This window comes from Seriola dumerili, unplaced genomic scaffold (genome assembly GCF_002260705.1).
Source record: "Seriola dumerili isolate Sdu_G_001 unplaced genomic scaffold, Sdu_1.0 BDQW01001387.1, whole genome shotgun sequence".
Classification (NCBI taxonomy): domain Eukaryota; kingdom Metazoa; phylum Chordata; class Actinopteri; order Carangiformes; family Carangidae; genus Seriola; species Seriola dumerili.
In genome coordinates this window covers 871,155-940,678 of record NW_019175642.1, presented here as the reverse complement: position 1 = coordinate 940,678, position 69,524 = coordinate 871,155, and the positions used below count along the sequence as shown (strand labels likewise).

Here is a 69,524-nt window from a genome sequence, read left to right as displayed (position 1 = left end):
GCCCTGGTTGCCTTAGATGTTTTTTGGCATTTTTATACCACAGTACTATCTTGTTTGATGCCTGACCATACCATGAAGTTTTTATTACCTTTTATGCCTTGATATATTATGATGTATTTTTGACATTTTATGCTATGACGCTTTTTTTGCATTTTTATGCCATACTATACCTAGATGTTTTTTGGCATTTTTATGCCTTACTGTACTATCTTGTTTGATGCCAGACCATATTATGAAGTTTTTATGACCTTTTTTGCCTTAACATATTATGATGTATTTTTGCCGTTTTATGCCATACTATAATATGACGTTTTCTGGCATTTTTCTGCCGTAGTATATATTTTGAAGTTTTTTTGGCATTTTTATGCCAAATTAAAATATTTTGTGTCATACCTTGCCATGCTATGATGTTAAATGACCTTTCATGCTTTAATATACTATGATGAATTTTTGATGTTTTATGCCATACTATACTATGACGTATTTTGGCCTTTTTTTTTCATAATATACTTTGACATTTTGTGGCATTTTTATGCCGAATTATATTATTTCTTCTAATTTTTATGCCCTGTTTGCCTTAGATGTTTTTTGGCTTTTTTATGCCTTACTGTTCTATCTTGTTTGATGCCTGACCATACTATGACGTTTTTATGACCTTTTATGCCTTAATATATTATGATGTATTTTTGACGTTTTATGCCATACTATACTATGACGTTTTTTGGCATTTTTCTGCCATACTATACTTTGACGTTTTTTGGCATTTTAAGCCTTATTATATTATTTCTTCTAATGCCTTGCCATACTATGACGTTTATATGACCTTTTGTGCCTTAATATGATACAATGTTTTTTCAATATTTTATGCCATACTATACTGTAACGTTTTTGGCATTTTTATGCCCTGGTTTCCTTAGATGTTTTTTGGCATTTTTATGCCTACCTGTACTATCTTGTTTGATGCCTGACCATATTATGAAGTTTTTATGACCTTTTATGCCTTAATATACTATGATGTATTTTTGCCGTTTTATGCCATACTATACTATGACGTTTTTTGGCATTTTTTTTCCATAGCATACTCTGACATTTTGTGGTATTTTTATGCCAAATTATATTATTTCTTCTAATGCCTTGCCAAAATATAACGTTTATATTTTTATTATGACCTTTTATGCCTTAATTTAATATGATGTACTTTTGACGTTTTATGCCATACTATACTATGACGTTTTCTGGCATTTTTCTGCCATACTATACTTCGACGTTTTTTGGCATTTTAAGCCTTATTATATTATTTTGTCTCATGCAAGTTTTTATGACCTTTTATGCTCTTATAGACTATAATGCATTTTGACGTTTTATGCCAAAGTATATTTTGACGTTTTTTTGCATTATTCTGCCGTAGTATATATTTTGAAGTTTTTTTGGCATTTTTATGCCGAATTAAAATATTTTGTCTCATGCCCTGCCATTTTATATAATGAATACTATAATGAATTTTTGACCTTTCATGCCTTAATCTAATATGATGTATATTTGACGTTTTATGCCATACTATAGTATTATGTCTTTTGGAATTTTTATGCCATACTATACTTAGAGGTTTTTTGTCATTTTTATGTCTTACTGTTCTATCTTGTTTGATGCCTGACCATACTATGACGTTTATATGACCTTTTATGCTTTAATAGAGTATGATGTTTTTATGACACTTCATACCTTTCTATACTATGCTGTTTTTTGACATTTTCATGTGTTTCTCTGCTACTAGTTTACAACAAGTGGGATCATGGTGTAATGGTTAGACCTTCTCCCTCTTAATGGGAAGGTTGTGGGTTCAAAACCTGCATGTGTTGTCCTTTTTCTTGGAGTTTTTATATTCTCCTGCATGCCAAAGACATGCACATATGGTTGACTACACTTTAACGTTTACTATGATTTTTTATGACGTTTTTATGCCTTACTATACTGTGACGTTTTTATGATATTTCTTGCCTTACTATATTATAATGTTTTTTTTGACATTTTATGTCTTACTATACTATGACGTTTTTATGCCTTACTATACTGTGTCATTTTTATGATGTTTTATGCCATACTGTCCTATGACGTTTTTATGCCTCATTATACTGTGATATTTTCATGCCTTATCATATTGTGACATTTTTATGACATTTTATGCCTTACTATACTATGTTGTTTTATGCTTTACCATACTGTGAGGTTTTAATGATATTTTATGCCTTATCATACTGTGATGTTTTTATGAAATTTCATTCCTTTCTATACTATGATGTTTTTTGACGTTTTTATGTGTCTCTATTCTTCTAACTTGTGATGAGGTGGAATCATGGTGTAATGGTTAGACCTACTGCCTCTTAATGTGGAGGTTGTTGGTTCAAATCCCAGGCATGTTGACTTTCTTCGTGGAGTTTTTATATTCTCCTGCATTCCAAAGATATGCACATATGCCTGACTATACTGTGATGTTTTTTTGAAATTTTTATGCCATATTATACTGTGACATTTTTATGACTTTTTATGCCTTAGTATACTATGATTTTTCTATGACATTTTATGCCTAACTATACTGTGAAGTTTTTAAGTCAGTTTATGCCTAACTATACTATGACGCTTTAATGCCATACTGTACTATGACGTTTTTATGCCTTAATAAACTGTGACTTTTTTATGCTTTACTATACTATGAAAATTTTATGCCTTATTATTCTGTGATGTTTTTATTACATTCTTTTGCTTACTATTCTTTGATGTTTTTATGACACTTTATGTCTAACTATACTATGAAGCTTTAATGCCTTACTATACTACAACGTTTTTATGCCTTACTTTACTCTGACTTTTTTATGCTGTACTATACTATGACATTTTTATGCCTTACTATACTATGACATTTTTATGCCTTACTATACTATTACAATTTTATGCCTTATTATTCTGTGATGTTTTTATTACATTCTTTTGCTTCCTATTCTTTGATGTTTTTATGACACTTTATGCCTAACTATACTATGATGCTTTAATGCCATACTGTACTATGACGTTTTTATGCCTTACTAAACTGTGACTTTTTTATGCCTTACTATACTATTACAATTTTATGCCTTATTATTCTGTGATGTTTTTATTACATTCTTTGCCTTACTATTCTTTGATGTTTTTATGACACTTTAAGCCTCGCTATACTATGACGTTGTTATGCCTTACTATACTACATCGTTTTTATGCCTTGCTTTACTCTGACTTTTTTATGCTGTACTATACTATGACGTTTTTATGCCTTACTATACTATGACATTTTTATGACTTACTATACTGTGATGTTTTTATGACATTTTTCCCTATGACGTTTTTATGACATTTCATGCCTTACTATACTATGATGTTTTTATTCCTTACTGTACTATGACGTTTTTATGCCTTACTATACTGTGACGTTTTTATGACATTCTTCTATCTTTGATATTAACATACATAATGAACATATACTGACAGGTTTTCGGATGTATATATATTTTAGAAACATACATCTCATGTATAAAAATTTAATATATACAGACATACTAAAATACATATTTTTATTAGCTAGACATATGTCAATATATGATATTGTTCCAATTTCTAAAAGGTTTCACATTTCATTTTTACATGTATAGGCTATACTGTATATACATATATGTTTGTCCTGAACATGTACATATATCATATATATGGAGATTCAATACATATATTACATTTGCATATGGGGACTTCTGAATGTAAACTGACATCTTATATGTTAATAAACCATTTGGTTGGCAGCATTAAAATGTCTATCTTTTTGTTTCGGAGGGGTGGTGGGGTTGTTGCAACCCTACCAATGTTGAGATGAAACCTACACCCTTGGCCAAATCAAATTCTGGTTAGGGCCCCACAAAGGCTTGGGCCAGCTCTGTTTCAACCATAGACTGCAAATAAAGATGGATATAGTCTCCGTGACATCAGCCTTAGGTTTCTGAAGCCCAGAGTGGAGCGTTCCGTCATCACCATTTTGCCAGTACCTGACTCCGCTGAACGCCCGGCTAATCCAAAAATGGGCAAAGAGCGGGGGTTCAGGTCAAGCCAGGATTTCGGTGCATGCAGACTTGTGACAGGCATATATTCACCAGCCTGTCACTCAAAGCGGCATGCCCTCAATTCTCCATAACTTTAAGCCTTAATAAAATATAAACAGGTGAGTTATATAAACATCCACCCCTCTGCAAAGTTGACATGAAGGAGAAAATTAGGTATAGAGACCTAAACTCTTTTTTGTACCTGCAGTCAATATGTTTATTTCTGCTGTAAAGTTGGGTATTTTAACATTGGAGCCTTTGGAGATTGACTCGCTTTTGGAGCCAGCTTTAAGCGGCCAGATGAAGAAGTGCAGTTTTTGGTACTTCCGTGTTGACTTCATTTTTCAGCCTCGGAGGTTGCCGCTCAGTTTCAACAAGACAGTTTTAGGAGAATTTAAAAAAAGCACAAAAAAAAGAAACAAGTTCCATTTTTTAAGCTATTAAGGGAGGTTATATGGGTCTTACCTGAATGCAGATACTTTCATCCAAACACCTGGCAGTGGAATACAGAGGATCAAGCAGTAATGTGCTGCCTGGTGCTCTCACTCCTCCTTTACTTACTCCTCATTACCATAAAGCCGTCTGGTTGGATGGCCGCTCAACCTGTTTTACCTGTTTGCCAGGAGATTTCCTCTGTATTGCTTCTAACACCCCCAAACTTTACCAAATATTTGCACTCTTGATTTTAACCACCACCACAAACAAGCAAACAAACAAAACAAAAACAAAATATGAAATAAAACTACAATCAATTTACATGAAACCAGTGACTAGAGTGTTTGAGGAGATTAGTGTCCTGCTGGGTGAATAACAATGCAAAGCAATCTCTTGTTAAACAAGTGAAACTGGAGGAGCTAACATATAATTAGATGGGGTTTCTAATGATGAGGGTTGGAAACTCAGGGTGCTAATTTGATGGGAGCTCAAGTGTACTGAATACTGCTTTGTCTATTGTCAATCATATCTACTTACGTATATTTTTATTTAGTTGTTTGTCTGTCTGTTCACATACATCCCATTGGTCACTTTATTTTTCGTTTATTTTGATAATATCTTTATTAGTGTCTCCTTGAGCCCAAAAGACTTTGACATAAAAGTCAACACAAGAAATAAGAGGTTGGCCAAAAAATGAACTTGAAAGAAACTTGAAATGAAGACAAAATCATCTGCCACTTGTATAAAGACATACACCGCTACTGTACACTCCCTCCTATTATTGCACACACAATACACCACACACCACCTCTCATTTATCAGATGCCAGTGGTTTCAAATAATAAGGAAGAAAAAGAGAGCACATGAAGTCTCAAGTGACAAGAAACTGGTTGTTCAGCCAAAAACACAAGCCAGCAAGGTTTGTATACATTACCAGGATGTATGAGCTAATAAAAAAATAAAAAAAAGAAACTACAAAGCTTATCTCTGTGCCACATCGACAGGGATTGAGCCTCTATAAATGTTAAGGATTGAGGAATCCTTCAGCTGACATGTGAAGAAAATGGATCAGTTATGAAGGATAAAGAGCTTTATCTCCACTCGTAGGCTATAAAAATATCAAACACATTAAATCTTTACATGAATTTTCTCTTGTAGTCACCGCATTTATATTACGAGCTTTGGGCGATGTTTTCGAAAAACATTTTTATTTACAGCCACAAGCTGATAAAGTAGAGTTATCAGAGACGGGAGTCAGATCCATCGAAACACCGGCTAAACTCACTTGTGAATGTGTGGCATTCCAAGAAACTGCTTTAAAAAAGGTATCATGGAAAGCATTATTTGGTTGCTTTGTATTTTGCTGTTAATACACACACACACACACACACACACACACACACACACACACACACACACACACACAGACAAAAAAAAACATTTGAACAAACTGTTAGAACAACATTACATTAGATTCTTCACTGTCATTGCACACAGTATGTACCAAGATTTGTGCAGCCATGTTGTATGCATTTTTATTTTCACGGCATTCTACATGTTACCCAGTGTGCTTGCGTTAGGTGTCTATGATGGTGGGGAGCTGGGGATGCTCTTTGCAGGAAATGACCAGAGTACGCTGTCCACAGAGAAACACACACAGCCCAATATTCAGAAACTGAGCCCTAAAATGAGCTGAGATGAGGTAGGATTGTTTGACCTTACAGACATGGGTCTGTTATCTGTTATCTGGGTCTGTTAATGTATGATCCAGTTACAGAGAGAGGTGGTTGAATGCCTAAATAACTCTATCCACAGTGAAACACCTGAACAACATAAAAATGTTCTCAGTTGGCAAACAACAAGAAGACACATCATAGCAAACGTCTGGTAGTTGTGGGACAGACAGCCCAGCTGACCTAATCATTATTTTATGGTTCTGACACTATCTGGCAAATGACAAAAGCTGTGCTGTATCATCCACTATTCTGACATCTCAAATGTGTGATCAAGTGGCATGCCATCTAACCCTGTTAAAGTCAAAAATAGGCATAAGTTAGAGGGGGGACAGTGGGGGGTTGTAGCTGGTTCTTCGGCTCTGCTTGCCTATCAGTAAAAATCACCGCGTGCCACTGCATGATCACAGGAAGTTGAGCTTCGCAAGTCAACACATAACCCCCTCCTGTGACCAAGCTACATACACAGCTGGTCACTCAGTTCAGCCCCCTGCTCCTTGTGGTCACCTACACTGAAGCCAAGTTCATAATGTAGTCGTGAATTTGTTTCTATATTCTATTATAAGTATGAAATAGTTATTACATCGTGGCCCCATGAATGTCTATTAACCAGCAGTCATCATTCATTATTCTATATTTGCTGGTCCAACTTGCCTATGTCCCGCTGGGGCCCTCGGTCATGTTGCTGGGGGGCGGGGTTGTAAGATGTATCACCATTACATTGAAAGGATATTATATAAATGATATAAAGTATTATTATATATTCATATTTTTTTATCATTATTATATTGTTCTATTGTTATATTCTTTCTACAATTATATTCAGGTTACTACATTAATTATCACTCAACTTTTTGCTCTCTCCTCGTACATGCCACCATGCCACATTCTGTACCCCACACACCAGTCTGCCCACAATCACAAAACACAGATACATTTGATTAACTCTCATATAAACATTGAAACATGTACACATACACACACACACACACACACACACACACACACATATGCACACACGTACGCACACATATTTCAGTCCGTCCTTTGTTTCCTTCATGTCACACCTGTTTTTGTTTGGTTTTCCAACAAAGGAAAAAAAAAAAAACACAAAGAGATGTCAAACTTTCAAAGAAACAGTGAATCTTAAATGGCGACTTCATCCCACCAAAGAAAAACCTACAATCAATTAAGCACGTTTTTCTCTCCCCTTAATTAAAGAAAAAAGAAAAAACAAACAAACAAACAAAAAAAAAAAAAACCTAAAACTAAAGGGAGACGGAACACTTAGATTCATGAGGTGGACAGAAACATTGTTCCAAATGAATGAGACTAAAATGAGAATAATGTTTTTCAATGTTTTCTGAATATGTTTGATCTGGGCATGAAACCAAATCCTAAACAAAACACCCACCAGAACCCAGTTACACTCACACTGGAAACTGATGACCTCCATTCAAAAACCGCTGAGTAAAAGTCACAGTTTGCGAGAGTCATTTGCATGTTGTTTGTGATTCCAGGAAGTACTGTATCAGAGGCTAATCACTAGCTACTGAGTTAGTGAGCTCACCACCTGCTAACAAGTTTTTGGCCTTGCCTAAGTAGCTGGACCCTATTCACACCTACATGCCAAGTTTGGCTTCTCTGAAATTCGTGTTTCTTGAGCTAGAAAAACAGCTTTTTGTGTTGAAAAAAAACAAACAAAGACACAAGAAAACAGGCAAACCAAGCCAATACAGCAGGGAGCTTCCCTGCTTGGACTAATACACGAGTCCTTGAAAAAATGTAACAGTCTTACTTGTTTCACCAACTCTTGTTGGCATGCTTGTTATGTAACTGTGTAATAATATTTCACAATCCTCTTTTAAAAGACATTTATCAGATAGTAACTGGAATTTCTTTGTCAATGCGTACAGGAGAAAATGAAATGACCAAATAAAAATCAAAATGTAGTTCTTGTTTCATGACGCAGACTGCACAGTTTGTGCCCCTGACTTTATTGACTTCACATCTGAAAAGGTTTTTTTTGACACATCAAGTACCACTTTCATTTCTAACCAGATACTTCATAGAAGCTGAACTGTTGAACACACTGCAGATGTTTTGTACTTCCAGTTATATCTTTTAACTCTACAGCCTTGACTACTCACTCTTTTTCTTTCTTTTAATCAAGTGATTGTTTATTTCTTTTAACTTCCTTGTAACAAATTACCTTCGAAATGCAGCAGCAGAAAAAAAAGGCACAGCAAGAAATAATGAAATTAAGTCAAAAATAAAGAGTTGCGTTATAACACAGCATTAACATAGACCTTGTTGTACCATTTTGTTTGTTTCATTAGCCTATGACATTATTTCTAATGAAGAGTGCCATTTTTCTGTTTGTATGTCATTTTTTCCATTTCACACACCTCCTTTAATCTGCTTGTCCATTTTCCTGTGGGCGGTGCACCCTTGTTGAGCGAATGTCCAGTTGTACATTTCCATTCCATTAGGACAAGGATATTTTAAAAAAGTGATTAGTGTGTCCAATCTTCAGGGAGTCCTGCAGTCTTGGAGTTTGCAGGGGAATCTGCAGAATATCATTTATAAAAAGAAAGACTTTGGTCTAGAAGTGCATCAATTAGTAATGACAGTGACATTGATATATATATATATATATATATATATATATCTTAATTATCTATAATTTGAAATATACTCTTTTGTGCCATACTGGCAATAGCTTGATATAATTTTGCTACTGATTTACTATTAATTCATCAGTACTGAATGTCCCAGTTGGAATTTTTCAATATAAAAGTCTTTTAATTGTACAAAAAAAAATCTGATTCATAAAAACAGTACTGTGTTAATAGATTTGGATTTATAGTGGAGTTCTTGAGTGCATCTGTCTTTGGTCTTGGAGAAATTATTAAATAGACAGTGTGGTAATTACAAACTCACTTCCATAAAAATAAAATTAATTTTACAAATATACTACATGTTAAAAAACAACTCAATTACTGTATTACTATTTAATTTCATTTAATTAAGATTAACATTTTGAGCTTTTACAGTCTTTTTTCAACAAAGTGTTACTTATGCACAAAACTTTACTTCTGATGATGCCTCTGCTGCTCAAAAAATTCAAAAGCTCCTGGCTCTTATTGCAGGAATTTACACAACTGATTCTGTGCCAAGTAGGTCATAAGCTCAGTTGTTCACAGTTCCAAAGTGCACTGTTATGAAAGCTGCCCAGACTTTGCAAGATAACCTAATTGATACGGAGAAGAAAAGGGAATACAAGCTGGATTTCTTTCTCTCTCTGACTCCAGTGTTTACCAGCACACGACAAGTTGGCACAAAGTAACCTAGTCACTTGAGCTTGACTATGACTGCAGAAATTTGGGACGTTATTATTGTTGGCGCCGGACTATCTGGATTGAGTGCAGCTCATTTGCTCAGAAAAAGGGATGCCAAGTTGAAGATACTTATACTGGAAGGAAAAGGTTTGTAAAATTGCATCGTGATTGGAAAGCAATTGATAACTTGAAATAGTGAGTCATTTTCTGCTGGATTCTTTTAGTTTAGCAGTTGCTGCTGGAAAGAGGTATCATTCTGACTAAATCATGTCTGGTTTGCCATGCAGATCGGGTGGGAGGTCGCACAGTGTCTACTGCAATACCAGCAGCCAATGGTGTTGATCGCTGGGACTTTGGAGGGCAGTGGGTAGGAAGGTAATGTTGATCAGAAACTATGAGCAAAAGTAATAGTCACTACTCAGCGAGCAAAAGACCTTTGAGGAAATCATTAGGGTTTGTAATGTCAGAACAGGCAGAACATTTTAGACCTCAGTTTAACATGTGAGCTCAATCCACATGATAATTCAAACAAATTCACTTGCCAGGCGCAGTGGTTTGTACTCAGGTTTGGAAAGATGGGGGGGATTGGGGGAGTCTGACCCCCCTGATTAAGACTTGGACCCTCCCAAAAGAAGTACAAACAACAGTTCAGGGGGGTTGAAACATTTATATATCCTTATTACGTGTAATTGTAAATATTACAATATATTTCTCGTATTCATGCCTGAAAGAATATTGTACTATGATTTCACACCTAAAGTGGGCCGTACCATTTCTAATGATCTAGTTGGTTTAAATCACTTTACTTTCTTACCTTCAGAGTTTCTGAATTAGACTGTGTCAACTATCTAGCTTTTGCCTTAACTTACAGTTTAGTTAAGTAATGTTAGTGACTTGTTGTCATTGTTTTTCCATTTTATACTGCACTACATTTCACAGGGAAATATTGTACTTTCTACTCCACTAGTTAAACAAGCAAGATACTGTAATCACTATAACACTTAAGTTCACTGAAGCACGCGCCTGCACTGTACTGGATTCCCTTCACCCTGGAGAAAAACTTGACCCTCCCTGACTATCATTTTATAACTCACACTCTGTTTGTCACCTGGCCAGATACAAGTTATGACTGGCTCCAGCTAGGGATAAGCCGGGTATATGATATCCCTTACTGACACACTATCTTGTAGACTAGGATTTTGTGTTTTAAGAACACACAAATAATTAAGGTTCCTATAATTGCCCATTTAAGAGAAAATCCTTGAATATGATTACTTAAAGAACAGCTGAAAAGATTTCTAATGACTCATAGATTCAAGGCCATTATGACTGGGTTTACAGGGATTTTATAATTTATTGTGAAAAGAACAGAGTGGGGATGTGTATTGTTCTATGTTGTGCTTGTAGGCTGGTTTTGAGAACGCATTGGTTGCATTGTCTACGCTATGCTGCAGTGTTGCTCGAAATATTCCAAACTAGTACTGGAGCTTGTTTCATTTTGTCTATTTCCTGTGTATGTATTTATTTGTGTATGTGCATTATATATGCATATATATTATTTTCACTTTAGTTTGAGCTACATTATAAGATGAAAGAGTATTTCTTTTTTCCTCTTGGGTCCTGGAAGAGTAGTTTTTGCAATGGTAACAGCTAATGGGGGTCCAAACAAATAATCAAATAAACACGACAGAGTGCATCAGCTATGTAGAAAATAACACAGTGTTTTTGTATCTTTTCAGAGCTTCATAAGTGTTTGAGCTCAATTTTTCTTTCAGGTCTTTCGCTTCTTCAGTTTCTGTAAAGTGTCTGTTTTCAACAGTTTATGGACCATTAGCACCTCCGTGTAAGTCCAAGCTTTTTTTCTAAAGAAACCCATTTTAGATTGCAGGTAGCAGCCATCCCAAAACTGCCCTGTCTCTCAGAAGTTTGGGAGAAATTATTGTTCAGTAACTCAGTTCAAGTCGTGCCTGAACAAACAAGTTTATGTGAAAATTCAGGCAGGATTTAAAGTCCTTTGCGGCACAAATTCTCACATATTCAACCGTTACACAGCAGAATAGTTCAAAATGGAGAGCTTGTTAAGTGCATTGTTCAAGAACACTTTGACGACAGTTTGATTTATAGAGGGCGCTCCCAGGTGCTTAGAGTTGCCGTTTTTATTCCAGTTGTTCAAGGACTCACTCAAGCAATGTGCTACTCTCAAGCCCACTCCAATCATCTGAAAATAAAATGCATTTATCAGCTGCAAGTTTAATAACCCCACAGCAAAACCTGAAACCCTGTAAACAATAACATCATGAAGCTTTATAAGAAAAAACTGCCTCCTTTCTCTTTTAGCACCCAAACCCACATCTTGGAGCTTATAAAGGAGCTGGGCTTAGAGACATTCCCACAATTCAATATTGGCAAGAAGGTGTACCACTTGGGTGGGCCGGGTGCCAGAGTTCTCACCTACAGAACCAGCATCCCTGCTCTATCCCCAATGGTGCTAATGGACCTCACCCAGTTCCTGTGGAAGGTGAGGCATGAGACTAACATAACTGTCTTCTGTATTTAGGACCATGTTGAGTCAGAGATGCACAGTGGTTTCATTTATTTCTTGTTCACTTTTGCATGTATACCAAGAGTAAGATGATACACTATTTACACTCACCAAGCACTTAATTAGGAACACCATACTTGCTCTCAAAACACCTTCAGTTTTTCGTGTCATGGGTTCCACAAGATGTTGGAAACTTTCCTTTGAGATGATCCTTCATGTTGACATGACTGCATCACATCATTTCTGCAGATTTGTCAGCTGCACATTCATGCTGCCAATCTCCTGTTCTATCACATCCCAAAAGTGTTCTACTGAATTCAGATCTGGAGACTGTGGAGGCCGCTGAAGTTCACTGAACTCATTGTCATATGTTCACGAAACCAGCTTGAGGCAGCTTTTGTTTTGTGGCATGGAGCATTATCCTGCTTGAAGTAGCCGCTAGAAGATGATAAATTGTGGCCATAAAGGGAAGCACATGGTGAGCAACAATACTCAGATAAACTGTGACATTCAAACAATGATTGACTGGTGTTAATGGGCTCAGAGTGTCCCACCACCAGTGTGGACTATTGACATCCAGGTTGGGTCCATGGATTCATGCTGCTGATACCAAATTCTGACCCGACCATCTGCTGCTTCATTAGAGATCGAGATTCATCAGGCCAGGCTACGTTTTTCCAGTCTTCAACTGTCCAGTCTGTGCCCACTGCAGCCTCAGGTTTCTTTTCTTGGCTGACATGGTCTTCTGCTGTTGTAGTCAATCCACCTAAAGGTTCAACGTGTTGTTCATTCTGAGAAGCTTTTCTGCCCACCACAGTTGTAATAGTGGATATCTGAGTTTCTGCAGCCTTTCTGTCAGCTCCAACCAGTCTGACCATGTCCTCTGACCTTTTGCATTAACAAGTTGTTTCTGTTCACAGAGCTGTTGCTCACTGGATGTTTTTTGTCTTCTGCTCCATTCTGAGTAAAAACTCTAGAGACATTCTGATGTTTGATAAACTGAAGCTCCTGACCTGTATCTGCATGATTGTATATACTGCGCTGCTGCCACATGATTGACTGATTGGGTATTTGCATGAATGAGCAGGTGTACATGTGTTCCTTCTTAAGTCCTCAGTGAGTATATATGAGGAGATATACAGAATTTCTTTAGAGACCAGCCCATTTTCATGATTAGTTTTATCATCCATTATCCTTCCATTCTTGATGATTCTTAGTATCAACAAGAATCCCCAAATGGATGTTGTAAAATAATATTTCACACTCATAATGCAGTGTTCCACATTTAGACTAATAGGACAAGAGTACATTTATAACTCAACATGGTACCACAAAATTTCATGTCCATAATAAATGCTTCATGTAGCAGTGGGAAGTAGAAAATGTCTGGGAAAATGCACCAGCATAATCATATTTGTCAATCCATCTTTTGTTGGTATTTGCATCAATGGGATGCTTTGGTTCACAGTGGGTAAACCATCATGTGTGGGTGTGTTGTGGTGATTGTGTTTCACTCTCAGATTGACAGATTGTGCGCTACAGTGTTTGTCCAGGATCCTTCGAAGACTCCCAACGCTGTGGAACTGGACAGTATGACCCTGCATTCGTACATTGAGCAACATGGCTGGACTGCTGGTCAGGGTTAAGAGTAGATTTAAATATCACCTCCTCTGTCTTATTTGTTCCCCTTACTTGATTTGTCATTTTCCAATTTCTACTTTCTTTCAATTTATGTAATGAAAGAATGAATGAAGGAAAAAAAAAATCCATTTCAAATGTTTCAACAATCACTGGATTACTCTGAAGAAACTGAAAAAAAAGTAATGATTCTCAGGCAAGTTCTGAAGGGGAAGTTATGACAACGAGAGGGAGTATGATTTTGACTCAAATTCACCTCACGCAGTTTCTCTGCCTCCTGTCCCCTTCCTCTGGCATCCCTTGTGAATTTTGGCATTTGGCTTTGTCTAGTGGAATGTGTATGTCCATTACAAACCATATCCTGTGGTTAAAATGCCATCTGAAAGGATGAGTTAAATTATCAAGGAGAACAGTGAAAGTTTTCGTCAAACACCTCCCCCCTGTAATGCTGTCCTCCTGAATGGAGCTTAGGAATTTACAGCCATCATAGCGGCTCTGTGAGTCTGTGATGCTGATTATAAATCTAATAATAATAATAATAATAATAATAATAATAATAAAATGATAATAATACTGATGGTGATGACGATGGTGATGATGATGATGATGATGATGATGATGATGATGATGATGATGATGATGATGATGATGATGATGATGGTGGATAAAGGTTGAGGTGCAAAATTAGTCTCCTTAGCAGTTAAAGTAAATGTAAGAATGTTAACAGTGACAATGGTCAGCAGATGTAATGTTTACCATGAGCACCATCTTTAGTTCATCATTAGTTTTGCAGTATTTAGTCATAAATTAAAGCATTGGATAAATTGAAAAATCTGACCTAACGATGGCGCTAGATAAGTAGTCAGCTTATCAACAGAGTAATGTTGTCTGTCATTGCAGGGGAATGCATATTATCACTGTAAGTGTGAGAGCTACAGTACAGTATGTATTCGTTCATCCCTTTCTATCAGAACTAAGAGAGGAGGTCGGACTGTGTAGCAGGTCTGTCTTTGGCATGGAGCCATCCCAGATGTCCTTCCTGTTCTTCCTCATGTATGCTGCAGCAGCTGGAGGACTGCTGCCACTTCTGGAGAACACAGCGGGGTCTGCTCAAGAGTTCAAGATAAAGGTATGCAGCTCATGTCCTTCTCCAGACTGCAAATTGTTTACTTGAGTGCTTTTTCTTTTTTTTTTCAAACCTGGGGACCACATTGGATTTCTGCTCTACATCAATATAAAACTGAGCATCCAGCCTCTCAACACAGCACCGCACATTTCGTTCAAGCCACGTCCCAACAAACACATTGCCTTACTTTGTCCTTGAAACGTCATTGACCAGTAATGTTAAACAGTTTCAGCAGTAGTCTTGTATTGGATTTTCCTATTTTCTGCGTGCTCCCTCAGCATGAAAGTTATGGTTCCATACTGTTTTGCTTCTGTGTTGCTGCTTTTGAACGTTCTCTCTCTCTCACAGTGGTGGAGTGTAAAAGAGACTGAATGCTAAAAAAAAAAAAAAAAAAAAAAAAAAAACAGGCTGTCAAGATGAAGGGACAAACTAGGAGGCCTTAGAAATTAACAAATTTTTCTCCACTTTTTCCACCTGCAGCAGTTTGCTTATTATTGTATTCCAGCTATTTCCTGAAGGAATTACCATGACAATACAATAGATGCAGTAAAAGCAGCACCAAATGTGAACTATAATGGGCTTGCTCAATCATACATCATGAAAAAGTAAAGGCAAACGGCGATACAACACACATCTCAAACACAACACACATAGCTCCTTTTCTTTAGTGTATTTTTTTCTTTTGTACTTGCACTGGTGCTTACATTCAGCCTTTATGTTGTCCTGTTTTTCATTATGTTTTTTTTTTTACAATAAAAAGTAGAAGTATTTTATACCTTTGGAAGAAAATTGTTTTGTCTGAAAATTGTGTTTAGCTAGTTCTGCGGTTCATTTCATTAAATATCATTTCTACTTGCTTGCATACCAGAGAGAAAATGTTTTGCTGTATTGGTGGTGTCAGCAAAAGTCTCAGAGGCAGATACATAAAAATCTTGGCAAATGTAACTTTTATTGGCATGGCTGATTAGACACCACTAGGGATTTGTTGTTGTGTAATTTGGGTGAAGTGACCCTTTAACTTCAAGCAGCCTGTCTTTTCCAGGGAAGGAGGGCATCTATGGGTTTTAAGCCCACATTAAATTGTAATATCTGTCTCTCCACAGGGAGGCACCCAACAGCTTTCAGAGTGTCTGGCAGAACGTGTGGGGCGGAAGAATGTCCGGCTGGGTTCTGCTGTGACGGCCATATGGCAGGTAGAGTACAGTAACAGCTCTCTCAGGGGCTGATGAGGCATGACACAGAGATAACAGCGTCCTCAGCGGGGAAACAGGCCGTCTCCTGTGAAGGCACTGTCTGTTCCGCCTGACTGTCTTCCTTATCCACAGCTGAGAGACCAGGAAGGGTCGGTGCACCCTTAAGTGTAGAGCTTTATCCAGTGTTCCACATCAATATACTGTTCATTCCTACTCTTCATGGATTCATTTGTGATTATTGATTGTTAAAGGACAGAACATTGAATTTGGAGTGCTGAAATATTTGATGTGATTGTTGTTATAGACTATAGAGTATTGAACTGAACACTGAATGCCATCAGTAAGGAGTCTATGTCTGCATTTCCTCCAAAATAGAGCCAAAACAATTAGTCAATTAAGCAATCGATCAATTAACAGAACAGAAACAGAAAACAACTTTGATAACATAATTGCTGTTTATGTCATTTATTAAGCAATTAAAAGCCAAGAATTAACTGGTTGCAGCTTCTTAAATGTGATACTTTGTCTTTTCTGGTTTACATCATGGTAAATTGAACATCTTTGGGTTTTCAACTGATGATGGGACAAAACCAAGCAGCAACTTTTGGGACTGAAAGAAGAAGCCAAATATGCAGTTCCTCCAAAAACGAGTCAGTCCCCATGGACTCCCATTTAAAATGTTCAACTTTACAATAGAAATAAACATGTTTACAGCCTGGTACAAAAAATGATGTAACTCATCAGTTTAAATTTTAATTAAGGCTTAAAGTAATTGAGGGTGTGCCACTTTGAGTGACACATGCTTACCCACCTATAACTCAAAGCGGCACGCCCTCAATTGTGCATAACTTTAAGCCTTAATAAACAGGTAACATAAAGGTGATATAAAAATTCATCCCCTGTACAGCTGTCATGAAGGAGGAAATTAGCTATAGAGACCAAAACCGTTTTTTTCCATGTTGGCTTCATTTATCGGTCCCGGGGGTTGCTGCTTGATAATTAGCCTATTAATCAATTATCAGAAAAAAAAAAAGATCAAATTGACAAATAGTGAAAATCATTGTCAACTGCAGTCCTGCTCCCAAGTTCACTACAGTGACAAGAAGAGTGAGAGAAGGAAGAAAAAAAAAAAGGACGACGTGCACTTTCCATGGCAGCTTTTCATGCGCAGGGTCACAGGAGGCTACCGCCTGCCCCAGCTTGCAGTGGGTGAGAGGCAGGGCATATCCTTGACATTTTGCCAGTCTGTCACAGAGATAAAACATTTTGACAGACAAACACATTCACACATTCATAGCAGTTTAGAGTTTCCACTTCACCTAAGCTGAACCAGAGCACCCAGAGGAGACCTACACAGGCAAAAGGGGAACAAGCAAACTTCACACACAGAGGCCTGGGTAAGGTCTACACCCAGACTCTTCTTGCTGTGAGGCAAAAGTGCCACGCACACACAAAGCAAAAATGATAAAATCATTATTTTATGAAAGTAGTGGTATATGAAATAATAATTTGGCTTCCTTGAGACAAGCTTGTCCAAACTTGAGGATATTGGAGATCTTAAATTTTGGTAGTTTCTGCTCTAAAGAGCTGAGGGTTGTTGCTTTTTTAAATAATTCTGAAGTTACTAGGGAGCAAGTTTAGAGAACCGAAAATATATATGAATTTCTCATTTTCAGCATCCAAAAATATCTAGCTGTCTTAGAAGACAAGAGCTTCCTTTGTTGCACAGAAACACTCTGGTGGGTGAGTTTCAATTATCACCAGAGGCTTAAGTTTAGTGGAAATACATGCGAGAGAACAGGAGTTAAGTGCATAAGAGCTCTGCAATTAAGAGCCAGACTGTCTGCAGTGAGTCTAAAATGAATGATGTACAGCAGATCATGGAGCCATCACAATATCATTTAACCACCTATTAAACTTTATTTTACCACAAAGTTTGCATAAATGGCTGGAACATCTCCCTCTTTAAGCAGACTGTCACAATCGACATCCATAAAAATACAAAACATCATCTAATGGAGAGAAATCTGTTTAATTTATAAACCTGTGCATAATTTATAGGTATCTCCTTAGAAGCTCTTTTTTCCCCCCTTCCCTGTCGAATTCATGCTTAATGAACACAGCAGCATATCTGTATGTGCACAGTGTGGCATTTCATGACAGGCGATGAACTGATTTTCAAAGGATCAAAGTTTATGTGTAAACATATTGTACAAAATGTCCACATAGTCTTGATTACATGGTGGAAATGCTGAATTTTGCTCCAGTAATGTTATAATTTGGCCAATTTAATTTCAGATATGCATTAGTGGCTGGGGGTCAGCTACTGGAAAATAGCAATGACTCCAGTAAAGTTAAGTTTAATTAAGTCTGTGTACGCTGTGTAAATTGAAATCAGCCTGTAAATTATATTTACAAATAGCCCCACCACACACCACACAAGATTCAATTTACTAACAAATCTGTGCAACTTGCTCATTAAATAAAACTGCATTTCTGTTTATATGTTTGAGCAGGGTGCTGAGTGGGCCAGGGTGATGACTGCCACCGACACTTTCTTGTGCAGAGCTGTGATTGTCACCTGCCCCCCTCATTTGGCAGGTCAGTGCTGCGTCTCCCACCTCTGTCGACTCGCTAAATGAAATTCTCACTGATGCAGAAGGCAAATATCCTCCTCTCTCACCACGTCTGTCAAACGTGGCAAACTGTGCATCCATGCAGATAAATTTATGATTTCCCCCTAAATCTTCCCTGGCTGTGTGGTGTGGCAGTCACTTTGGCTGAAGTAAATTCTGTCTGAGGTTGTGCCCTGGGCTGAAGAATTGCCTGGATTGGATTTTGAACCAGAGCAAGGAAGATACTTTAACTGGGGGCTAATGAGACATTCGTTGTGGTCGGCCGTGGGAAGTTGAAAGTGCCAAACACGTCATTACCGACCTCACCACAATTGAGCTGCCAAGGAGTGGAAAATATGGACCCCTGCAGAAAAGTGTTTTTTTTTTTTTTTTGCCTGTTCACAAGAACCAGAAAGTTTTAATTGAACCAACTAACATAACATTTACAACCGTATGGGAAAAGAGTGTGAAGTCTTTTTAATTAGCAGCAGACATTACTTCAGATATAATGTGTTTATTCTTAAACGTGTGGCAGCCATGTGCATTTCCTGGTCAGGAAATAGGAACCTGCATTCCAACTTATAATCAACTGCAGGAGAGAATAGTGTTGATTATGAGTTGGGTCTGGATTTTTGCCTTTTGTCCATTGCTTGTCACAAACTAAGAGTGGAGTTGGTGCTGGTCGATGCTGAAACTTGAGTCCAGGCTTATTCTGATAGGTTTGGAAGGGGCCGGAGCTGGATCTGAAGCTGGAGCTTACTCTGGGTCTGTGCCTGTTTGTACTAAGCTGGCAACAGATCTGTCACTCAAAGCCTCATACTCCAAGCCATGGACCACGGCCAGGATCCTTAATGAGACAGGTTTGAGAGCGGTGTTGAATTATGCAGCCTGGATTGCTCTGGCTCAGATGCCACCGTGCCACGCTTTGGCCTTAAATCAGTGTAGGGAGGATGACAGGGACTCTCAAAAGCCAAAGTCAGGCCAGTGATTGAGACGTCACCTCTCCCAAAAGCTGTCGTGGATAAATAAAAGATATGATTGCTGCTTGAAGTCATCTGTGTGACATGTTTCGTTGTAATTTTCTGGAAGCGGGTGAACCTGAGTTAATGGGAGAGTGAAGGTGGAGAGCTTAACACAGACAGTGGGAATGATGACAATGACTCTAGGTGATTCCAAGCCTCTCTTGGACAGTCGAAGTGCAAAGTGCTGTTCGCAGTATCCATAGCTTCTTGTGTTTGGCTCCTCTGTTGCAGACTTTTGTTTCTGACATCCCTAATTAATTCTCCAGGCACTTGCTTTTGAATCAGTGAATGAGTAGATGGATGAACACAGAAATGAATACTTTCAGAGGGTCCACAAGGTGCTTTACATCAAAAGACACCCACCACTGTATTCACACACACCAACGGAATTACTGGATATGAGCTGTGTGTTCCCTAATATATTATGTTTGTCCTGCTCTTGGCTCCTGGATTTATCTCCCCATTCATCCATCCATCTTTTATAATGAGTTCCGTCAATTTTGTTTCTTTTTTTCCTTTTTTTGTTACCACTTCTCTCGCTCATCTCAATGATTTATGGACTGTTTGGTTTCGCTGCATATGAAATTGCTATGCATGAAAAGGATAAATGTGGAAATTAGGATTTTGGCCATGTGTTGACTTTAGAAAACATGGGTGAAGTATGCATGTTTTAGTTGGTATGTAAGTAGGTTCCCATGTATATTCATTCTGAGACTGCATAACAAAAAACCTAATTAGGCTTTCACAGCATGCAGTTGGAGTATAATGCAATCAGGCATACAGTCTAATATTCAGCAATAGTTACAGAGACAGCTCTGCGGTTACTAAATTAACATTTTGTTTCAATGTGTTTTTCTGTCTCTCTTTATCAAGCAGGAAGTCCCTGGCAGAGCAGGCTAACTGTCTGGCTGTGTGTACGCATATGTGTCCATGTGGGCATTTATTGTTGAGTGGGTGATGCTAAAGTTCTTCATGTCACTTGTAAAAGTAACTGTAGCCTACCCTGACTAAAGGCGGGTTTCATGCGAGTACAACTGAACCTGACAGGCAGCCAAGCAACACCGTATCTGACGTTGCCATCTATCTTCTCATGGAGGAGGAGCTGCTGTAATGACAGCAGGCATGGGCAGTGGTGAGGAAACTATTACATCTGCCACTCACAGTTTAGTCCGGGGCCTTGTTTACACTAGTAGAGAACAGGTAAGCAGTGCGTTAGCATTTATTTGCCAACTGACACTGTGTGAGCCAGGATTCTAGGCCAGTATCCGCTGGGCTGTGAATGAAACTAATGGAGCTTAATTTAGGGATTAAACATGAAGTGGGAGCTGAAGTGATTGTGAAGATAACTAATGCAATGTGATTCTTATCTTGCTGAGTTTAGACTCTGTGGAAATGAATTTAGCTATCTGTGTGCATTTCACATCTCTGCTGATGAGCAATATAGTAAGGGTTGATGAGCACGCAAATATAGTAAATGTGGTTTTACAAAGATTGGTTCACAAATGGAAAATGTTCAAATGCCGAAAAGGACAGACCATGGTCGAGACTCTCTAAAGCTCTTGTCTTTTCTGTGTCTGCCTGCCAACCACGGGATTTTGACAGTGGGGAGTTTTATAAAAAAATCGAAAAGGACGTATTTAACACAGTTTTATCAAGAAACAATTTCTGACAAGCATCCTTTAGTCTGGTTATTACAGAACTCTGATGATGTTCCTAAAATTACATCAAACATATTTCTAGCCAACATACAGACTGATGTGCTGCACCTGTGATATGCCATAATCGACCAATTCAAGCTCTATTTCTGTGTAACAGCTCTACTTATTTAAAGGAGCTATTTGTATGTTTTTCTATTGCTGTATAGCCAGTGTTAGCATTAGCAGCTGTTTACTTACCAGTCTAGAAGGAAAATGGCAAGTTCAGCATCAAACTTGATGGTGGAAAACAATGTTAAATCAAGTCTTTTGTTCTACTGAAGTTAGCATGGTAAACTTACTTTAAAGGGACTATGCATTTATACGTTTTCTCTGCTTCTGAACATGGTTTCTTCATGGAGCAGGTGGTGGTGATTATTGCTTGGCAAGAGCTTCGGCCATCTCTATAATACAAGATACTTCGTCTTCAGGGGACATTGGAGGCTACAGTAAGTCACTATCAGAAAGTGAACAGGCTGTGGCTAGCTGGTTAGCTTGCTAACTTCAGTAGGAGAAGAGATGTGATAGAAACAAGAGTTAACATTGGCGTTGCTTTCCACCGCTGGAGACAGCTCGTGGTGCATAAAGGAATGGTTTGATGCTGACCTCACAATGTTTCTTCCAGACAGTGAGTAAACAGCTATTAATGCTAATGTTGGCTGTGTAGCAGTAGCAAAACTTATTTCGAACTTATACTGTGTTTAAATTAGCATCAGAGAGTTTGAAAACTAATAAATTCCTATCAGGCATGAGTCCTGCCTCATCAGGATTGTGTGGAATGGTTTGGCTGTCTTGCATTCATCTTATAGGTAAATGTTTGTGCAGTAAAGCATTGGAGAAGAGTTGTGCATTGTCACTCTGGTCTAGCATAAACAAACAAATCAAAGCAGTCAGTGAAAAAAAACAAAACAAAAACTTGCATCACCTTTTTCCAACAAAGCCTACTCAGTTCAAACCAGTAGGCTAGTGCTCTCGCCCCACCAGGTAATAGTGTGCTCATCTAGGATCTCACTTACAGTAAGACGCAGATTAAGACAATAGTTTCTCAGGGCATTTAAATGAGTTGTCAAAATTAAATGTGTCTAATGTTTGAGGCTCCAGCTATGTTTACTTAGGTATCTATTCCCTGGAGATTAAAAGCCATCCAATATTAAACCACAGTTAGATGAATTTCTAAGCTAATGAGGGCAATTTTAGCCAAAAGGATCATCCTCCATGAGTCTATTTTTGTCAAGACCAGCAGCAGAAATTATTAAGTAATGCTGGAAACTACAGTGTGTGTATGGAGAGATGGGGGAGGGTGTCTGCTGCCAGAGTCAAGGGGCTTAGTCCGTAATTAAATAAAAGATCTGTGATGTAACGTGCACACAGATGTAGGACTCTATCTTTAACATTTGGATTAAGTGGCTGCTGAATACTGCTGCCTTTCTCTGATGGCCTCATAGATTTATGAAAGTGAGCATAGCTATTTTTTAAAACCCATCTGTCGTTATTACCTTTTTTTTTTTTTTAATTGCCCGTCCGTATGGATACCTGCCCAGAGTTATAAGAGCTGCTTACATCTTTGGTTAAATCACAACGTTGACACATGGCAGTCATGGAATATTAAGTCCAGTACGGAGGCTTTTTTTTTCTCTCTCCTCACGTGGACATTATCTTGATTCCACACCTAGCAAGAGGTCATGCATGTGAGTAGTTTTTCTTCTCCACAATGGCTTGTTACTTCATATGCTCTGCACTGCACTGTTGGCTTTTCAGGATGAAAGAGATAATCCAGTTTCACAGCAAACACAGGCACTGCCATGAACTAGACTTCAGTTATAGCTAGCTTTAGCTTTTTTCATACTTTTTAAAGTTTTTTTTTGCACTCCTCTTTATAAATTGCCATTCGGAAGCTGCATTTTTGAATCATCGTCCCTTTGATGTTATGTCTTGATTTGAGTGGCTTTTCATGTTTCACTTTCCTCATCCCTCTGACAGCCAAAGACACTGAAAGTGCCTGTGTGCTATGTTAAAAGTTCAGAGTGAGAAAGTAATGGAAATTTGAAGCCCCTCGCTCAAGGCTACCACAGGTATGACTCACAGGTCAGTGACAGAGGAAAATGAGAAAGCAAGGTCAACGTTTTCCAGTAGTGCATTCACAAAAATGAAGTGAAAGTGGATCAAATGCCAGCGTACTTTAAGAGGAGGAAGTAAGATTAAGACAGACAGAAAGACGATGAAAAGACCGAGAGAAATCCACTCTGGGGGAAACAGCGTCCTTAGAAGTCAGGGTGTTGAGGGTCAGGAACCAGCAGTTGTGCAGATTGCTCTGGAGCCATGAGATGCTCTTGAACCTGCAGCTGTTTTCCAAAGATGGCTGAGTGATGCATAGAGAGAGTCTGATGAGCTGTCAAATGGGTGTCCTTCAGGGAAGAAACTTGCTGTACTCTTCCACGTCTGGTCCAAGGAAAAATGCCTTTCTTTTTTTTTTTTGACATTCACCCTCCATCCTTTCTAAGTAACGTAAGATGTGTGGCCAAACTACAAAGGAGGGACAGTTTGACTCAAATGGTTCAGGATACTGATTGACATCACAGAGATTGCTCTTATAAATTAATAAAACTGACTACGTTTTTAATATAATAACATGTAAATTAAGGAGTTAAGGAGGTTGAAACTAGGTCAATTTGTCTAGTGCTGCATTTTGGAAAGGTCTAAATGGGACCATATATTTTATAGGTAGATATTCATGAATAATTGAGTTACACTTAGAGATGGAAATATATGCACTGTGGTTTTTATAACCGATGTATCATTAGAAAATAATAACTTAAATTCAGTTGCTGTCCACCAAGTCACTCAATCTGGGAGTGAGAGCAGGTTCTAAAGCTGATTAAAGGACACGTGGAGTCTTTCTTTGTACACATGGTACTGAAACCAGTAGAGAATACAGACAAGTAACTGAGGAAAAGATGAAAAGAAAAAAGAAATATTCTTAAATGTTAAAGTAATGTAGTGTAATGTCATCATTTTTTAACATTAGTAGTTGATAAAAAAACTAAGTATGCCAAAGTGTATATTGCATGTCACTTTACACTTAAGGATTGTGCTTTTACTATAACATCTACCAACGTCATTTTGGCATTATGCTTTAACAAGACCAATGCTAGCAGCTCTATGAGGCTGTATCTTAATGGTGCTTTGAGCTAAATGCTAACGTCTGCATGTTAACATGACCACAATGAAATTGCTAACATGCAGACATTAAGCAAATATATACTGTGTCCCGAATCCATACTTAATGCTAATTCTATACAGCATTATACAATGCTGTTTAAACTATTAGCATAAATATATCAACCTATGTCACCATTTTATTAACAGGAAATGATACAATAGGTATCTGACTACTGATTAGATTTCACAAAGAGAATGCTTTTCCGGATTCCTGATTTCATCATTTCAAAAATTGACTGTATTCACTATGCACTTAGACTTATACTTTATTTTCTTACTGTTCACAATAATAAGAGTCCGACCTGTGGGTTCGAGTCCAACCTGCGGCCCTTTGCTGCATGTCATACCCTCTCTCTCTCCCTGACCTTTCTGCCTCTCTCTCTCATGCTGACTATCACAATTAAGTTAAAAATGCCCCCAAAAAACTTGAACTGATTTTCAACACTTGAGTTTATACTATACACTATAGTGTACTTCTACTATACACACACACACACCCACCACAAACACACACATGATGATACTGATGATACATACATACAGTTTTGGGGTTCAGTATCTTGCCCAAAGATACTTTGCAATACAAACTGGAGGAGCCAGGAACTGAACCACCAACCTTCTGATTAGTGGACGACCTGCAGCCAGAATGTTTGAGACACTTCACAAAAAACATACGCATCAGTCACTTAATTGTGCTAGAGGAAAAGTCAGAGGATCGTAAAAGTCCTTAGGATTCATCCTATGGGCACCATAGATATCTGTACCAAATATCATAGTAATCCATCCAGTAGTTATTGAGGTATCTCAATCTGGATCTGGAGTGGTGGAAAGACTGACTGACAGACAAACATGGCCCAAAATGGGAATATGCTGCACTCCCACTCACCTCATGAGTAAATAGAATAATAAAAAGCTTGAATTTTGCTATACTCTTCAGACAAAATAATCTTTGCCTCCTTTTGTGTCCTCCTTCTTATGTTTGTGTGTGCAGTTTAAAGTTATACCAACCCAACAGCAAACACTGAAAAGTTGTGAAGTTGAAGATAGTGTGTCTTTCTCCGAGCTGCTCTTTCAGTTATATTGACAGGGAAGAAATCCTCAGTATTTACCCTGTGGTGGATAAGGTTTGTAATTTAGGCCACCTTTTCAGAAGGTGCCAAAAGAGAAGCGCCTTCAAAAGTAAAAGTCTGGAAACTGCTGGATGCCAGACAGAATGTAGGACAATAGTATAATAATGTGATTGCTGCAAATGGCTGATGTGCGTTCACGAGCGGTACTCCAGCCCTATCCATCAACGAGCCCTTTGAGCACACCTTCTGAGCACACTGCAGCAGATTTGTGTGCTTAATCCTTTGTTAAACTGCCTTCGCATTGAACCTGTTTATACACGTCATCTTGATTTAACTGTGACGCTGAGTTGTGGTGAAGTTCCCCTAAGGTGTCACAGCACATTTGTGCACGTAAGAGACGATGACAGTGTTGTCACTGTAGAGCACATTAAGCATTCAAAAGAATAAGATGCCAGAATACGTCTCATTTAGCCATCGACAGTTTAACATCTGCCTGACAAATAATGAGGTAGAAGGCATTTCCTGCCATTAAGTTAGCTGGCGTTGTCAAAACAAGCAGCATTATGGATATGACACTACTTGACAGGTCTTATGTCATGTGTACAGTGCTGTCATTTGAATGTCTAAGTGACCATGTCAAATTAGTTTGGAGCCACTTATCATGTCACTGTTTTTCAATTTTACTGCATCGGGCTCATCAATTTTGTTTAGTATTAAGGGCATTATTTTGAGCTTGCTGACAGGCTCTTGACAGTTTCTAAATGATGTTTCACATCTTCCGCTGGTTCATTCGTTAAAATCCTGGCTTTTGGCCAGATGTTGCTTCACTCGCCAGAGCAAGCACAGAAAACAGTCCTGCTTCTCAGCATGACATACACTACCTCTAATGGTACTGATGAAGTTACTTGACGGCTCTCACATCAATGAGATGAACCTTTTACAGATGTAAGCGTCAAGATTAGTCCTTTTGAGCAAAGCAAGAGCCAGACAAGGATTAGGTCAGTTTTCTTTGCAAAGCCAGTAATGGCATGCAGTGATTCAATTAAAAAAAAGACAAGAAAAAAAATGATCTTTAGAGCTGTGGTTCCCAACCTTTTCCAACTCACGGCCAACTTGAAAACCTCAAAAACATTGGCGGTCCACATCCGACCCTGTAACAAATAATGCATTCTATAGCCCTGTAAGGCCCACTGTTGCAATATTGCAATGCCACATTTAACCATCTTAAAAAAAGATTTTCATAGTTTTCATAATTTTCATAGTCACTGGGTCCTATTGTTTATCCTCACAATGCTATTGGATAGAATAGGTGTTTATAGGTCCGGCCATCTGACCATGAACTCACACTACCTGCAAACTTTCCTCCGAACTCATCTCCTTGTTTCACTGGACTGGATTTGTCAAAATTCAAGTAAGTTAATTACCTGAAATATTTTTATTTGTGTTTATTACATTGTCTACAACATGTAGATGTTAAGTTATTGTGGAAATCATATATCAAATTTGATTTTGAGCTTGTTGTGTCTATGTTGCAGTTTTACAACACTGCGTCTTTGTGCTAGCCTGACACATTACATGGAGACATTGAACTTCTCACTTGTTCACATATGGAAAAAAATACCATTAGAAATATAATATATGCATTGATTCACTGTAACTAAGTTCTATATGTGTTTTATCTGTTATTTTTTTTCTAGTTACACCAGAATTTTATAAATTAAGTAATTGTTTTTGGTATTTGAAACTCTATCTGCAGCAGCATTTAAAACTCAATCTGCATCTAATCAGTTAAAAAAAACAACAACTTTTAACTGATCCTGGGCTTTTTTTAGCTTTGCGTGTTTGCCCAATAGCTGCTTGTTGCATGTGGAGACTGGACACAGGTTCTGAATGTTCTGGGATGGGTTGGGGGATGCTTGTTGCTTTGTTCACCCCCACATTGCAGACCATTCTCACCTGTGCCTGAACAATGCAACAGGCATATGTTCTGGGGGATGGATGCATGCATTCCTTTAGTATGATAATAGAGGGTATACAAGGCTAGGCAGAGTGGTGGAAGTGTTCAGAGTGAGGATCCAAGATCTAATCCTAATCCTTCCCATAGTCACACAATACTGTCTACCTAGTCTTTCAGGTTATCTACTACAAATAAAACTCATATGTATCTTATATATGTCTCTCATTATTTTCCATTTTTTCCATTTCAGAATGCCACCAGCATGGAGAGATTGTCTATACACTGTGACTCTACACTCTGTGGACTTTGACAAAATTTAGTTTCATAAATACAACATGTAGATTTGTAATGTAAATCTTATCTTACATTTTTATTAATAAATAAGTATTCATAAAGATATGACTGTTGTGTTATTATCATTCATAATGTATACTATTATGGGGCTAAATAGGCAGTCAACCCTGCAAATGAAGCCTAAGTTCTTCTGTATATATGTTCAGACAATGTGAGTACAAATACAGAAATTCTAATCCCACTTTTCCTAAAAACTTACTAAAACGTAAAAAATTCGAAAACCCTTTAATTTCTGCATCAGAGGCCTCCTACAAAATCATCTGGTGGGTGAAAAATGTTTTGCTCATTTTTTTTTGGAGCACTTTTTATTTGAGTGGTAATGGTCATTCAGGAATGAACTGAAATAAGGGGAAACATATAAGAAGCTCAATTTTCCTTTTTGGAGGGGGATCACTTGTCGATTCACCGTCTGTTTCTTGACTCTTTTCTTTCAGTTCTTCCTGTTGCTAACCAGCTATCCACTTTGATTCTCCAGTTTTTGCCATGGATGTAATCTCTTAGTGCGCAATCAGACTGAGACGGCAAACAAGTACTAAGTGGTCTGGCCTGGACAACATGGTTTATCACAGTGTTAGGCCTTAATACGAGATTTAAAAAAAGAAACAATGAAAGGATGTGTTTGTGAAGATACTTTAATTTTAAAACATTTATATTTTTTTAATCTTTATAATGACATTTTTTTCACCAAAATTGTATTGTTTTGCAAATTATCTGTCAGCCCACTAGCTTTAACACTATAGATGCATCAGCTCAAGTGTGCTATCCTTCCTCACTTATTTTTATTTACCTCTTTTTACTCTGTCTCCACTGAAGCATTTGTCCTACATTACATATAAAGTACACCAGGTGATACCAGGGATGGAGGGCAGGGATTACTGGAACTAAGAAGAGCACACAGTTATTGGGATTCATGGTGTACTGTTTTTTTCCCACCAGCGAAAATCCACTACGAGCCAGCCTTGCCCAGCCAGAGAGCGTTCCTTACCCAGAACATGCCTGTGGGCCACATGATAAAATTCATCATTACCTACGAGACGGTGAGTAACAGAAGATAAAAATGCAATATAACAGATGTTTACATGAATTATGTTATGACGAGGCATGGACATTAAATTTATACAGACGCTCTTTGTCTTGTGAAGAGCTGTTTTACATGTTTTTCTTCTATAGTGGGTTTCTGTTTGCTCTAAACAATGTTAGACATGTCACATTAATATAGAGAAAATTAAATAGTTAATAGTTTATGGAGTAGACTGTAGACTATATGTATGTATGTATATGCATATATTTTATTTACATATATGATATATATGTACATGTATCAGCACACATGTAAAAATTATACCAAAGCCTGTCAATATATGTTGATATTATAAACAGTAGGGTCCAAAACTCTGAGACCACTTTCCCAAAATGGGAAAATAGAAATGTTATACAAAACATATATGGGCATATAGAATTTTCATATGTATGTTGTTTTGATAAACTTGCATACATAAATACCATGTATATACTGTCACCGAGTATAGACTGACACGTATATACATGATCAATTCATCACATAGATATTTTTGGTATACTGTATGTTCATATATAGAGTATTTCATATATGTTATAAACTTATATCTTCATATAACTAGAGGATGTATATATGTGATAATAATATAGGTGACATATAGAGCAACATCAGACTTGATATAGGGACAGATGACGGCAGATTATTCAGCTGGTCACACTCGCAAAGGTGTTATGAGAGGGTTTAATTTATTGTGTACATTATATGTATTTGTAAGGAGGTAAGCTCCATAGTCCAATATAATCGATGCATTGCTAAACAAAAGTTGATTTTGAAGCAACAAAGTTCTTCATGGATTTTTCAAATTTGATATTTTCACAGTTGTAATACAGGGGCCAATTTCACAAAAGCAACTTGGCAGTACTGTGCAAACGCTGATAACAAGTGGTGGCAGCGCCATGTTCCACATTTGATTGCAAGTTTGTTTTGTTTTGTGAAATTTGAGATTAAGACACATCGGAGAAGAAGTTGTCTCATGTTGCAAGATTGCAGCTCGTGTATCACAAACCTGAATTTGAATAATCCACACACACAAGACTGTGTCAAGATACCAAAACAAGTTGTAGTTCTCAGCCTCAGCCTCATCTGAAATCCTATTTTCAGTGCGCACTCTCTTTTTTTATTTCATGTAAAATGCAAGAATGTTTCCCAGTATCAGAGGTGAAGGGGAAATTGCTCTCGAATCTGTATCTGTTCACCTATTTTAGAAGACGGAGAGCCTGTAGCAGGAAGCAGCCGTCTCAATTGGCACCAATTCTTTCTAGATTTCAACACTTTGTACAAAAGAGCCTCTAGCACATGAAATTTGATTGGTTTAATCTTCTCCATTTTATACTCTGCAACCACACAATTAATTAACAAAATGACTGTGCACCTTGTTAGTAGATTAAATTTGTTTACTGTAATGAACACAAAATCATTAGTGCTCATGCAAACATTTATTTGATCTGTGCCTTGGTGTGTTGCCAAGATGCATTTGGATGCTGATAAAGACATGAAAATATTGGTCACTGATCTAGAATATGGTTCATTTGAGACTCTTTGTCTTCTCTCATGTGTTAGCAGTCTCATGTGGAGATTTATTGGAGTGCTCACTTTTCTTACCACAGTTATAAATATGAAATATTTTTTTTCTGCCAAGTGTAAAACAGGAGGCGGAGCTCACGTGACTGAGACATGCAATCCTTTCACACTAGAATAGAACGGTGGAAATTATGAGTGTGAAGGTTAGGTGCGTGGATAATTTTCCCTGACATATGCAGGCAGATGGAAGGAAATGCAGCAAATACACATATAGCAGATTTAACTGCGAACAGGCAGTTGAGGGACAGAAACGCAAAGATACTACAGACCAATGCACAGATAACTGCTGAGGCAAAATGACATTAAGACCTGACCAACTCATCAACAGATGCAAATGGAGCATGCCAGTGGCCTTATGGTTGGGGTTTATACAACATGACCGCAGCAACCACAGTTTGATTCCCAGCAACAGGAAACTTTGTTGCATGTCACACCCCTCTTTTTCTACATTTCCCATCTGTCTCTGATAGCAGTTAAATAAAAGCAAAATGCCTAATGGCTGTCAGATTTACTTATGCACAGGGATAACAGACAAAAGAAAAAGACACACAACAATGTCCGCAAAGATGACTGCGTATGAAGATAGACGACGCATCTCCACTTCTTCTTCCCACTGTACCAAAATTAAGCCAAAATATCCCACATACGGGCGCTGCCATTTTACATTAATCTGAACCTCCTCCCAATATGGATGCAACTCCCAGTTTTTAAAATCATGGCTCAATATAATCCAAATACAGATATTTTTGTGACATAAACAGATACAGATATATAGCAAATAATAGCTTTGCTTTCCATAATTTTTGCCTCCGTCATTTTTTTTAAGTGTTTGAGTGTAAAATACATGCAAGATATAGAGTTCTCAAAACTTTCCACAATGGAACAGAAAAAGTAGTGCCCATGGTTGCTCACAATCCCACAATAGATTGTGTCACATTTTGAAAATGTCAAAAATTACAGATGCACAACATTAGCACTGTCAGTGATGACACTAATTACAAGGATTGATAAGTGTCCGACATTGACTCAGGCTGAATCCAAATATCTGGACTTCCCCAAACTTGCAGACTCAGACTTTATACACACTCCTGTACTCTGGAGTGACAGTCTAAATCCATCATTTATTAAGTCTGAAGGGAGTCTCAGGTGCACTTGACTGTGGACCTCCAGAGAATCTGTAAAACTCACCAGTTTTGAAGATCACTCATCAAATCATCAATAGGTCAAACACCAATTTGATACATATAGCACAAATGAATATTGATATTGATGAACAAGTTAGGCTCTTTAGGCTTGATGTTAAACACAATTTTATGTGAATTTTGTTCTACACTAGCCATATCAATGGCAACTATACAGACATTTTGACTTGGCATTGCAGAAAAAGCAAAACCGAAACCTAATTTCGTGAAGGACGGTTCTGCTCCATCAAGTGCCCCAGTGCACCATGACAGGGAGCCACTGTGCAGTACCATACTGGAACTATTAGAGCTCATGTAAATGGAATGCACCCATTATAAAGATATTTTGGGCAATATCTTTGAATAACAATCAGATTAACAATCAGACAGTCCTTCCTCAGGAATACTTAAACTTTGACCATTGCCATCAATTTAAAGCTTCAGTATACTGGGTGAAGAAATGCATTGGAAATAGTCAAAAGCAACTTGTCAAAATGTTATTGAGCAGTTCAAAGTCAGCTGATCTTCAGGCCTCTTATCAGGGTTAAGTTCCCTTGAGATGCACTTTCAGGACCCAAGAAAAGCTGTTCATGCTTGAAAATCCTTCATTGAGTGAAATCAGTTCTGCATGAAAGAGTGGGACGAATGCCTCCACAGTGTCGTAACAGACTGATCAATTTCTACAGGAAACATCTGATTGTAGTTATTGTGGTTCATTGAGCCTAAATGCCTTTTTCATATTGGGACTGCATATTGCGTTTTTCAGTGAATAATGTTGATTTGTTGTGACGTGCTAATTTGAATAATAATGTATTAAAAATACCTGTCTATTCATTCGGGATCTCTTATCCTGAGACATCCTTAGCTAAAAGTACTGAAACAGTGAAGTCCAGGTTTACTTCAGTTGTGTTTAGAGAGAAATGTAAATTTTTTTCCCATCTCTTTTCTTTGGAAAAGCTTTGAGACTAAAGCTTATTTTAACTGTGCTGGTCAGTGATTTCAATCCCATGCAAACCACATACAGTATGTGGGTAATTTTTCACAACAGATGCAATTACCTATGTTTTTTCTGTGAATCTGTTGGGCTTCCTGTAATTCAAAGCCTATCTGGGGTGACATCCTTGTATCGTAAAGTGGATGTGGGACAAATTTGACTTTCATATGAAAATGGAGTAAAACAAAAATATGCTTGCTAATCTGATAGATGGAGACATGCCGAAATCAACATGTGGCTCAATTTGGGAGCCAATATGACGATAGAAATCCATCAGGAGAGCAGAAGTTCAACGAATGTGCTGTTGTGCTGTGTGCTACAAGTAGGCACTTGGATTCACATTCTGGTATTCTGTGTTTTTAGCCTACTTTTTTTTTTTTCTTTAACATTTTTGCAAAATGGCACCATTAAACGTATTCTGAATTAACTATTCAAAGTTCCTGTTTATGTGCCCATGGATGTAGAGACAGCTATAAAACATAATTTTTCATGATTTCTTAGTGGATTTATGGACATTTATTTGCAATCGACATCTGATATGATGATATCCTTGAGGAGGTGTAAGTCACACTGAATGTTTGTGTGTTTTGACCTAATTTGACTTAAAGTGATAGTTCGGGTGATTTGAGGGCACAGAAGCTGAGCAATGTGCTACTGTGGTTGGCAAAAAAATGAATTTCAGCCATGACTAGTACAGACCATATCCTATAATTGGGCTTTAAGATGCATACAAGGCAAAACACCCAATAACTGAAAAAGTAGCTGAGATACAGTCTCTATCCCAGACAAGTCAGAATCTGCACATTGGCGGGGTTACATTACTGACCCTGTTTAATTGCTCTCCCTTGTTTATTTATTGTGTTGGTTCTCTTGTGAGAGTGGTTGGAATAACCACACAGCACATACAAACAGCTCATTTAAGAAGGACATAAAGAGCCACCAGCAACCCCAACTGAAGGGAGAAGAAGAATGGGTTTAGTACCAGACACTGCAATCTTACTTCCTCTCAGAAACATTGCACAGGAGAGTGGATAAAAATCAGCCTCTTGCTAAAACCCATGACCAGAGGAAATCACTGAGACACTTTCATAGCAGATGGCAGCAGACATCTCTCTAGAATATGTAAAAAAAAAAAGAAAAAGAAAGAGAGAGACTGAGCTGACTGAGCAGTTCGCTCTAACGCTTTTGTCACATCACTTGTACAAGGCCAAGCATTTTGCATTTTCAGCATAAATAGTTGAATCCACACTCATGCTTTGGATTAGCTGCTCCACAGTGGGGTACAATCCTTGAGGTACCATCTTGTCCCTCTCAGGACCTAAGTTCTTGGGGTAGCCTCAGGCTGGGCCTCACATTTGTGTCTTCACTTACCTGAGACAACCCTCCCTGATGTTGGGAGATTTTGCCAGGGCCACAGCACAATCATTTCCACATTATATGGAGCTTATGTGAAGTCCGGATGTATAAGAAAGAACATCAGGAAATCCTGAAGCCCCAGGTAGCCTGGTTGTGTAGGCAAACCCAAGTGACAGGTGACGTGCCTTGAAGTAAAAAAAAAAAAAATCCATGCATACCACCTGAGCATGGTTCAACCATGTTGTAATTATGACCAAGAAGGAGAAAAGAGCACCATTGGTATTTCTTTGCAGAACTACAAACATATCGAGCATGCTGTGCATCTGTATAGCCAGGAGCTGCCTCTCCACCTCAGACTCACTCCTGAGGTCTATGATTGAATGAGGCAAAGCCATCATACTTCACACTCAAAAGGACCTCCCTGACAATGCCCTTTGGTGGTAAAGCAGTACTGGGTTGTGCAAAAAGAAGGTGGGTCTGGCATTGGGAGAAAGCATTTGAAAGCAACAAAAGAATTTTCTGTCACCATAGTTAAGACTCCTGAATCTTGTGTGTATGCCACTTCAAACTATCTATTATTATTTTCAGGGTAGTTATAGATTATAATAGAAAAATATTGTGCTTTCATTATTCTTAAAGAAATACTCCAAGGGAGTGCAAGCACAGTTTAATGTAAATAAATTAAGTTGTCTTTTACAGTCACAGCAACATTTCTTCAAACAAATAAGTGGGCAAGATAATTCAAGACAACTGGAATATTGAATTAATTCTTCTGTGATCATCTATCAAATCAAGTCAGCATTTATTCTAGATAAATAAAAATGAGCAGAACAAGATATGAAAACCACACGCATAAATAAATATGGAACAATTAGGGTTTTAGACTTACAATTAGCATGCTCTTAGTGTTATGCAGATACAGCGTAAATCTGTATGGATGGATAAACGAACACACATTCAAATAAATATGCATTAGGCGAGCATATGCACATGCATATGCAAATGAGAAAGCTTCATAAGCATATGCACACAGACACAATAGTTTGCAGATTGCTGATATTCCTTTACCCACTGCTGCAAGTCATAAAATGAATATATGCATAAATAAAAGATGTCAAAGTGAACTGTCATTTGATGCTCACTCAAATCTGCCTGTGCTGGCCAACAGGCTTTGTTGCAGGTACATTAAAGTCACTTATTATTACATGAGGCTGCAAGATTGCCAGCAGGCTACACTTAGCGCATGCAAGAGAGTCAAGCGCTTATTATTTATGAGACATTTGTGTTACTTCTCTCGTGCCATCTTATGAAGCATTGAATGGTCTTGACATTAGATTTTGAAATTAAAAATTTGGCGCATATGAAATGCTTTCAAATCAACTATGTTGTAAAATATATATAAAAAATTTATACTTTTCATATGAAAATGCAATGTTTGTCTGCATCATTGTACATACTGTACATTTGGCCCCTTTAATATAGGTCCCATACAAGCTTTTGTACTCCACTATAAATGTTTATACTCTCTTTTTTATATGGTAGTACATACGACACTGCATATTTTATGAATGGATGCTTCTTACATAGAAAAAACAACCAATATACATTACAACTGTCCTACATAAATGCTTTTGTCTTCTGCCATTGCATCTCACATGCAGTTACTGCATACCAATAATCAGAGCAAATCAACTGCACAGCATTCAGTTTGCAGATTAGTCATTCATAACCTGAACATGCTTCTCAAACACATGCACCTCAATTCAGTTTATGACGGTGAGTGATCCTACCTATGCTATATTTAGTTAAGCAGACAAAGTTAATACCTATCTAATATCCAATTACTGTATATAATGAGAGTTTGAAATGTCTAAATTACAAATTGTCTTGATGCTGCTGAAGTGTAACACACACCAGCTGCTGCACATAGCGTTGTGTTGTGTCATTTGATGCCTATAGCACACACACAAAGCGTGCCACGGAGATAAAAGTAAAAAGTCGAGGTACAGTAGCTGGGTTACTGATCTGGCAAAAGAAAAACTTATTTTCTGGAGCAGTGACGCACGTCAATGAGAAATAGGATGGTGGCATATGCTGACACTGAGGCCCTGAATAGAAAACACTGGAACAGGTGTTTCAGCACACATAATATCCCGCCTGTGTTTGCTGCACTTTAGGGGAAACTTGTACAGGAATTTAGTAAATAGACTTTTTGTATTATACATTGTATCGGAGTTGCTCGTGTATTGAATTTAATCTCAAATTACTAATGATATTGTTGATCCTTTGAGAAAAAAATTTGTCTGCCTGTTTTCCAGGAGGTTTTGTGTTTTAAGAGTGATGACCACTGAGCTGATAAGAATTCACTGACTTGATCAAGGATAGTGGAAAGAAAGTAAGCCAAAAAATTGCCTTCACCCTCAACTTACTTTTAACATTGTAGCAGTATATACTGTAGGTTTCGCACTAAGGGTTTCTTATACTGCATAGTATCTAGATAGCTATACAATGTTGACACAATTAAATGATCCATGTGGGTGACAGTGTCAATAAGATTCTATTCCGCTTTCAAGGGCAGTTCAGTGGCTCCTGGCAGAAGCACAGATTTTAAAAGGCAGCAAGATCAAGAACAAGCCTCTGCTTCCAACACACATACATCAAAAATGTCATGCTTTCATGCACAAAAGGTCAGGGCTGTTTGCTAAATATTTGTATTTGATATTTAGCAGGACATCTCTTGATCTCTATCTTGACGTATCAATGGATTTTAGTGCCACATTTTGCCAGTGACAACCATTATTTTTGCTTCAGCTCATTTTACTTTAGTCCATGTCTGTTTCTACTGTAGATTAGCTATTTTTGAGTTTTGCTTTGCTACATAGCCAACGTTAGCTGTAACTGCTGTTTATTTACCAGTCTAGAAAAACGTTGTGAGTCCAGCATTGAACTCTTCATTTTGCTGCTACTGCCTTACTTGGTCTGATATGACCAGTAGGCTACCTTCTTTGGGCTAATGTTAACAGAGCTATTTGTAAGTTTTGCTATCCATAGCCAGTGTTAGCATTAAGAAGTGTTTACTTACCAGTCTAGAAGTAATGTTGCGAGTTCAGCATCAAACTTCATTCGTTTACTCACCAAGAGCTGTCTCCAGAGGTGGACAGCAATGCCAATGTTAACTCTTCTTTATCATGTGTTTTCTTCTATTGATGTTAGCATGCTAACCATCTAACTCTAGCGGCCTGCTTAGAGGGTGTTTTATAACCACTTGTGAGTTTCCAATATTTTAATTTATTTCTATTAACTATTTTCACTTCTTCTACAAATGAAATCCAGTCTTTTCCAAATGTTTTGGATGAATTCAAGTCATTTCTCAAAATTTGTTTCAATTTCACCTTCTTGAGTTTTGTGTTGTCATTACTGACATATGTATGATGAAGTTGTGGATTGCTTCTTTTTCTCCACAGGCTTTTTGGAAGGAGAAGGGCTTCTCTGGGGAAATAGTGTCAGGATCCTCCAGTGGCAGCCCATTCTGTGTGACCTTTGACGCCACCAGCCCCAATGGTAATGCTGCTTTGGTGGGCTTCATCGCCGGCCAGCAGGCTTCTCAGTGGACGTCCAAAGAGGTAATGGGTTATCAATGTGGAGCAGGGGTGGAAAGAGCACTGATAAATTGTAATCAAGTAAAAGTACTGTTACTCAAAATAAATTTTACTCTAGTAGAAGTAAAATTATTTGTGTAGAAATGCATTCAAACTACAAAGTAAGTCAGTTAATGTTGTGTAAATGTTATATTTTTAAAAGGGGGAAGGGTGGAAGGTGTAAAAATGTTATATGATGATGGTGATATAATGAAACTTATATTAAAAAACATCTTTAGGCTACCAGGCATATATGTAGGCGTATATGAATGGTTTGAAATGCATATATTCAACTCCCAGGTGAGAACAGCACCGAGAGCAACCAATATATTCATGTCAGGCACTTTGCAGCCTGTGCATACAACTGATAATTACATACACTCAGTTTACAATTACACAACAGTGCTGCAATAAATCCATCTTTATGAAGATTGTAATGTTCTGTTCTTTTTTGTCACAAACCGAGCCGCATGGCCATGACAAAAGAGGGAGATGCCCACAGACAAGCCAATTAACAAACGCTTTATTTAAAAAAAACAGACAATAAATCTAGGAGAAGAACTTAAACTAACAATGGCATGTGTAATCTGTAAGATCAGCAGTGTAAGTGGGTGCATGAGTAAAGAAGTATGCAATGAATGCAGTGTTGTATGGTGCAGCAACAGAAACTACACAAACTAAATGCCAACCAAACCAAATGGGTGCCTCAGGGAGAAGAGAGAACCAGAACTGAGCTCCAATGTGGTTTTAAAAGCTCTAGCACACAGAGCCCAGGTGTTCTAGGTCTGCTGAAGAGCCCAGGCACTGTCAGCCCCTTGCCACACCCACCTCTAGTACCTGCAAAGGAAGCAGCCACACACAAGAAGGAACAGCTACACAGGTGGAGAGGGTCGTGATGCAAATGTAACATTTTGGAGGATGTAGTGTGCGGAGCTGTTGAGCTGTATTGTATTGTACAGAGAGGTGTTTCTGTTATTTAGTATACCTTCATTAATATGAATGGGACAAAGTAATAGAAACACCAGGACGCCACAGCGGGTATCCATAGACTTTATATAGCAATATTAAGCTACATAAATCAAACAGCTGCCACTTCTTATAATTAACAGCAGAATAAAACAGCAGAAAATGTGGAGATGTATAAACAACATGAACTCCGCAGCAGCTGCAGCCGACAAACACAGACAAAGAGCTACACTACAGTTTGTTGTAATCAGTTCACTCAGCCTCTCTGGTTTCACTGCGCTCTTCCATGAGCTGAATGAGCTCTGCAGTCACAACAGGGATTATCAGAAACAGCAGAAAGGTGGTGCACGCCTCACTGACCGTAGAAGTGAACATAAAAGTCACAGCTGTGGGAACCATCATCAGTATTTTAGCATTTAGCATTTAGCCTGGACCCAGCATGTGCCCTCTTTGCAAAAGCCAACAGCTGGATAGAGACGGAGGGACTTTGTAAGCATTATGTTTACTTTTTCTCCACTTCCTGTCTCTAAAGTCACATGTGGCTGAACTAACCAGAGGAGGCTAGAAGGCTAGGACTTAGACTGAGATAAATAAGAGGAAAACTACAGAGATGGATTCAGGAGGTTATTATGACTGTTATTAAAGAGCACATGTAAATAATAATTGTGTAAACAGATACATGTAAATTGTTCATTGTGTGAACTTAAAAGTGTAAATAGTATAAACAGTGGAAATATATTTTTAGTAAATTAGCTCAGATATACAGTATGAATTAACATCTTAACCTTATAGCAGCATGGCAGGAGCGTTTGATTTGGCATACTTGCCGTGTTCTCCAGCATCTTCTCTGCTGCAGCTGCTGATTTGACTCTTTTCATTCAATCATAACTTCATCATGTCTTCATCATGACTTTTGTGACTTTAAATGTAGCAAAGCAAAAAAATACTTGAGATTAAAAATACTTAAAGGGGAAATTACTGATTCTTCAAAAACACTCCCCTTCCACCCCTGATGTGCAGACAGATACAATTAGCAATTTTTTGATATGCATCTATAATTCAAACACGTTATTGTTCTCTGTAATATACCTTTGTGTTTGACTTTTCATTATCATTTATTATGATTTAATGTAATTTACCAGTCATACAAATAGTAAACAAGCAAAGTATGTGTTTTTCTTTCCCATCACGATGATGTGTTGTAATTATATTTAAATTGATAGTGGATACAAACTGTGGTTTGCAAGATAAAGTCAAATTAATGGCAAGCATTAAATACTCAGTTATCAAGGGCTGCTCCTAAACTTGCAAGTTGCCTAATGAGATGTCACGGTTTTCAACAGCTAAACTCTGGAGTCTTGGAGATGCGTTTAAATTTAAATGTAGTTGTATGTTAAAAGGTACCTCCTACCATGGAAAAAAAGTCAGATACTGTATAGTTAAACTTATACTATAGGTCAAGCCTGGGTAATTTTACATGCAGAGACAACATAATGTGTATCAGTCAAAATTATGTTACTGTGTAAAAGAAAATGCCCAGGGGCAACATTATGAACACTGCATGAGACAATGTGCACCATCTGAGCTCTGAAACAGCACAGCGTATAGACTGAGAGCAGTGGGATGCTCTCTCCAGCTTTCAGTATCTGTTACTAAGGTAAATATAGGACATAATGGTTTTTTTCAATTACTATGTGCACCAGGCATTGAGTTATGCTTTGTCTATCTCTAAATTGAACTTGAAGGAACCACTCGATGGTTAGTGGTTATCCACTTGGTAAACAAGGAATCCCATCAGAAGTGGCTTTAAAAATATTGAACCTGATTATTGTAGAATCAACGCGGTCCACGACCGAGCTGAAAAGAGACGGTCTGGTCCACGGAAGATTTCCTATTTATCCTAGGCCGCTGTTTTATCTGCAGAGTCTGCCTTATTCTCTTTTTGAAAAGTGATTCAGCACTAGTATGCAATGAATCTCGGCATTGGTTTGGCCGTGAAAGATGCACCTGTTGAATGTGAAAGATGCACTTGTTGAATCGTTCACTGTCTAGGAAATGAAGGACGTATATTCACATTTGATGGAGCCTTCAAAGTGGGACAGCCTCGTCATGCTGCTGTGATGCAACTGGTTTTAAATGCAGCCTTCAAAGTATGTAGTATTGAGACACAGCTAATATCAATACAGGTCTTTATATGTTCATTTCTCTTGTGAATCATTTTCTGCAGCAGTTTTGGTAATAGATTCATGCTGCTTTATCTCCCTTTACGCCTATGTTGCTGATTGATATGGCTACATTTCATATGTTTTTCCAATAACCACACTTTGCATACAGTACACTCAGCCTACATCTTCCCTGTCTCTCTTTTCCTCGCTGTCTCCTACTGGGTTGACATTTTCATTTAGTCCCAGTGTTTTCCCTTTACCTGAAAAGAAATAAATAAATCTGTCCTCATGTCTAGCATTGTTTTGGCATCTCAGTCATTATCCTGGCTTGCTACAAAACTCGAGACTAGCTGTCTCCTTGCTGCACAGGGTGCTAAATAATTAACCTCCCCTTGCTACTCCACTGCTCAACAGAGGAAAACAGTGTTGGTGCCTGTGAGGCAAGTGGCCATCAAGGTTACAACTACACACTCATTTTGCTGTTTAAATTTGATTTAGTCAGTAATATTATCTAAATTGTTTTTATTTATTTATTTTTGTATTTGCCTCTCATACAGTGTATGGAGTGGACTCAAAATATTCAGTTATGTTTTTTTTTTTTAGTTCTTCATCGAAAGCAATTTGTCACTATGCTGCTGTTCCCTTTCTGTTCTCCATTATAGGAGTATATGAAGAAATTATCAGTATCAGCTCCAAATTATTGCACAAGGGTGGTGCTGGGAGCAAAGGTAAAGTGACATGCAGATGAGGATCTGTCAGCACGCTTTATGGTGATCTGTCCTTTTGGTCCTCAGGCCTCAGCTGCTCTGTGTATAACTCACCGTGTGTGATAATACAACCAGGAGCATGTGCTGACTATGCTTGAGTTATTCAAATTGACTGCTGCTTCCTGTGTCCAACTTGGATTGGTTTCTAGTCTTCATATTTCAGCTGCCCGCTGTTATATTTGTGAGTGATAGGTGAGTGTATGAGAAGGATCACGACAGAAGAGGTATTTCTTTCTGTTTGCAGGCTGGAGAAAGAAGAAAAGCTGTGATTTCCAGTCTAGTAAAATACCTCGGATCTGAGGCTGCATCTTTCATTCACTATGAGGAGAAAGTAAGTACTTCAGTGGCAGATTTTTGTAATGAAACAATAATATTTTGGTCTGAAGCAGAATTTTGTAATGCCAAAATCTGTAGTTTCATTTTTACCCTGGATTGCAGAGGAAAGCAATTTTATGTGGCAGAAGTTGGCACTCCTGCGAACAAACTGATTTTTTTCAAAGGAAATAGAGTAGCTCACTGCATACTGAGCAACCCACTTGGTAAAACGGTGGTTACAATTGCCTTAGCTTGTTAACACAGTTTTATTAATCCAGCATGACAACAGGGGGCTTAACACGGGTACAGCAAAATATATGATAACATAATCACATTTTTATGATCCTTAATTTTGTATTAGAGCAATTCAATGCAATTGTTAATCCAGAATCATAAAATGTGTTAATGTGGACCACAATGGTTAAGACTTCACAGGAGGAGAAAGATATGACTATTACTACAACTGAGTACTCCTGAAATAACACCAACAATAAACTGTGGAACTAGCAGGGTGGGAAGCCCGCATGGGATCACAAAGTGTTCTGATTTTGAAATTACTTTGTGACAGGAAACAATTTCAAGGAGAGGAGGCAATCCATAGAGATAAACTACAAAAAAGATGTTTTCCCTTGCTAGGTGCACTTCCATTAACCTGCTTAATGCACAATTTGAAATTGCAAACTTAAAAACGAATAATGGAAACACGTGAATTTCCAAAAAACCCAAATGTCATAGAAAAAATTATTCGCTCACATGAGGTGGTTTTCCAGACTATTCAACAAAGCAATATTTCGCAAAATTGAAATGCAAACACTTTTTTTGGTTCAAGTCATGGCCCCTGCCGTATCCTGCCCCAGGGAGTCAGTTGCCACCGAGAGGCAGACCGCTGGAAACCCGTCGTCACGTTTATTTGGAATGATATCGCCCAAGACACATAGCGTCACTCAATGGAAGCGCAGACCAAGCTCAATTGTGTTTTGTCAACTTTTCTAAAAAAATCGCTTCTGTGTTGCATAAAACTGCAATGGAAACCCGGCTACTGTGCCCTAGCAGTGGCTTTCCAAAAATAGAGGCTATTTTCTGAAATTATTTCATATCAAAGCATACAAACAAATGAAATACATGTTATTATAATAAATCCATGGGATTAGGGAGTCGGCAGGGCAACCCTTCCGAAGGTGTTTCCACAGGGAGTTTAAGTGTCATCATGGACAGACATGAGCCACGGCCACACTACATGGAAACAATGTGTTCCATTCAGTAGCTAGACTACTTTTCTATATCACGATGTGCCACATGCATACCAAATAGGTACTTAGGTCCATTCCATGATGAGCACACATTGGTAGACTGTGAAATAGCATATTTGTCATGCAAATATATGATTTTAGTCTGTTCTTCGCTGTTGAAAGGCAAAATGGAAAGAAAAAGTGCCCTGAGAAAAGTTGAGGCGGGGATGTTAAGGGGGGCATCATGATTTTAAATTATTTTCTTGACAAACAGCCTCAAGGAAAGCACCATTTTATAGAATACAATAACAACAACTCAGAGCTTAATGAAAAGACAAAAAGCTGATAAATTGATGGCACAGTGTTGAGAGATATTTGGCCTGATTTTACGGTAGCCCAATGGAGTTTCTTGATTTGGTTTCTTGGTTATCAAGGTGCTTTACAACTCTTTCCAAGCAATTTGTGTTGAAATTCATACCCCTTCTTGGAGTAACACACATATTTTCAGATTTAGTGTGACTTCTGGAGGATATCGTTATCTCCAATGTCTATCATGAATAAAAGTCCATAAATTCACTTACAATTCACAGAAAAAAAGACGCTCTTACAATTAAAACTCTAGAACTTGGCTGAGAATCATCACATTTTTAACTTTTCTTCAGTATCAAAGTAATCCAGTGATAGTTGTCTGTACACCCATGGGTACATTACAAACAGGAATTGGTAATAGCTATTTTGGCATACTACACAGGGTTTGTTGAGGGGTTGCAATTGTCTCAATTTTGTCTGAGGGGAGCACAGTGTCAGACTTTAAATGAAAACCTCTGGTCCGTGGTTTATGTTGTTTTGTTGAGTTGTGCTATTAAATAAAACTAGACAAGATTAGAGTTGGAAAGTGTCATTTTGTTGAAACAAAGCCATGCTTGTGTGCCATGAAATAATACAAGGGTAACTTTTCTGCTTTACAGGACTGGGCTAAGGAGGACTACAGCGGGGGCTGCCCTGTTAATGTCATGGCACCAGGTCTGCTAACATATTACCACCCTAGCCTGAGGAAGCCCTGTGGCAGGTAATCACACCACTGATGACAAATACACCACAGCATCTCACCTCTCTTTCTCCCTATAGTCACCTTCCTCTGTGTCCTCACCAAAGCAAATGCTTCAAGGGATGTAGAAGACATCAACCTGCATGACAATTTTTTTTCTTCAAGAGCTAAATTTAGATTTTATACTTTAGCAAATTGTGTCATTTTACACTAGATTGTTTGAAAGATATGAACAGTGGCTGCTGGATGTTTGTGCTATTTTTATACCACAAAAACAACGTCTGCAGTTCACCCTGCCGACCAGGTATTACTCACTAGCACCCAGTTGCTTACAGATCATTGACGTGAGTTGTGGGAGTGATTATGCCTTCACTGACACACATTAGTCCAGTTCTAACGAAATGGCAAGAGGTCTTCAGAAGTGGTGTTCTCCTAAGAAAACGTCCTATAATCCATTCCTAATGGCCTGTTCAGAGATGCAGAAAGCCGGACGAATGAAAGCGAAAGGTGGGGAGGGGGATCCAGGTAATTCATCTCCATAATGACATTAAGTCCATGGGGAGCAGCGGAAGCTCATTACATAACATGGCTCGAACAGCAGCGTGGGGCGGTAGCCCTTATCCATATTCCTAGCCCATATAGGAAATGGATCCTCAAGGACATGCTGTGACCTTGACACTAATCCAGCACATGTAATGAAACCAAGCCCATGCCTGGTCGACAAAAATGCAGCTGCTGCTTCATACATTCTGTATTTAACAGCACAACGGATTCAGGCAGTGTCTGGTGGATTATGGGATTTCATTTGGGATAGTATGAATCTCATACTGACCACAGTGTGGTTTATATAATTACAGTAATTATCCTAGGTGGATACTATGCCTGAGTGGTCAGTGTGTGAGATACCTATAGAAAGGTCCTCCCTACTCAATTCTAGGTTGGTGAGAGAGAGTAGAGAAGAAAGTGAGTAAGAAGAAAGAGATGCTGCCAAGAACTATGAATAAATTGACCCCAATGGGTTCATGCTTTACTAAGTTAACAGCTTCAGCTGCAGGTAGAATAAAAACTGCAGTGGTAAGAGTTGCTTAGTAGGATGCTGAAAATTTTCAAAAAAAAAAGAAAAAAAGAAAAAAAAAAAGGTTGTTTGTGCTGCTTCTCACATTGTTTGGATTATTACAGCCAACTGAGAGGGATTAGTTCATTCAGCCAATGACACACAGTGAGACAGAATACATTTGAAATCTTTTAGAACTGTGATAGATTTAAAAGCACTAGAATTGATATTTTGTAATTTGTTCTAATATCATAGGTTTATACCATACTTATTTACATAAATGAGAAAGATAACTATATATAATAATAACAAGTGGAGCTCTCCATCTTAGCTGTGCACGCTTAGGTTCATCTTTGTGCATCCCTGCAGTGAAGTTTCCATCCATTCAGCCATGTCAGGATGAGCCCATCAGTCCCTTTCTGTTCTATCTTTTTAAGGGCTGCAGTAACACGGCCGCTCCTCACCCTGAAACACCAGAATGACTCTTCAGGTTGTAATATGTTGATATCATTGTTTTTTAAACTGGCTTCTGCTTCTTATGGGGTAATACCTGATGTTTACACTCCTAATATGTACAACACAAACCTGAGAGTGAGCGCTCAGCAAGAAATGTTCACTACAAACACCTGTCGTTCCTGATAAGCAGAAGGTCACAGCATAATGCTCCACGGGCTACAAAATATGTGCTTCAACAAAACATGAGCTTTACTCAGCTACGATCAACGCTCATACATCTTCATATCAATTATTTTAAATGTAGTCTTAATGAAAAACAACCAATACAAACTTTGTTTTTAGATTAGATTTTTTCTCTCTGTTTAAGCTTCTTGGTCAGGTTTGTCAAGTAAGCCTTTAAAGTTCACGAAGTTTGAGCACAGAGCCTTTTGTCCCAAAGCTCCCCACAGTACACCTAAATACATCTAACAGGTCACACATGACAAGCAGGCTTTAGCCACAGAACTGCTGCACAAACCTTCTCCACTGAAAAACACTCAGTGCTGAGAACACTGCCTGTACAATTTTGTATGAACGAGCCTTAGGAGGATCCCGTCCTGCCAACATATTGTGATATGCCCACACAAAGCCAAAAGCAAAGCATCTGTTTATATAAGGATGAACCAAAAGAAAAAAAAAAATCTGCCTCCTCACTTTCCTCAACCAAAGGCATCACAAAGTGATGGAAACGTAAGCAAGAAAGCAAATGGTAAGATGCTTCAGGTACCAAGGGGGCAAGCAGATAAAAGAAAAATCTCCTCTATTATAACTCACTCTGGCTGAATCCTCCAACACAGGGGATAAGGACCCTGACTTCACCCAGTATGTAACAAAACAACACTATCCAGCCAGCGGACAGGTGGAAACAAAGTGTTTTTGACTATGAAAAACATCAACTTGAATTGAACAAGAGATCCCACCGGTGCACACAAACAGAAAGGGTTTACTGATTTCTTACAATTATAAGGGAAAACATAATACCTCAACTCACAACCCAAGGGAATTATACAGCCTTCCAAAATACACAAAGATTATGATGTGAGGAAGTGTCAGAAGAATTCATACAGTCACACCGAGCAGCTCCAAATATCTGTCCACAAAAGTTGGCAACACTATCCACCACACAGACACTTTGTCAGCACAGTTGAGAGGAAGATACTCAGAGCAGAGATGATTGTGTTATATATCAACTGGGTCATCATGAGGAGAAAAATATACACACCTTTCTTCTTTCAGCGCTGATTGTCAGATATGACATATAACATTTCCTATTTCCATATATAGACATAAGGCATTTCATTATATTTTTTGAAAAAGCAACACAATTTTTTTTCCCACAGAAAGCTCAAGAAAGGTCAATGACAGAAGAGAAAGAAAGCTTTATTCTTCCCAGAGTCTGTTGTGTTTAATGTGACAATGTGGACCAGTTTCTTTCTAAATCCATTTTGTTCATCTGCTATCATATTATTTGACTCAGCCCATTGGGAAATGTGATTAAATTGAACACATCTAAAGAGTTTGTATACAGCAGAGGTCAAAATGATGTCCCACTAGCTCAGAGGGATTCTTTTTATCTTTATTCCCAGTTCTACAGATCGGATTAATCTCGCACTTTTTCATTTCTGGAATCACTCATGTTGCAGGCTTTTACTGTAAATGGTAGACCACCATATTTGTGCACATTTAAACATACTGCATCAAGTTTAACAGGGCCATCGGTGCTGTCTGTCAGTTCTAGTTAACTCTTATCATATAAACACCTATAGTATTTAAACGAGACACGAATCATGTTGAATCAAGGTCACACGGCGATCTTTTTAATCTGACAAGCTCTCACTCTCTCCATCATAATGCCGCTGCTCATTATGCTGTTTACCACCACCTGCCATGTATCCTGCTGTAATGGTTGATTTCTCCCTCCACCGCTCCTGTCTGGTTTATTTTTTATTACCATACGTGGTGGATGCATTGCTTTCCTTTTTCATTATCGTTTGTATATCCTTATCTGAGTCATCTCTAGGTTGGTTGCACTCCTAGCTGAGGCACTGCTGCATAAATCCATTACAGAGCTTCCCCAGACATAATTGTAATAACAATGAGTAGCAGTAAGTGGTACTGCAACCTGTGATGCTATACACTTCTGAGTCACAATGTACAGATTTGCAATTATGTTGGGCAATTGCAGAAAACATAACAAATTAATTTCTAAAAGATTTCAAAACGCAGTTTTAATCAGTTTAAATGAGTTATTTGTAAGTTTTGCTATTGCTACATAAGTAATGTTAGCATTAGCAGCTGTTTACTTACCAGTCTAAAAGAAACTTTGTCAGTTCAGCATCAAACTTCTTTCCTTTACTCACCAAGAGCTGTCTCCAGCCGTGGAAAGAAACACCAATGTTAACGCTTGTCTATATCACGTATTTTCTTCTACTGAAATGAGCATGCTAACTGCTTATTTTCCATTAACGAGTCACTGTAGCCTCCAGTCTGCCCTGAAGATGCGGCGCTGCTCAGAGGGTGCATTATAACCTCTTACCTTGTAGTTTTGTAGCTCTTGTCAAGCACCAATTACCACCACTCATTCCCAGCAAGAAACCACATTTGACGGCAGAGAAAACTTACAAATAGCTCCTTTGGGGAGACAAGTCACATCCCAAGACCTCTCGGTGAATAGGCAGCTGGTGTACATTAGCAACACCAAGCTTTTTGACATGTTGCCAAAAGGCCTTACAGTCTGAAGTCTCAAGCTCTTGGATATTCTGCTCTTTAGTCTGAAGTCGACTATTGTAGAAAGCTAGACTGAAAAATGCTTCTGAATAGGGGCGTCCAAGTCAAGTTCTTTTTTGGCTCGAATCCCAATCTGAGTCCTGTAATATTGGGTATCTGCTGATACCAACTCCTATCCAAAACTTATATTTACATTATTTAAATGTTGATTGAATAGCCTATGCATTTATCAGTGAAATAACACAGCCTTAGACTACTTAATCTCACACAAATAAACTTTTATGAGCTTCTGGATCCAAACACTGAAGGTCACGGTTCAAAAATATAAAGTTTATAAGCTTAAATTACTGATATGATATAAATGAAAGTTCAGTTGGAAGAATGCCACCCCCCGACGGAGACGTGATGCGACCCACTAGAAAGAAGACGTCTCACTCTGTGGGATTTTTTGGAACTAAAGAAACGCCGAGCTCACTCGAGGATGTACAGTGGTGTTACAGAGTGAGAGGTTCTTTCTTCACAAACTCTCTTTGACAAGCACTGACAGTGGCCTGCAGGGAGCAGAGCTGCAACACTAGCAGGCTGAGGTGGCCAAACCACAGCAGAGTACAGTAATGAAAGGATCGGATTTTGATTGGCGGTATTTTAGCCAATATCAATCCATTAACATATGCCCAGAGCAGCCCCTGTTATCACAACATCTCTACTTGTGAACATTTCTCATTGAAGCTTTGGCACACACTGATCCTCTGTTTAGTCCTGATTACTCTGTCTTTTCAGACGTCTGATTCTTGATTGAATCCTTGCTGAATAGTAACCCCTTTGTGAATTTCACTGTCAAATCCTGCTTTACCACATCAGAGAGGTGTTTATGTGGAGTCCAGAGGAAGCGTGTTCGCTGCTGAGGCCCCTATCTCCGCTGTTCAGACAACATAAATTAATCATCAAGGATACAGTCCAACGAGGGAACTCTTCTCCCTTCCTCGGATTGGCGGACAGGGGTGCATAGGCTTGATATGCAAGTATGATGGGCTACTGAATATATGAGCAGTAATGTGTTATACATGTACACTGTCCTCTGGATGGTAAATTAGTGGAGTGTCCTGTGTTTTAGCAGCACAGACGTGTAGAAGTAAGAGTTATAGAAGCGTCAAAGGTGTCAATCAGATACCTTGGTTGTTTACTCCTTGCAGGTTCCCTTCCTAAGACTGGGATTATGGTTCGATACATGGTAAAATACATTTAACAACTACTGCATAATAACATATAACACAGGTAGTATGTGTAATCATGGGTTGCAGAGTCTCACAGGTGAGCCAGCATGCACACCTGCCAAAGCTCAACAACATGTTGTGCGGCTAGTGTCAGCAAGTGTCAGCCCAGCTGGCTGGTTGGCACAGCCCCTTTTTGGAGGTGGCTTCATAGCGAAAAAACACATTATGTTACATTCCAAATCTGTAAAAGAATAAAGGAAACAGCCTGGTGAACATGTCTGAACAATCCCCATGCGTATTCACCTACATGCAGCCCAGATTAGCATGTTCCCGCCTTAAGGCATGCAGAATTACAAGTGTTTGTTTTCATGGATGGCATAAAATAATTTCTGTGAAGGGTGTATTGTTCATGTTATGGCTTGGCTCAGCCCCACCTTTCCAATCAATGAGGCCACAGAGGATCATCCCCCTCCATCTGTATCCAAGAGCAGTGGCCTGCAGTAGAGAGAGAGCATTGAGTTTAATCCTCTCTCCACCACCTTGTACATAGTGTTGTATAGTGTGGGTTCTCAAGACCATGGGATGGAAAAGGCTGGATGTTATCCTGCGTTTCTCAACTGGGCTCACACTGGGTTCCTACCTTGTCCCTCTTGTTTCTGAGGGTTTTGAGATAAGATAGCTAACTTGCTGCTAGGGTGCCTTCATTGGAGGGTGGGTATTGGTATGTTTTGGCAATGCCACTGGTGAAAAGGGACAGTAATGCATCATCCTCAGTTCTACAGAGCCATTGGGTCCTATCTTACACCTAGCACAAAGTATATTTGCCAGTTTCATTCTGCCACAGTTTTTCCCGGCTAGCACCCATGTTGTTTGAAAAGCAAATACATTTGCACCCATCTGTGTTCCCATGGGCGTGTCTTAAAATGAGATGTGGTCAGGTGCATTGTTGCATATTGCTATCTTGAGGCAGCGGAAAGGGATTACACAATTTACCAACAAAAACCTGGTCTTAAGTCAGTGGCACAGTACTTTTAATCATGGTTATTTTAAGGGTGCTTTGTCAAGAGAGTAATATACATCAACATAGGTGGGCACAGAACACATGTACACTCTGCCTGTTACACACAAGCACAGTGTGCCACTGTGTTTCCCATTCATCATCTAGACTAAATTTTTCCCACCACAGTTTCATAATGAACTGAACATTTATTTGCACTTGTCATAATGTAACATAAAAGATGTCTAACATATGGATTTGTACCGTTATTTCTTTGTAGAGCTGTGCGCAACGCATTGATCCACCCAGCCTTCCCTTATCCCTTACCCAATATGTAATCAACTGATCACACAAATAGAATCTTTTGTATGAAACACTGCGCCATTATGATAGCAATGTGTCAAGTTGCTTTTTGAACCATGTGCCTGGCACAGCGACTGCTTTTGTGCCATTAAAATACAAACTTGATATGGACACGCCCAAAATGCATTTGCAATATGCACTTCAGACCGTTCGCTTCGGACTGTTAAAATAGGTCCCGTTGTCTTCATTGGCAGCAACTGCATCCACTGCCACATATACTGATCAAATGTTGACCCCAATAGTTTTTTCTCACTGGACTAGACTGAAACTACAGTACAGTGCTTTTTTTTTTTCTTGAGCTTGTCTGTTATACAGGCAGCTGCAAGGTACATGATTTGGACTGATGTTGACAACAAACCTGGGCACCATGGGTAGTAATTTATATGGTTTAAAAGGCATCCTTGACTGTGTTGTCATTGCATGGAGCAGAGAAAAAGTGAATGAGGAGTAGCATTGTTACCACGCTTTTCTGGCGAGTAAACCCTACAGGGTTGAACAGGCGTAACCTAATTTGCTGAGCATGTACTTGCAAATTTCATTGCACAGAGACATGGAGCATTGAAGCCAACAGAGACTTGTTAAAGGGCAAAACTTAAACTGTATCAGTTCATCAGACAGAAAGTCTTATCAGTCAGCAGCATCACATGTACTCTGCAAAACCGATAATACAAACGAATGTTAATGGCTTAAGGCACAGTATGAATGTGCTGAAAGGGATGTAATTAGTCCAACAGAGGAGGAAATAAATGTCTTTTCAAAGAGCGACATCAAGCTCAGTGTTCGGTACATGACTCACTGATTACCTTCATTTACAGGATCCATTGGGCAGGCACGGAGACGGCCACACAGTGGTGCGGGTACATGAGTGGTGCAGTGCAATCCGGTCAACGAGCGGCTCTTGAAGTACTGGCTGAACTCCGCCCCATGACCCTGACCCAAGAGGAGCAGGAAGCAGTGAGGCAGGGTCAAACTGTTGAGGGTCCTGCACGGCAAACACTATCATCCAGACGCACGTACCTGTCCACAAGTAAGGCTGTGGTCATTGCAGCGCTGATGATAGGTGCTGCTCTCCTGTTGGCGCAGCGTCAAAATGCTTTTCTGAAGGTCAAAACGTACTTGACAAATGTAGTTTGACCATCCCAGTCTATTATATTCCCAATGTAACAGATACCTGTAAAATAAGTGCATATCATTAGAATGGTTTTGATTTAGATGTCTGATGGCTCTGCTTATCGTTAAATGATTTTTATTTTTACTGCTTTTAGTGCTTATTTCATACCAAAGTTAGAAAGTTAGACTCAATTAGCTTCATTTGTAGATTAAAAACAACATGCTCTTTAATCAGTGAGCTGAGATGTTTTCTCACTGCCATGATGTTTCTTTTACACAATTCTTGTTTGCAAAATGATCCTTTCAACTTTTTTTTTTCATAATTTTTTTATAATTAAAAATTTACTCGTGGCAAATAATAAGAACAAGCTAAATGTTTTTTGTATCAATGCCTACAGAAATCAATTGGAGATATTTGCACTCTAAGCAGCATCTTATCTCATTTGCCTTTTCAACATTTAAAATTGAGACCGTGCATTGAGGTTGTGCTTGTGAGCTCAGAGAGATCATGTTGTGTTTAAACCCGTTTGCTAGGAGAAAATGGAGCTTTCATACTGTATGGCTTGCATTGTTTCCCAAAGAGCCATAAAACCTGCTTGAGAGGCTTGGAGCAGAGCCACAAGCGCATTTGTGCGCCCACAAAACCACCAACAGACATTCGAATGAGCGTAAGATGGATGAAGCAGTCACGCAATGATAACGTCCCAGAGAAAGTGATTTAATCGCTATCACTTGATTGCACGGTTGATTGAAAGGATTTTTGTCAGTCCCCATGTCTCTCCTAGAGAGTCTCTCAAACGCCCACTGATTACTGGATGGTAGTCTCTGACTCCATTGGCGCCATGGCTTACTATTTGTCTTTGTTATCACTAGCTTGCACTGAATCAACTGCCTGTTCTCCCTGGTTTCATTTAAGCCGGTCCAGGCTGAATCAAGGCCAACAACCCGTCTCTGTACATGTCTACCATTTGGTCACTGATTTGGTCATTTTGGTTGATAATCAAAAAAGTAATGGTTCTCATTTGGGTGTGAGTTTCTGAACTAATTTCAAACAATATAATAAAGATAAACTACATGCATGCATATTTTCCCACTTGACCTCACTGAGACGGAGGATAAAGCAGATGGGGTTGCTATTTCAGGGACTCCACGGTGTGGAGGTTTCTTCTTATGCTGTATGTCATCACCAGCTTAAGGCATGCATGCGGTTATGTACCATCTGGGGCCTGGCAGCTTGCCTCGTCACTGCCGCTGTTTTGCCATCATTCAGTGCAGTTCAATTCTGATGGGATGAGCATTTCGTTCAGGCTGCTGGACTGCTGTGTGAATGAATTGTAATACTAAATGAAATGTGAAGTATCCTCTCTAATGGCTTGGCTCTTGAAGGCTAAACACTGTAAGGGTACAGGAGAAAAAAAGAGCTGCTGCTTGAAATTTTGGAGAAGCTAAGCTAAAGTATCGTAACGGTCACAGTTTGCCTAGGGTTAGGAACACAAACTACAATGCTGTGTTTAAAGATTTTAACCCAAAGTGATCTGGGTTAAAATAAGTATTAAAGTATCGCCGTCATTAAAAGTAAGAAACAATGTTGATTGGTTTCATTCAGGAAACAATCTCCTGTATGAAAGTCCATCCATTCATCCATCACAACCTCCTCCTAAGGCTTTGTTACTCTTTATACTACATCACCTGACTTCCTCCTTTGCTCACATCACTATCACTGTGGCCGCTAAGGGTCGCCTAACGATATATTTGTAACTGTGGGTCATAATGAACTGCTTGGCAATTTACGGGGTCACTTATGGGGTCAAATCTCCATGCAGCCCTAACTAAATGCCGCCCACACATATTTTGCGTAGATCTACATGTTTACCGTATCATAATACGGAGGAAATATTGTGTTTCATATCAAATCAGAGAGGAAGATGATAGGCTTGATGTTTTGATAGTCCCGTGAGAAGGGTGAAATGTAGTAATGAATTTTTCAGGCCCTGTACGTTCAAAAGCCCAAAATAAGATACATAAAAACAGAGAAGGAAGTTAAGCATCTTTCATCATCCGGCTCTACTCTGCTCTGTGGACTGTGTTTACATGTGCCTTTTTTTTTTTTTACATATCCAATATAAGATTTCAAGTAAAGTAATGTTGCTGTAATTACTGTAGCTTTTGTAAACACCTGTCGTAGCACTTGCCTTAGTGTTTGCCTTCAGGCAACAGCACCAACTTTAAAAATTCATACATTGCAGTGCAGTGTAATCAGGATTTGTGGCCATAAACAGCCATTCTCTCAGAAGTAAAACCACAGCCTCTGTCTTTAAGCAGATGTACTTACTATCATATTCTATGTTATCCTGACATACAGGTGCTTGAGATAACAATAATACCGTTACAATTCAATTCAGCATCCATGGAACAAATACAGCTTATAGTGTTTATTTATTTTAAATTATGTCAACAAGGGGCTGATTTAACTCTGGCAATTATGTTTAGACTGTATTTTGTACTATTGTTATGCTAATGCACCATCAAGTGTCTTTTAGTAAAATGTCGGCAATGGTTTGCTTATGGCCTCTGCTCCTCTTCTCCAAAGCAGCTTCCCTGTATTTACCATACATCATGATTTTTGTGTTTGTTTTGAAAACTTAATGAGTCATTTGTGCAGCTGTCTTTGCAGCTGTGAATCAGTTACTTCGAAGTTAAAAGGTAGTTTTCTTTGGAATTATGTCCATATTGTGTGATTCTGCAGCACCAGTTCACATCCAGTGCTAGTGTTCAACAATGTTCTTTATATAATGAGGTAAAAAGGGCAAGAGAGTGGAAGTCAGGTTCTGACTTTCACACTTTTATTCAGGTGCCATGTCAGACCAATAATTAATGCTTCAACCATTATCAGAATATTTCCTTTTAAATAGGCATTTTAGATGTCTACCCTCCCCATTCCTTAACAATAGGCTAATTGCAACGCATAATTATTGTGAAAACATTGTTTGGGATTTAACATAAAAAAAAAAAAGTCATTTTATGAAATCTGGGGATTTGCAAAGTTGTCCATTATCAACATTAAGTTTGGAAACGCTGACTTTCTGTCTTGTTTGTGATAATTTTATCTACTCATGTAATTCATTTGAGAAAAGTTAGCTTTACAATTATTTTTTTTAGCTCATCATTTCAATGTGTGTGTGTTTTGAAGGGAGTATTAGACAACTCTCAGGAGAACAAGACAACATAGTCCAGACTGTAGACTGTGCTCACTCTTGTAGATATAACTGCATGAACCAATCATACAATAAAGTGATCCCGGAGAAAGTGATTTAAGCGTTATCACTTGATTGCACTGTTGATTGAAAGGATTTTTGTCAGCCCCCATTTCTCTCCTGGAGAGGATCTCCAACACCCACTGATCACTGAACAGTAGCCTGGTGCCATGGGCTTACTATTTGTCTTTGTTATCACCAGCTTGCATTGGATCGGCTGCCTGTTCTCCTTGGTTTCATTTAAGCCGGTCCAGGCTGAATCAAGGCCAACAAACCCAACATCTCGATATACAGGGCAGCGTCGGCGCCAGAACAAATCTGAGAGGCAGATTTCCACTCAGGTTTCCACATGAGGGAGGCACATTAAATAATTACAAGAGCAACAAGGTGTATAGTTAACCTCAGAGGATGCTGAACAAGAAGAAATCAAGCCCAGCCACCAAACCAGGACTAATATCCATGAATGCACAACAAAAATGAGCACCAACACACTACAGAAAGAAAAAAAAACCCACACTGCCTGTGCATTCATAACACAGCACCGCCTTGTCACATCTACAATTCAGCGTTAAGGACAGTGACAATGATGACTGAAAACAGGAGAGCAGACAGATTCAGATGTACAAAATAATCTACAGAAGAACACAAGCACAACAATGTCCAGGGTTGGAAAATAAGCTTCACACGCTGAAGGCGCTGAGTGTTTGTGATGGGTCACGAAAAAAACAAAAACATCATCCAATATCCATTTTCAGGGCTAGCTTGCTAGCATACTCGCGCTATTCACTTTGTGACACATTGGTTGTGTCCAAAATCACTCACTCATTCCCTCCTCCCTACTCACTATCCAGGGAGATCTATGTAAAGGCCTATATAGTGAACTCATTGGCAAAATGAAAAATACACTTTTGGGTAATTTTCTTTGGGTCTTTTAGTGCGAGCTCAATGCATGATGGTATATATTGCTTGGTTAGTGATCATCGGTTGTACACTTCTTTTCATCATGCATTGTGGGATACTATGAGTGCCCACCTGCACAAACAGGAGACTTTAGCATTGATTGTATATTAACGTGCATTAATCACTATAAATTGGGGGATAACAGTGTTGGGTCTGGGCTCTGCCTCACGAGCTGGACACCATAAATGTTGGGTCTATAGACACGGGGCACCATATGTTGGACCTTCGGTTGTCTACCAATTCACTGGCTATCATACATAAAGAAAATATTTATTTTAAAAATATTAACATTAAATAATAACTTAAATTTAACAAAAAATGTAATTATTGTTTGTGATGCAGCAGGAGGAAAACCCTCAACAAAACACTTGGATATTCCAAACACAGTCAAACTGAATTGGTGAAGAGGGGCAAAAACAAATGTAACCTCATAAAACAGAAAGGAGACACACACACACATGCACACTCACACAGGCACACAAAAGTGGAGCCTCAAATATCACCCTGAACTCAATATAAATGAACGCTGAATAACACTATTAGCTTTTAGCCTTACTGGGCTCTTGCATTGGACGACATTATAATGGTATGTTTTATCCTGTTCCTCCTGCATGATATGCCAAGAGTATGTTGACGAGGACTGGTTAGTAAAATGGGACAAGGCAAGAGCAGATTGTCATATTGTGGGTTTTTATTTGGCTCTTTTATCCTCTTTGAAAAGGCATGTTTTTGCCAGATGCCCATAGAGGACCACCTGGGTAATGGCAAATCATGCGGCACAATTAGTGTATATCACAGATTTGGAATTGTAAAATGTTAAATATTGTGTTAGAGCTTCATCTTGTCTTTTCTACATACTGACATAAATATTTAGGTGTTTAAATGTGTTGTGTCAAATAACAGAAAAAAATGCATTTGAATTTCATGTTGACATCTTCACAGATTTTTTTTAATCTTAATATTCTGGACAGCTGCATGATATTTTTGGATATCCTTAATAACTAGTGTGGATTATGCTTAGTGTTAACCCTCTGGGGTCGACCTGAATACACGACTACTCCATACTAACCAGGTCCAGTTGAGCTCGAACAAGATGGGTGCCTCTAGAAGAGCAAGGAGTCAGTGAATGGTTTGAGTATGACAATGAACTGAATTGTCACCCATCTATATATATATATATATATATATATATAGTATATATACATTTACTGTATATACATACATACTGTATAAACTGCATATTACTGTACTGTATATATTATGCAGGAGATAGTGGAAGGTTTTTCAGGTGATGATCTCAAGCTGCTGTCTGAATGTGTGTACAGGATGTGAGGCAAGACTATCTCTTCATTCATATATTTATATCATGTAAAGTCATATTTTTTAGTGGCTTGTGAGAATAGTGACCTCTGAACTCTGCATATCGCAGTGTGTATGTGCTATACAATACAACATACTTAGCCTTGGATGAATTTTACTGCACTGAAAACATTTCCGAGGAATAAGTGGGGAACATTTACAGATGCTTTGATAATTATTATGGCTTAATTGGATCAAGGTTGACATTTTGAATTATATTTTTCATTCAGTCTAATTTAAAAAGGTATTTTGCCAAATTTCCATGCATATTTTTTTATCTATTCATTTTTTATAATTAAGAGTTGATATTATTTTGCTGGGAAAACACAGTCAATTCCCACAAAAAAAAGCCACTTCGAAGGATATACTGAACCTACAATTAGTCTTAGCCCTAATTTCCTAATTTATTTTGTGCTTTGAAACTCATTCTTGACCTCGGTAACAGTATGTGTGACAAAATAACCCCACTTACCTTTTTCTGAGCTCTCAACCACTTGCGTCTTAAAAAGGTCAAATGGAGTTGGTTTAGGGGTCATTTAGTGACCTGAGAATGGAACTACACAAGGTAACAAGTGGTCATACACTGAATTGGGGTGAGATTGAGACTGTAACCCCTGTGTGAGGGATGTTCTTGATGTGAATGGACTCCTTGACTCTTCCCCAACTGTCCACTGTCTCCTGGTGGATGACTTTGACCCCCTGCCAGTTGATGCTGTGACCTTGTCTGGCTGAAGCTGTCTTCCCTCTGAGGTTCATTCATTATCAAGGGTCCTTAAAGGCTGAAATCAAGTGCAGCCAAAACATTTTTATACTCATTAGATCATATATCATACTCATTAGACTTCTGTGCTTAATATAGCTTTTAGGAGCACCTCTACATTATATCTATCTCGCTATTATATTTTATGGGCTACCACAGTTGTTCAGTCAGAGGATTCAATCCTAGCTCTAATTTATCCTTAATATGTCTCCCTGAGGTGACACAGCCACAGCCCATTGATTTCATTGTGCTTGGTAACTTATAATTGCTATGAGGAAAATACCCAGCTCTCTGTCTCCTTAAACCTTTTGGATTTTAGCAGATAATCAATTGTATGAAATTCCCTGGTTAACACTGTACAGTGGAGCTGCTCTTGCTGCTGAGAGATATGACATAACCTAATCACGGTCTTCATTCCTTTGACTGGCTCCAAGTTTGGCTCTTTACAGTTTCTGCTGCTTGTTTTGAAGCCTTTAAATGAACTGGATGGCCCAGACCTTTTAGGTCAGCTCATTTAAAACTCTTTAGTGATTCCACAGAGAGCTCAAGCTTTTGAGGCTGCATGACTGTGGAAGAGCCCTCACTAAAATCTTGTTTTATTTGTAAGCATTTATTATGCCAGTAGGCATGGCTGTGAATGTATTCATGCTTGTGTTGTGTGTTGTTTTGCAATTCTGGAGTATCAGTTGTATTTAGTTTATTATTCTTTACATCATTATGATTGCCCGTGACTGTTTTTGACTTTGCTTTATTGAAAACATTGACTTTATTTGGACCTAGCCATCACAGCTATTCTTTTGTTTTCAGCTAGGTGACATAAATAATATGTGGTGTTTTTATGAGTTTCCATATGTTTTCATGCATATTTAATAATTCTAGCCTAATTTAAAACATCCTAGTCTCCCTAAAGAAATTCAGTCCTGAAGTTAATTGAGTCAACATTTAAATCACTTTATAATGGAGAAATACTCCTGACAATTATTACTCCGGAGAGCAGCAAGAATATCACAGACAGGACACATGCAACGCTCACACACACTGTCACACAAAACTGTCCAGAGGCACCGCTTAACAAAATGTACTTCCAATGTGCATGCTAAGCTCAACCACGCTCGCCCAAGGTAAACCTGCACCTAATATTCCAGACTGATATCAGAAAGTCGGTGGACACTTCGGTTAATTTAGTCACTACAGGCTCAATGTATTCAGCTCAAAAAACAAGATTTTGATTTTTTTCAGGAATGGTTTGGGTCCACTTGTCCCATTAGAGAGAAGGGTCACTGCAAATCAATACAAAGTTGATCACCTTTATCATATTATGAAACATTTCTATCCTGATGGGAGTGGTCTCGTCAAGGACAATAATGCCCCCGTCCATAGGTCACGAGGGGTCAGTGAATGATTAGATGAGTATGAAAATGATGTGGATCATATACTATGGCTTTCGCAGTTGCCAGATCTCACCCCAATTGAACACCTGTGGGTGATTTTGGAGCGACGTGTTAGACAGCACTGTTTGCCACCGTCATCATGTATACAGTGGTGTCCATTTTCCCATTCAACTGAATTAAATACATAACCAATCTGTAAATAGATTTTCTTGTGTTTTGTTTTTCAATGCTCTTATTGCCGTTATTTTGGCTTTTAGGAGGACAATTATATGGCTTGTTTTCTGAACCGGTGCCCAAATAGGACATGGGAGCGAGACAAGACAAGGTCAAAACAGTGTATGGATGGACCATGTATGGTCAGTGTGTGAAACTGAGGACAAAACTGTTGTTCAACCTCTGTTCCATAAGCTGTCAGCTGGTCTCAGTCCTTTTTCTGTTTGCATCTCTCCTTCTCTCTCACATATACAGTATCTTAATACAGCCAAAATCTCAATAAAGCCTTTCTTATTAAATGTTTTTCTGTTTCTGTTTTTGAACAAGTTGAAATTGTGACCAGTCTGACTCTCTGTCACGCGAGCAGTAGCCCTGCTGTTCAGCCCAGCAGTGAATTCCTCTGCGCCAATCAACAAGCGATTCTACTCCCATGAATTTATAACATAGAGCATTTTCATATGTTCCTGGATGAGCGAGGCACTGCTTCTTTTGCAACAATAAAGTTAAAAAGATCCATCCACCTGTGTGCTGATCTGCCATGAGGGGCTTCTGTCCTACCTTTGTGTGTCTGCTGGTCTGTCTCGCTCTCTGTTTAGAAACTTTTATTTACTTATTAATCGAAGGTGTTGGAACGCTGTTCTGGATTGCTCCAGCCAACTTGCTTGTGACTCTCTTCTAAGAGGCCAAGTTTTGTCCAAAAAGTTGCTAGATTTGTCTCAAACGGCTTTTTTGTAGAAAAAAAATCTAAATTACTAACTTAGCAACAGTGTAGGCTGTAAACATCTCCCTAATAGAAACTGTTTTGAAAGAGTGATGGCCAATGGGGAAAGTCAGTCACGTGGCATTTGGCTGACCAGTGGTGCAATTATGATCATTCAGTCAGTCAGTCAGTCAGTCAGTCACAGACATTCACAATTGTAGGGCTGGCCTCATTTTATAGAATACTATGTATTGACCTCCCTCTACATCTGCCAACAACCAATCAGTATTGGAGGGCATGGCAGGTGGCACATCTTCATAGCAAGTGTCAGGATACAGCAACAGTTACATTACATGCCAAGTGTATTTCACACTTTGCAGTATTATTGTATTATTTTCACAGGCTTAAAGTTATTTTCAATTAGTTCTTAAGTTGTAGGATATGTGGTGAAGCTGCTGCCAGTACCTCAGGAAGTAGCTGGGGAGCCATCTGTAAGGTTTAAACATTGTAATGTGTTAATTAGCACATTAGGAATTTTCATTGTTTGTCTGTTGAATATTCATCTGTATCTACAGATCTGTTGAGCACTGGGAAAGTAGTATTATTTGCTCTGTTCAGGGTGAAGTAAGTCCTGCTTAGTGTTATATTTTGGAAAGATGAATTTGCCCATGGCATTGCTGCAGAGTTATTGTGGCAGGAATCCACTCCCTTAGACAATCCATCAGCTGCTGGCTCATCCAGTGGGAAAAGGGAGAAAGGTTGATATTAAAAGTTGTTTGTCTGTAATGTACTCAGTAATTTGTCATTCTGTGGGATCCTGAAGATGAACGCTTCCTGTACAAGAAATAACTGCAGATTGAAATAAAAAATAGGCAGTAAGAAATGCAGTACTGAGATGTGATGCTAATGAAGCTAGAAAAGTATATTCAGTTGCTTGATAAACAATCTTTTGGCGGCAGCGCTGGTAAATTTGAATTATGTCATGTCTCACCTAATTGAAACTTCACTGAACCTTTTGTTTGTCTCTTCTTTCCAAGGCCAATAACAAATATAAAAAATAAACTCATTATGTGGTCAATGCAATGCTCCACTGAACCTAGGGGAAAAAAAATAAAAAAAATCACAGGAAATTAATTTACACTCATCCAATATATCGGGCCACACTCCCATCCCTTGCAGATATGCCACTGGGGTGGTCAAGGTGCACTGGCTCAAGATCATTATCAGGCTGCACCTCCACTGCAGGGGAGCTTGTTTTTTTTTTTTCTCCAAATGTTGGCAATGTTATGTAGCACACTGTGTTACACTGTGGTGTCACACGCTCTCTCAGGTACAACTCTCAGACCATGAAGACACATAAATTTTCCCTTCCATTAACCCATTATCACTCAAGAACCATTACAGATAATCTGAACATTGTAAATGCGTGAAGGGCGCAAAATTAGATGTGAATTTGTATCAGAAACTGACTAATAGGTCTACTCAGATATGTACAGTGAGTACTCACAGCCTCAGTCACTTTACTTTATCTTAACTTGAGTGCTGTCCACTGGCCCAATAATAGCTGTTAATGCTGCACAAACAAATCAAACCGCTAGTCTCTTGTTAAAGCTATTACATATCAAAATAATGAAGGTAACATTACCTGCAACTGAGTAAAAGCCCTGTTTGGTGGTCTGCATTCCAAAGTGGCCAGGAAACACAATGAAAGCACACACATTTATTATAGCACTTTTCCCTTCCTGCATCACCATTTGCAAAAATCGCACATCACAAAGCATAGAAAGCATACCTGTAAGACCATTAATGCAATGTGTGTTGCTGCATATTTGTGGCTCTAGTAAATTATGGAGATAAATGAGACTGTCATGGCTAAGATGGTATCTTTCCAGCAAAAAATCTGAAGATGCCAAAGCATTTTTTTTTTTGCCTTTCTTGCAGGGTGCACTCTCCTCTAAATGCTCTTCTGACAATTATTACACAGACATCGATTGGTAACTCTCTTAAGAAATGATTGGCCATGGTGGATAAGAATTTTGTTTGGAGAGAGCTTTAAAAGGCTCAGAATCATCAAGCCAACTGTGAATAAGCCTCCATTTTTTAAAGGTTTGGGATCATTGACTCAGCTTCAACAGCTCCAGATAAATTTTTAAACCAGCAATCATGTCCTATTCCCAACATTTGAATCTGAATAACTCCACGTCATCCATGTACCAAGAACGTGGCCCTGTTGTCAACACCTCAATTTCCCAAAGATGGTTTTATGATCAGCTGACATGCCAGATATCACTGCTTCACCTCAACAAGGTAAACTGCTTCTGCTATAATGTGCATTACCAGATGCCTTTGCTCTGTCTAGTCAGCGTGTGTTGTTAGCTTGTGGTTGATGTTTTTACTAATTTGGGCTCTCAAGTCATGCTGTTATCTCAGGTACTGCTTTTATATTGGTGTTGTTTGTGAGTTAATTACTTGTTGTAACTAAACTCTCTTTTTTTCCTGGTTATTGGTTGGTAGGTGCATCCTGATGCTTTTAAACTGTTTATTTACCTTTGTTATCAATTGAAGGACTTGTGTTTGAGTGTTATGGGAAAAATTGTTTTTTGCTCATTGTTGTCTTTATCAAGATCTGTTCCTCAGTTCCCCTCGGCCCCTGTCTCCCGCCCCTGCTCACTTCTCCCTGGCTTTGTTTGTCCCTTCATCTCCTCAGACCTCCCAGCAGATGTGCCCGGACTTTTATTCCTGTCTTCACACCCACCTGTTCACCTGTTTCTCATCTCCAATCTCCTGTGTTTGCCTGCCCACTCACACATCTGCTCCAAATTACCTCATCACCCCAGCCACAGTTTAAACCTGCCACTGTCATCAGCGCGTTGTTGGATTATCTGTTTATGTTCCAGAAGTCTACCTACCTACCTGGCTGCTTGTCTACCCGTCTGCCCGTACACTTTATTTCATCTATTAATGCAACTTCACTTTATCATCTTTGAGTCTGCATTTGCGTCTTCCCTGCCTGTGCTGTTATCAGTGACCATGACACTTTTGGTTGTTGTATTCTATTGACTCTTGCTTAGTTTTGTTTGCAACCCATTCACACAATCATTTCCCCATATTATTGGCTTCAAGGTAAAATCAAAATGTTTCATATAGAAGTAGTAACATGTACATTTTCTCCACACAGCTCATATTAAGCTAAACATTAGAAAACTATTTCAACTCAAAGCAAAGTGATTATGTGGCAGCTTGCTTTACTGTTACATACTACTATAATAATTCCATCTAAAGCGTTGAGCTCCTGTTTTCTATCTATTCTATTTTATTTGATAAGGACGAAGCAATTTAACATAGTTTCAATACAGAGCACACTGATGTGTTTTATAGCTATTGGAACTTTTTCATCTCTTGTCCCTAGTTGGGCTTTTATATACACAGTATAACTAAAATATACAGCTTTCATTCTAGTAAAGTCACACTTACTTTTTGGTCATTGTATTTCCATATTTATAGTATATTAAGAGTACAATTAGCTAAAAATGGCTACAGCTCTGGTTTGTTTCTAGCCACTCATACAGAAATGTAACAGATGGCACACGTCTCTATATCAAGTGTGATGTTGCCATATATGTTAGGGTTAGAGTTAGTGTTACCCATAAGGGGATGTATTATTATCACATATATACATCCTCTGAATATATGAAGATATAGGTTAATAACATATATCAAATATTCATAGTAAAACTTGTATATGTAGGCCTACATATATTAAAAACATCTATATAATGAATTTTTATATGGTATGGTATGTCCTCAGAAAATGGTCTCAGAATTTTGGACCCTACTGTATATAATGTCAACACATATTGACAGGCTTTGGGATGGATATATATTTACATAACATATGTTTACAATATAAGCATACATACATAAACACACGTTTGTATGAGCTAGATATATGTGTTAATAAATCAAATTGTTCCAATTTCTAAAAGGTTTTATACATAATTTCTACATATAAGTTTTTATTTTATTTGTACATATACAGTATTTCATGTATTGATATTCAATATATGTGTAGCCCACTCACTCAATTCAAATTTTTTAGACAGGATTTTGTAGTACAGACCTTTAAACCCTATACACCTTTGTTTTTAGTTTTTTTTTTAATGCATGGGAGATTAATTGGTGAGAGCTACAAACAAATATAAGTTTAGGATATATGTACAGATACGACTTCAGGTGTATGACTTCAACTAGGGTGCAAAGAGGCCCAGTTAGCTTATTAAAGAGCTGTACTGTTAGTGTGAGCTTTAGCTCCCATGCATCACATTTTAACCAAAATATGCCCCTTATTTTTAACCACAAATCAGATTAACATCACATGAATTACATGACTGTTAAAAATGAATACGTGTCAAACGTAAGGATTAAATGCAAAAATAGAACAATATTTATTTAAAACCCCAAATGAAATAACATGAGATAAAATAAAATTGATAGCCTTTTTTTAATTTAATTTAATTAATTAATTAATTTATTATTTTAGTCTCTGGTACCACATGGGTTGGCGCACTGTAGGAGCTCATTTGTAAACCTAGAGTAGAGAATTGTCTGTACTCACTGTCCCATGGAAACTCAGAGAGCTAGTAGTAACAGTCCATTTAAACCACTGGTCCAGCAGTGCGCTGAGCGATGAGGAAAACCAGTCCTGGGGCTATGTCCAAGTACAAGAAGCCATTTTCCATTGCAGTGGCAAGTCCTGAGCACATCTACTGCAGCAGCATTGGTGTCTGTGTCTGAAGCACACTATGATAAAATTCACAACCCCTAATAAACATGTTGTCTTCTAACCATAAAGCTGCATATTTTTTAGTTTTCAGTAACCATACTCACCAGGGCTGCACAATTAATTGCTTTTGCGATAATGTCGTGATATGATAAAATGCGATGTTCTAACCGCAAAGGCTGCGATTACACTCTGGTCATGTGACACGCTAGCAAGAGTAGAGCAGTCGGCTGAAAGAGGGAGTAACAACTTGGCAGTCTACACTTTGACCTTTTGTATAATGGCCTCAGGCTCGACCAAACCTGGCACTGCGGAAACTATAGTGTCTAAGAGGAGCAGTACGTCGGTTGTGTAGTGTGTCAAGTAAGCCAAATACCACCCGACAAGGATCACTGACTGTAATGTATGAAAGCATAACTCCATATGAACGTAATGACCAAGCCTGGGTTCACAGCTTTAATAAATACACTGGATAAGCGGTATAGCATGCCCTCCCGCACATGTTTTAGCCAGTTTACCGTTCTGAAGCTATATAAGGAATGCCAGCTGAGATCTGGGATCTCCATGAAGATAACCATGTCTGCATAACGACGGACAATTTCAAGTTAAACAAACCAGTCAATATCCTAGTGTGATTGAAGTAGTTAAATAAAATATGTCATTTATATCAATTCATGCATCATCTAATTTTATCAACATATACATATACAACATGTACCTGGCCTACAGGAAAGAACAGTTTATGTTTAATCTATCTAATATCGTGTTAGTCATAATATAGAATGATTTATTGCTTGAGTTAGTTGAATAATACAGAAGATAAGGAATTTAAACAGCGCACATCTCTATTGACTATTGTCCTCCTGTGTCTCTGTCGACCCGTCTGCCCTCACTCTCAGTTCAGTCCTGCCCTCTTAAGAATCCGGTTGGTTACAATACTCATCTGAACTTTTCACTGATTGGCTGATCAAACATGCTACCACCTATCCAACAAAGAAACAGAAAATGGACCTGAAAAGTCCTCAAAACATGAGATGTTCGAACACCTTATCAAAAATAAAATATTTTCCATTTTAAGTGCCAAAATTTAACCCAGATTAGCAGTAACTGAGCCAGCGTTACCAGTTCTACAGTATAATGACTGCACTGAATTTACATATCAAAATTATACAATATGAAAACAAAATTAGAAGGGCACTACATATGCACTGCGCATATATTACATTTGCGTGCGAGCAGCCCTTAACCCTTGTGGTGAAAGATTTTGTAATTGTAATTAATTTGATTTTTTTGGGGAAAGTGTTCCAGAGTTGACAGAAAGCTCATTGTCTAAATTTAGATCTACGCTGTGGTATTTTGTCATTCATCATGCCCCTAGTTACTCTGTTACTGTCCTGTCAGTGGATATATCTCGGTAGAGGCTCTGGGGCTACACTGTTGATACATTAGAAGACTAATTTGATTAAAACATAAATCAGTGAAGCTCCCTAAGCTATGTAGATCTTGCCTTTTCAGGAAGTGACAGTGATGCCACTGGACAGGCTTTTTTTCCATTACATTTTGTCCATTCAGTGGTGTATTCTGTTTCTACTCACAGCTGCAAACATGGCCAAACTCATAGGCTCCACATCCAAATGCTGATGGTCATCTGCAGCTTATCAGTGCTGCATATCATTCCATAAAAAGATGGAGCAGATTTCTGCTCCAATGCATGAATTTCAGATTTTAATATCCGTGAGTTGATAATTATCTGCTGCAAAGCTGACATGTCTTAGCCTGGTGCTTCTTGTCAGGTGGATTATTCAGTTTAGATTTACGCATCGTGATGGTATAGATAGGATACTCTGCAAAACCTGGAGATGCTTTGTTGTCGAGTGGAGGCTAGTGTTGTCTTGTGCAGTCTCAGGAATGAAGTTTATTGTCACTCCCCAACACTGCTTGGTGAATGGGCGGTGACAAGGTGAAAATCACGGACCATCAACATACTCTACATTACTAATTTCTTCCAAGAGTCCCGGTATGTTCATATTGGAGTTGCTGTTAAAGGATCGATATGGAAGTGTCTGCTATTGCTACATAGCCAGCGTTAGCATTAACAGCTGTTAACTTACCAGTCTCGAAGAAACCCCTGCGAGTTCAGCATCAAACTTCTTCTCCTTTACTCACCAAGAGCTGTCCCCAGCGGTGGAAAGCAACAGCAATGTTAATTCTTCTCTCTATCACTTAGTTTCCTCTATTAAAAGCATGTTAACCAGTTGGCCCAAGCCTGTATCAACCAGTCCCGTCTCTTAACAATAACGACTCAGTGTAGCCTCCAATCTGCCCTGAATATGTAGCACCGCTCTGAGGACGTATTGTAACCTCTGAAGACAACGATGGCCGAAGTTCTTGTCAAGCGACAATCACCACCACCTGCTCCCAGCAAGAAACCTGGTGCAGTGCAAAAGAAAACTTACCAAAAATCTCTTTCAACGAAATTGAGGGAGCAGGTATTGCTTTTTGTTATCATGGCTGAAAAAGTCAACAGTAGCTGGGCTGGGATGTGTGCTTTGATTTTAAATGCAGAGGAGTGAGACATACCATGCAGGCTGCATTCCCAGGATCGATGGAGAATGGGCAAAAAGCAAACATTTCCTTGGTTTCCATGGCAGTGTTTGCTCATCCCGATTGAAGATTTAATAAAATAAAACGAGGTGGAAACAGGAGAAAGCATCAGACCAGCAGTTGGCAATGATGGTATCAGGCATGATCTCAATGAGAACCTTGCAGCTCCCCATTCAGGAGCAGATGGCTGAAGCAGATGATCTGTTGAACACTACTTCTGGTGTGGGTTGCAGCAGCAGTGATTTGACTGTTTTGAAAAAAGCAGTGCTTACATAAAGAGTCCACCATTCGTTCGACAGTAGGAGTTCGGTGTTTTACCTTCTAAGTCACTTCACCTAAGCAGCCGCTGACTAATTTGCTCCAAAAAGCCTTAATCAAAGTTGAAAGCCACCCAGTGAGCTGTGCTTCAAGTTGGAGATTATATGAGGTCATGAGTGATTAGGAGTCATTCTTACGCATTGCTGAATGGCTCCTGAATGAAACTTCACATCAGAGTGTCAAATCCAATTAACAAGCCTTAAATAAAAGAATGATTCGTCGGTGAATCAATCGCCGCAAGGTTAGGCAAAGTTATTAGTGGCACATTTCTTTGAAGTGAGAACAGGAAGGAGGGAGAGGAGGGGGAGGAACATGAGATTCAAACAGGTTGTTTGCTCTTTTCTTTTACGCCTTTACCAATCAGAAAAATCTCCTAATGGATTAACACTATACATCAAGGCTCAGAAGGGGAGCTGAATATGTTTGCATTTCCTGTCTGCTGGAAGTTGTTTCTTCTGTATACTGTCTTCTGTTTTGTTACGGGTTTGAAATTTTCCTCAGCTGCATTTATTGTGTGCTTCGCTGTAATGTGCAACAAAATCTCACCATCTCTCAAGTCACCATGAAGCAATGAAATTCTCTCTTATCAAATCTTTGTCTGAATTTGAGCTTTTCTCAAGTCTCTATATTGTAATCCACTGTCTTGCTCGGCCTGCATGTGCGTATCTCTGCTTCAAAGGTTTTCAGAGACTTTAAACTGGCCTTTTATCATCCAGTCTGAGATGGCAGATAGAGACGATGTTTGAAAGTTATGATGTTTACAATGTCATGGGAGCGGCTTGATAAATCTTACATCAGTGTGTTTTGCTTATAGTTTAACATCTTCTTCCTGGGGCCTTTCTGTGGAAGT

The 69,524-nt window shown here is 38.6% G+C and overlaps 1 protein-coding gene across 1 annotated transcript; it reads left to right on the top strand.

The window, feature by feature from the left end:
* The first annotated feature begins 9,526 nt into the window (after positions 1-9,526).
* On the top strand, positions 9,527-55,629 carry LOC111238498 (probable flavin-containing monoamine oxidase A). Its single transcript, XM_022768043.1, has 12 exons — positions 9,527-9,774; positions 9,915-10,002; positions 11,965-12,145; positions 13,690-13,804; positions 14,779-14,936; positions 16,037-16,126; positions 18,643-18,727; positions 28,994-29,094; positions 37,712-37,870; positions 42,028-42,114; positions 44,296-44,396; positions 52,041-55,629. The coding sequence occupies exons 1-12, from the start codon at positions 9,657-9,659 to the stop codon at positions 52,357-52,359; spliced, it is 1,602 nt and encodes a 533-aa protein (XP_022623764.1). The 5' UTR covers positions 9,527-9,656; the 3' UTR covers positions 52,360-55,629.
* Positions 55,630-69,524: the final 13,895 nt, after the last annotated feature.

What these genes read in the sequence shown, in the direction of transcription:
- LOC111238498 (XM_022768043.1), top strand. Translation starts at nt 9,657, where the DNA reads ATGACTGCAGAAATTTGGGACGTTATTATTGTTGGCGCCGGACTATCT. An exon ending in CTCAGTGGACGTCCAAAGAG is followed by an intron (nt 37,871 to 42,027) that starts GTAATGGGTTAT and finishes TTCTGTTTGCAG; the next exon opens with GCTGGAGAAAGAAGAAAAGC. An exon ending in CTGAGGAAGCCCTGTGGCAG is followed by an intron (nt 44,397 to 52,040) that starts GTAATCACACCA and finishes CTTCATTTACAG; the next exon opens with GATCCATTGGGCAGGCACGG.